The 72,089-nt window shown below is 34.9% G+C and overlaps 1 protein-coding gene across 4 annotated transcripts; it reads right to left on the reverse strand.

Annotated features, from left to right (window-relative positions):
- Window positions 1–26,843: 26,843 nt before the first annotated feature.
- On the reverse strand, window positions 26,844–59,972 carry LOC149539323 (Tetratricopeptide repeat (TPR)-like superfamily protein). 4 transcript variants are annotated; one of them, XM_089800631.1, is made up of 3 exons: window positions 59,623–59,954; window positions 37,868–38,337; window positions 26,844–27,933 (listed from the first exon to the last, which is right to left on the reverse strand). In XM_089800631.1, the coding sequence occupies exons 2-3, from the start codon at window positions 37,928–37,930 to the stop codon at window positions 26,875–26,877; spliced, it is 1,122 nt and encodes a 373-aa protein (XP_089656757.1). In that variant the 5' UTR covers window positions 37,931–38,337; window positions 59,623–59,954; the 3' UTR covers window positions 26,844–26,874. The 4 variants fall into 4 exon arrangements, with proteins under 4 accessions (XP_089656757.1, XP_089656758.1, XP_089656755.1 ...); XM_089800632.1 differs by lacking the exon at window positions 37,868–38,337 and adding an exon at window positions 28,381–28,526 and having other exon boundaries at window positions 59,623–59,761; XM_089800629.1 differs by lacking the exon at window positions 37,868–38,337 and having other exon boundaries at window positions 59,623–59,972.
- Window positions 59,973–72,089: the final 12,117 nt, after the last annotated feature.

The following is a 72,089-nucleotide window of genomic DNA, read 5'->3' on the forward strand; positions in this document are numbered from 1 at the left end:
TAAAAAGCCATAAATAAAAATGAAGAGGAGAACTTGTATTAATGATTTTCTTTCCAATCCTTCTCTCTGTCTCCTAGTCACCACCAATAGATCCTCCAACTTCCCTTAAATGGCTCATTCTTTCTCTCCCGATCAAATGCTCTTGACCTCCACCATTTTCGAAAGAATACTCCCTTTCTTTATGTTCAATTCCCCCCCCCCCTTTCAACGAAAATAACTCTCTCCCTTTTAATGGCTTTCCCACCTTTGTGCAACCATGCGCAAAGTTAATAAATGAAAGTTCATAAATTTTAAATTCTTACTACCCATCGAATAAGGAATTCGACTTCCACTTGGCTAAAGAAGTTGTAAAAACTTACAATTCTAATAAATTCATCTTTATCTAAATCATGACCACTTCAATCTTTTTCTTTTAAATTTGAAAAGTATTAATTACTAATAATAAATGACGAAATACCTATTCTTCATAATTAAATATATATAAATTTAATGTTTGACTAGATTAGAAAATAAACAAATCCACATTTTTATTCATCATTTCTATTTCAAGATCGAACTAACTTTGAAATCAAAAGATAATAGATTTAAAATAAAATAACTACATGTGTGTGCGTGACTACACCATACAAATTTTGGGCCAACCCTATCGAGGAGCTAAACTCCTCTACCTCAACAACCCTTCCTCCTTCAGTACTTGCACACTCACAAACTCACATAGGCCAAAACATTAGTATTACCAACATGATGATAAGTAAAATAACATCCTTAATATGATATCTCTTATCGAAATTCAAAACCTCAATTACGTTTAAATAATATAAATTTTAAACATTCATCATACATCAAAAGATATAACATGTAAATACAACCAAAATATTAACCAACACGTCACTAACTCATAAGATTGAACATAGAATGACTATCATAATGACAATTAAATTAAATTACCCATCTAATAACATTGACAATAAAAATCCAATCAAATTCTATAAAGTAATCGGCTCAAGTTGAGTCCTACATAGTCAAATAACACTCATAATCAAATGAGGTCTTCATCATATAAAATAAAGAAACCAAAACCACAAGTTATATAGTCGAAAGGCATATCGACCAAGAACAATATATCAACTATAGTTTTAAGTCGAACACATAACAAATTAATGTCTAGCTCACACAAATTGATGCAAAGATACAATTCTCCAATCGATGTCAACCAACCTAATCAACTAAGTCAAAAACTATCAACATCATCCTACATAGTAGGAGTCACACAAAGTGGGTCATGACATATTTTAGAACTAGCAGAAGCTTCTCCAGTGCCTTCTCCATCTTGGACTTCTTAGAATATGGACCCATTTCTAGAAGACCAATAGATTCAGTTGATGAAGGCATGATTACTTGTAGGTCCAGACATGAATCAATATTATAGAATGATAAATTTCACTAAGTATTTAAGATTTCCCAAGTTATGAGTCCCTAGCACATCGTTATATTTAGAAGAAAATAGTTATTTGGTAGTACTGGGACACTTGAATACTAGAAAAATAGTTGAAGCATAACTTAGTAAAATGTAAGAACAAAATCTGGAAGATCATACTTGACAAATGTGATACTATGTTTACCAAAAGAGAGGAAAGAGATCACCAAAGTCTAAAAACTTGTGAAATCAATATACCATTGAGCACATAAAGGTAACAATACACTTGTCCATTTCAGTATATACTCCGCCATAAACCAAATTTATAGCCCAGGAAAATAATTTTGGTAATGCCAATGCTCATGTCGAGCTATCATATGGCCATGGAAATTTTTATTTATTTAATACTAGCGTGCATGATACGTCAAACAATTTAATGTCTTATGTATTGTCCAAAAGGATGTGATGCGACAACCATTTAAACTTGAGTGCAAGAGCATATTCAACTCTGTAAATGAAGATGCTTTTCCATGGGCATAATAACAATTTGATGAGTGGTGACTAGAAAAGACCTCTGGCCATTACCACCAAAGACTATGAAATATGTGTCAACACATTGCTCATTCAGAGTTGAAGTGATGCATAAAAGATAAGAAGTTCACAAACTCTTCTTCAACTCAACCAATTCCCTCACAAAATGAAGGAATACACCAAATTAGACACCTAAACTAGTGTGTCAACTCTTCTAAGGTCAAATTGCAACAATTTAGACTAGTGGGATTTCACCCCATAATGTACTAGGAGTAAGAACACAGAGTGCACATGAAAATTCACTCTGTAACACAAAACCAAACAAATAAAACCTAGGGAAAGAGGCCTAGGGTGTTCAAAACCAAACAAATTGTACCCCAAGACCTTCCAACATAACCTAGAGACTCAAGTAATAAAGCGGACACACCCAAAAACAAACTCAAAGAGAAACTCTCTCCATCAATTCAAGCTATTGAAGTAGCTTTCATTTATGGCATCCAGTATACTTGGAGAGAAAAAATCTCTCCACCTCTACAAAATGAGTGTGAAGCAAAGGCTCCGCTTTGGCAGGGATACCAAACAAACAAACAAGCCAAATAAAATGAAGGCAAGCAAACTAGAATCAAGAAAAAAAACACATGAAGAAAAAATAGAAACTGGGAAAGGAAAAGATGAGATAAGTGCAACACCAACCCGGAAACTATGAAAACTTGTAATAAGCTCCACGTGGAGAGCATTAAAGTCCACACACCTAAAAATTCCAACACAAGATAACTACAAACTACACAAAATCAATTTGCAAAACACTATCAGGAAGAAGAATTAGAAGAAATTTGCACAAGGAAGGCTCATACAAGATTATTGCATGGTAAAGTGAAATTGAAGGAAATTGTCGTCTTAAATAGACCAATAATTAGGTTAATTATGACACATTAATTACTCATTTTTAGGTGCACTTTAAACTTGTCAAGCCTAGGATTTTGGAAACCTTCTCTTATGCCAAGAGGCACAAGAGGAAAAGATCCCTAGAAGTCCAAAGTCTGACCCTTTTAAAACTCCAAGGGACATCCTTGGCTCGGGGGCCAAAGATTTTGGTCATCACCCAAACAAGACAGAATGAACATTTCTGGACAAGGGTAAACAAAGCCTCGTACTTACTCAAAGAGAGACAAGGAAAACAAAGAGAGGGCATCCAATTTTTTTCCCACAAAAAGTAGAAATGGGCATGCAAGGAATAACATCTCCTAGAGGAGAGGATATTGATGCCATTCCCTAGAATACAATTCTTAGGTAGAAATTGTTTCTAGGGACAATTTATTCAAGGAACCTCATTTCTTTATTTGGGTTAACAAATCTAGGATCCTCTTCCTACTATTGAATATTTCTCTTGTAACTTCCCTTTTCCCTTGACACATTGTGACAACCAACCATACTTCATGGTAGTGCTCACAATTACATTCTTAGTTTTTCTTTTGTTTTCTTGGATCATAAATCCACCACCACCCATTGCAGTAATAGTAGATGCTTCAAGCGGTGCTAATCTCTTTCTCATGAGTGGTGGGTGACTAACGGTTTGGTCGAAACACTATTCTCCTTAGGTAAGGTGAATGTAATCCCCATTTAAGGTATGCCAGGAATCATTCTCCCTCCTCTAAAGAAATGGTTTGACTTACTAGAATCTACCCCTTACTATATACCTAAAAATTGTTATACATAACATGTGATAATAATATTTATTTTATTGTTCTTTTTAGTAAATACAAAAATTAACTATAACTTTTATTGATCCATACATTATTTATTTTAAAATATAAAAATTTGTTATAACTTTTATTAATCCATACTTTGTTAATTTTTATTATAACTTTTAATTAAACCATGTTCCAACAAACCATTTATTATAATAGCATGCCAACAAAACTAATTTTATCTAAATATGATATCTATTTACATAAAAAAATATTGGCATTTAATAAGTATACTATTAACAAAAAATATTTTGATAAGTAGAAACAAATATGTTGATTTAGTTGTCCTACAATTATTTAGATGTGTTGTTCGCTTTATTAAGAAAAGGTAAAATGAAATAATTCATTTTCATTTAGTTTGCATTATCATTGCATGAGATACTCTACTGAAGGGATCATTTTATTCTCTCATATATAAATGAACTTATAGATCAAATTTTCCAAACAAATGCCAAGGTTACAACATTGAAATTATCTCAATGGAAACTTTGGCAATAGGTAGAGACTCCAACTACATCACAAATCTCATTTGCAATACACTCCTTTTCCAAGTAACTTAAATTAATTATTCACGAGGGAAAATACCATGGTACTAATTTTGGATTGGTTGGGAGGCCAAAGCCCCCAAAAAATAACTTTATTATTTCAAGAAATATTATCCAAATGTTAAAAGAACACAGGCCTAATCTTTAAAGCTCCTTTTTGGCCATTGGGATGACGATATTTAAAGAACTTGGTTGGATGAATTTGATCAATTTGTTAACACTGCAGAGAAAACCTAATCCTAAGGAAAAGAAAGAGGGGAGCTAAATGGCGCATGTTGAGTAGAAGCATAGTAACCAACTCATCCAATATGTAAAAGTATAACATTACAACTTAAGAGTTTGATTATTTATGCTATGAAACCATTGGTATTGTTACCAAAGCCTTAGGACCTTTCACACATAAGACATTATTATATATGATGATAGAGTGATTATTTAATATTTACCCTTTAAGGGCTTTCATGGACCTACTTTGCGAGAATTGTTCCCCCATCCCCTCACCAATTTGTAAATGTATGTATAAGAATTAGTATTTATATCATTCACACCAATTATGACCATTTCAAGCATGTTTTATTGATATGAGCTTAAAGTATTGATGGGTAAGTGTACAAAGTGGGGGACCAAAAGGGCGTATAAGTTGCCACTTTTTTCTTAAATTAGAAAAATCTAAACTTTGACGAGAAATTGAAGATAGTTGGACTTAATATTTAAAGATATGATAAAAATAAAAGTTGTAGCCCTCTGAATCTAGTTTCTAAACTACTAGCTTTTATGTTAAATAGTGGAGTTTAATTCCCTCAAAAGGGGGAGCACATAAGTGGTCTTGTTTTTCAATTAAATTTATAACATGGTGTCAAGTGTGCTCCCCCTAAAGTGTGCATATCCAAGGCAAATCCAACCCTTAGGATTGGGAATCTTCAATGGATACCATAGCGCATACGCATTGTAGTGCATACAAGCTATTTGAATATGAAAAGTGGCACTTTTATTGCATTTTAAAATAGTGTGTATGGATTATGAAAAAAACATAGTGCGTACATACTATGTTTTCCCATTTCCAAGCTCATGGCTTGGAAAATAGAAAGCATAGTGTGTAGGCACTATAGTGCATACACACTATGTCTTGGATGGGGGAACACCAAAAGTGGAATTTTTTTGGTCCCTATTCTTTGTGCATATACCCTGATCCCAATCTTGATTGATAATCAAATTTACCACCCCCTATGAAGGTCCCTTTATAGAACCTCAATGAAAATGAATGGGGCACTCTTGATTTTACATTATTATAAACAAATGAATATTATATTCATGTTGTAAATTTTTCCATATCTCATACATTGGTGGATCCTCACATGTTTGGCCAACATGCTCAATCCATCTACTCTTCCCATTTACCAACCCTATTTGAACTTCTTATAAAGCAACAATAATTATGAGTTGGATACTCTTGATAACAAATCTCCTTGGTGTTCTCTAATTCTCACTCAAGATATGCTATGAATTTTTCTTTACAATCTTATAGAGTTGAGAATATGAAGGAAAGGGACTCAATCTTCCACACATGTATTGGTTATGGTATCACACATTTTAAAGAGAAATAATATTCTTATAAGGAATAACATTATTTTTTGATGGTATCTCTGAATTTCCTTCTCCCTTCTTATATTACATTGTTTAAGAAAAAGTATTGATAAGTTTTAAAGAAACAATTTATGACAGATAATGTTATAGCAAGTTTTTTCAGAAAATATCTTATCACTCTTTTTTGTTAACCATATATGTTTTTCTTCTACAATCAAAATTCCCTCATCTCTCCATTGCCTATTACCAATCATCAATTTTACCTTTTCTACTAACTATTGTCTAAACTTTCAGTGATTGGAGGGCATTGAATTGTCTTGTCTTTCTTAATCTTGTCTCTTTAATAAAATTTGTTATTTGCCTTCTTGATTGATATGCATTGTATTGGTTTCAAACTTTATTGTTTAAACATTAAAGACAATTTATGAACTAGTGATAGTTTTATGATACTTTTATACTATCAAACTAAAATAGCAACCACTTATTATTGTTCTTCAATAATAAATTAGATACAGAAATATACCGCTGTCTTCCATCCATGTCTGATACTTTCTATTGCATTATCAAATTTCTCATTAGACTTATATTGCCAACTCTATTTTTACTTAATTTCTCAACTTCTAAAATATCACATCTTACACAATATTTTATTTGGTAATTTCGTAGAATTATACATTAACACAATAATTTCTCAACTTCTAAAATATCACATCTTACACAATATTTTATTTGGTAATTTTGTAGAATTATACATTAACACAATACCTAACATAGATCACTTTCCCTCATAATAGAGGCAATATTAGGAACAACACTTTCATGCATCCCTTTATCTTGAGTTTAAATAAACACATTGTTCAAACAAAAAACACATTCTAGGCCAACATGATTCTATATTAAGCCATCCTTTTAAAATGTTTGAATTACGTATCATCTATTTCCTCACTCAATTTCAACAAAGGGGTGGAGGGTGAGCACATATATTCTATCTTTTCTTAGTTCACATGCAAAATACCATTTTTAAAGAGAGGCTTCATCTATCCTACAACACACACACAATGGTTAAAAACTAATAAGGTTTAGTTGAAAGATGTTAGGGTAATTAGATATTTTCTAGTTAACTCTATTCTACTTAACCTAAAAATTTAGGCATATAATAATTAATTCTTTTATAGATTATTATCATGTAATCTAGGTTAGTTACCTTTTAGGGTTTTGATCTCCTTTTATAAGGATTAATATCTCTTTGTAATATTCATTCACTTTTGATAATAACAATTTCTCTTTTTTCTCATCAAGAATGTCTCATCTATGAATTTGGGAATTCCAACCTCTATAGTTTTTACTTCTTTCTTTCTATAATAGGTGTTTGCATGCAAGTGATTCTTGGGAGCTGTGGCATTGAGCTTTCATCAACTTCAACATGGTATCGGAGCTTTAGAATTCCATGCTCATGTTCTCTTCATGAGATGTTTGGCTTTAGTTTTCATATGTATTATTTTTGAGAGGTTTTAGTATTTGATCTGGGGGTCTTTTTTTTGTCAGTGCACTTTGACCCCAAACAGACCTCACTATTGGGTGTATCCAAAAACCCCTATTTCCATATAAAATTTGTCCAATTTGGACATAGTTAGAATCTGAGGCAAAAAAAGAGTCTCCATATCTGACATGCTTCTCAAGGCAATGCTTTTATTATTTTATTCAAAAAATCCAAAAAATAAAATAAAATACATGCAAAAGCTTTTTTTAGAAATGGGCTTCAAAAAGTCTAAATTTAAAAACAATCCTTTCAAAAAGCACTTATATTTTTTTATACAAGGCATTACCTTTTCCAAAAGTGCATGCAAGTATGCCTATGTTAGAAAGTACTGACATTGTAGCAACAAGGTACTAACGTGCACGTAGGTGCCAACATCATTATATCAGGGGCCAAAATTTGACAACCTTCAAACAATCATCCTTTTGAGTTTTTTTTGTCATAAAAAGCTATTAATGCTTTCAGTGCCCCTTTGTGGTGGAGGTTTGGTCAATGATTAGGCCCTTAGCTCTAGTGGGCTAGGTTATGCTTGAATCTTCATTCATATTTAGTGCTTGCTAGTATCGATGCTCTTTCAAGCATGTTGTTCTTAATGAACTCTAGAGACAAATCGCCCATATGGTTGATTGGGATTTGTGGAAAGAATGAAATAACAAAATAGTTAGGAAACATCCAAATCAAGAAATGAAGTCTTTATGACCATAAACCATTACATAGTGGAAAATATCAATGGTGTTTCCTTTAACGCCTTCAAAGATCTCCCCAATATTTAATAATTAAGACTAAAACAAATATGGGGACTCACACAAAACTTAACAAAGGTGAATTGGACAAAGAAACATAATAGGATGAATACAAAGTGGAGACCTTGGGATCAAGATTAGATTAAGTCTATCTTTGATGGATGCTCTAAAGGGAATCTTGAGGAGGTTAGAGTTGGCATTGTTCTTAGGAACCATAAAGGGATATCCATTGTCTATTTGATAATGACTTTGAGAGTTAAAGTTAACAACTTTACAAAATCCATGACTATTAGGAGAGGCTTACAAATTTTGAAAGAACTGGGAGTGAACCAACTTGAAGTTGAACATGATTCTAAATTGGTGATTGATATCCTCAAAGAAGAGGTTGAACGATCATGAAGATCAAAGTTGAGTAAAGGGATTGCATACATTATCTAAAATTATTTCTCCAATTCAGTGTTCAATATTTATTGCGATGGGAATTCGGTGGTAGATAGTATTGAACCAACTCAAAGTTGAACATGATTCTAAATTGGTGATTGATATCCTCAAAGAAAAGGTTGAAGGGTCATGGAGATCAAAGTTGAGTAAAGGGATTGCATACATTATCTAAAATTATTTCTCCAATTCAGTGTTCAATATTTATTGGGAGGGGAATTTGGTGGTAGATAGTATTGCTAATGAAGGTCTTTTTATTTCATAATTGGAGTCATTGGAATATGGATATTGTCCCACCAAATATTAAAAAACACATTTCAAATGAGTTTAGTGTTTGTTAATATTAATGTGTTGACTAGGACAAGTAAGAGGTATGGAAAGATGTATGTGTGGCTTGTAAAAAAAATGACATGGATGGTAACCAAAAAAGAGAAGCCTTCCAGGGTTGGACAAAGTAATTGTAGCCAATTCGAGTATGGATTGCATAATTAATAAAGGAAATAAATATAAGTTTAGTAACAATGCTTTCATCAATATTGATTTGACAGAAACTATATGTTATGACATTAAAGATAGACAACTTGCGCACAATCCCTAATACGATCATCCTTAATCATTTATTCAAATAGGGTACATACGAGAGAAGGATTGTGAATAGTGACACCTATCATATTATTACCCCAACTTTTAAAGTGCCATACATACAAGCCATGAAGATTGTTAATTTCTCAGCAAAAGAAATTATAGCATTAAATGATGATTTGATCACTAATACTTATCAGTCTAATTCTCTTTTAATTTGGCAGATTGCTATTTTCAACCATTCAAAGATCTTTCTTTGTAGTGTGTAGTTAGTTATTTGTAAAAAAATAGTGGAGTAGAAAAGATAATCATGTCTTGTCATTGGGGGCCCTAGAAAATGATCGGAGCTAATTAGCAATGAAGCTTTGAAAAAAAAGGTTGACTTGTGGGATTTGTTTGTTTCCATAGGGTTGGCTCTATAATGTCATGAACGGTTACAATAACACCCTTACCTCAAAATTTGCTAATTCTTAGTAAGGAGGAAGGGTAAAGGTGAGCATCTCCAAGTCCTTTGTTTATCCTTAAATGATTGGAGTTGTGGTGGGGTTGGAGAATTTTGGTATAAAATTGGCTAAGAAGAGCTTTGGAAATGATCAAATCTTTATCAATAAATTCCTAGAAAATGACAAACAACTCAAAAGGTTTTGTGTTAGTTGTGATAGGTTAGACTTCCCCCTAATTATGCTCTAATTAATCTCCATATTATTGGGTATTTTACCTTGGAGGGTAGGTACATGGCAGTGCATGGATATAATTTCCCATTATTGAATCATGTTATGCATAGGCCAAAAAATAAGATTCCCTTTTATATTCTCTACATTGCGACAAAGTATTGAAAGCATACCTTCTTCTCGCCTCCATCAAAGGTTAATTATACCACTTAATAGATAAGCCATAGATATGGATCTTCATGGAAACCCTATGTCATTGAAGCATCAAGCTAGGCCTTCCTCACCTCCTCATGCTCACATTCCTTCTCCTCCCCCACTAGCCCAAAATGTTTCTTTAAGAAGGCTAACTATGGGACATTTTTCTGCTACTTCCTATGTTTCGTCTAACACTAAGAAAAAGATTGCTAGTGTTCTAACTAACTAGGTTATGAGATATTTATGGTTACCCCTAAGAAAAGAAAAACCTCTTTGGACCTTCCTAGCTCCTTTATGAAGAAGCAAAATAAGCCTTTATCTAATAAAGATGTAACCATTATCATTTTGGAAGATGTTGAGAATAAGAGTATAAGGATAAAAAGTCTTAAAATTGAGGAGATGGGATTTGGGATATTTGGGACCAACAGTAATAGGTCTCCTAGACTGATAAAAGTTCACAAGGACCTTCTCTCAAAGTGGAAAAACATTGGGGAGCAGGGGGGGGTGATTATTTCCTCTTAGAAAAACTTCGAGGAAGATAATAACTATAGGGATGAATGCTACGAGAGTTGAGAGATGCATGGAGACCAAGAGATTACACCTTCCAGGGGTTTAGAGGGAGATTTTGATAATTAAAATGAGGGGGAGGAAGTCAAAATTCCCATTGGTGAAGATGATGCAAAGGAGGACCCTATGTTTCCAAGGAAATATAATAAAATCAAGAGAATACTATGCATGAAATTGTGAAGTATCATGATAAAGGTGTGGTAATTGGTAACACACTCGCAACCTAGTTTGCATCACTAATGACATCATAAAGACCTTGTTATGGGAACTACAAATGGGAAATAAAAGATTTAAAAAAAATAGTGAAAGAGGACAGGTAGTAGGAAGAACGTGAAGGAAAATAACTCTCAAAAAGGAAAATTGGACATGTGGTTGATGCGTTATAGGAGCTAGAAAGAATTTGGAACCTCATAAAGGTTATTAGGCTTTATAGTAGTGGTTATTAGTTGAAGAGTATGATGGTTAGCATTAATGTTATTATGTTTTGCAGTAGTGTAGAAAAATTATATTTTGGTGTGTCAGGGATGTTGTAATGGTAGTCTTGGGTTGATTGGGGTGTTGGAGGCCCCTCAACTATTTTGTTATTTCTCTTGTTTTGTCTTAAGTTTTTCCATCCAATGTAAGAGGTCAAGACACTGTCCCTTCTTATCTAATAAAAAAAAGCTCACAAGCAAAAACACAATATAAACCATTAAAGTCATATGCTTGAGAACATCAAACTTCATAGGTGCATAATTTACTAAAAATTCATAGTACTACAAACTGATCATCTAAGATTAATTTCAATATGTTCTCAAGGCATTCATTATAAAAATAATTCAAATCAATTAATGGGTTTGATTGAGGTAAGTCCCCAAATGTGCCATGACACAACCTTGTGAAAGGCACCATTTTATTACAAGTATGGGCTACAAGAGCATAGAAAAAAATGTCACAAAAATATAGGATGTGAGTGTGGCAATACAATAAGGTCCATCATACAATCTCTATTAGACTTGACCAAACACTACTATGTGTGGATTCATCCTTCAAACAGAAAGTCTAAGGAAAAAAAATAGAAACAAAAATCCAAAGCACTAGTTCATCCCCGTAATTCCAATCAAGCAAAAAAATCTTCAAAGACATCATCATATAGAGTATGCTATTCTCACTCTTCTTCTATCACACTTGCTTTTTTGTTAGCCCTAGTTTTGAGTCACCATTTTAACTTTCCAGTTCCTTTTTAAAAATCTGAAACCTCACATCGACAAGTTCCTCGCACTTTCTCCTTTTGAAAAGTCATCGTGTCTCACATACGGAGTCAGTCTTGTACTGCTTTTTTGCAAATCTTTCTTTTGAGCCACTTTGAACCTTAGTTCAAAGTAGTTCAAAGCAGTTCAACCAAAGCTTTTTGATACTAACCTTTTTTTGCAAGTGGGACCTACTAAGTGCAACAAAGATGTTTTCTTGAACCACTTTGCACCTCTTTGAACCTTGGTTTAAAGCAGTTCAAAGTAGTTCTACTACTGAAGATTTTGCACACAAATATTAATGATTCTTAAAAGGATGGCAATTCTCGAGAAATTAAACAAGGTGTCAAAGTAATGATTAAAAGGCCTGCCTGATTCATCATTGCTTAAAACAAAGGTCGAGTTGTCATCATGATTTAAAGGAAGGCAAATCTTTCATTTGGGGGTGAGATTGGATGTCAGAAGTTCATAATTATTGCAAGGACATTCACGTAAGGTGATCATTTAATGATGGAGTCTTTTCACAGTTTCAAGCGTGCATGTTAAGCCACAACAATCTTGCCATGAATACCTCATTATAAGGTGGTACTTTCACTATTACGTTCTCTTACCCTTAAAACACCAATTTCCCACTTAATTGTTTTATCCTATGCAAAGGCAAATTAGAAGCCGAGTAGCGGTGAAAGAAGGGAAGTGATCTAGCTTTCTTTTAGCTAGTTACATGTGAGAATACAAGAAATCTCTTGTCCTTTCTTCTGTGTTGTTACTTTGACAAACAAGAGCAGTGTTGGATATTTCTTACTTTTGTTTAGCATGAGGTCTGTTCTACATTTCTTTGGGAATATTTCTAGTCTTAAGTGTAAAAGACTTGTCATTTCCAACACTAATCTAGAAGGGGTCAGGATTGAGAAACTACAAGAGAATTTTCTTGATCAAGCTAATGAGGTTAACAGTTGTATAGAAGTTCTGATGAGTGGTCTACTTGAAGCTGTCGCTTTTCCTCCTACTCTTTTAATTCTTGAATTGCTTTAGTTGGGCATTGACCACTATGATGCAAGAACTAAGAGTATTTTGAATACAGACGGGGAGCCAGTATTATCCATCACTAGGGAGACTATCTCATCAGTGTTGCGTCTACCTAAGTGCGCCTTTTTTGCTTTTGGCCCTACCCAATCCCTAGATGAATAGCAAGAGAACCCAAACAAGTACCACAACATGATGGCTCGAAAATGGACATAGAAAAACTATAAAGGTTGTTTGAGATTGCCCAAAATAATCACTAGAGATCACATGAAGCCTCATGTCCATGACCTCATGGTTTTGTTACACCAAGTTAAAGGGTCCGTTGATGTTTTCCTCTTTAAAGATTGGATGTACTGCTACATAGATATTATCCTAATAGGAAAACAGTTTCTAGATTGGGTAGAATTGATAGCTAGTTCACTAAGGGATCAACTTAAATATTCTAAGATATCAAGAGAAGATTTCCATATGTCCTTCTACTTGACCTATTGCATTGCGTGTGTCAACAATATTACTTCCCTTTCCCACGAATCTTGGAGCAAAGATGTAACTGTTTACCAATATTGACCCCTACTACAAAAGGAAAAAGTGTTGGAGGAATTCAAGAACACACACGATGTTTTGATAGAGAGTGTGCATTTGAACCTCACGAAAGCACCAATGTCGAGGATATCCCCAAAGGCCCAAAAGCTAACTCAAATAAATAGAAGCTCTTTCATTCAATTTCCTAAGTTTACATACCTACGAGTAGGGGGATTTGAAGAAGAACTTGTGAAGCTACCTCGATATGCATTAGATTGTTCTATTATAGCCGAGATATGTAGGCAATTATTTTTCGTGATTAAGGATAACCCGCCTTAGGAGAAGTGGGAGTCTATTTTTCTTGTCAAACTCGGTCATTTAGCTTGCAGTAATATGATTAATGCTTTTGTGATCAAAAGTAACTTGCTCAGCTTTAACCTTGGATTCTACCAAGGAAGGAGAGATTTTGATAGCAAAGGTGCTTGACCTTAAGGAACAATTGCCAACAACTCATCATTTAGAAGATTTGTGGGAAGATTGCAATGATGAGAGAGGTGTGGTCAAAAGAGATCATTCAAGATTAACACTTCCTCAGAATAATTCCTTGAAATTGAAGTTCAAATTGGAAGGAATAATTGAAGATGGTTCAAATGTTGTTGAACCAGGATGTGAAGAGGCAAGTGAATAGAAGAAACTAGAAGTGGACTAGAATCGGGATGAAGAAGATGATATAAACCTTAGAACCATATCCATTTTAACCCATATAGATAACTGGTTAAGGAAAATGAATATGAGATTAGTCAATGAGAAACAAACTACAAAATCCCCAAAGGCAGTCTCTTTCTTTGAAACATTAACTTCTAACATCCAAACTTCATCTCATGTTGCAGGTGGTACTTTGACTTCCAAGAAGCAAAAAGGAGCAGCATCTTCTAAGCAAATTATGACTTGTAGGACCATGTCCAAAACCAAATCTGAGGCACTTGCACTGGAGAGGGTTCAAAAAGAGAAAATCATGGCTCAAGAAGGAGACAAAAGAGAAGGGCTCACTTTCTCAGATAACCAAGATGGTGATGTGGAACTAATAGAGGGCTCGGGAGCAGAACAATCTGGTTTCATGACCCCTCCCAAAGGTAACCAAGTGATGACAACCATTTCTGCCATTTCACTATGGCTATCAAACTCAGTAAACAAGAAACCCAACCTTTAACTAGTGTCCATACCTATCAATGACATCATCACTAAGTACGCAACCCGCAGTTCTAAGAGCTAGAAGATGAGAAGTGACGTGCAGTTGATCAGAGAAATTGTGACAGACAAAGTGACAGTAGAGGTGACTACCTACAAATAGAAGGAAGACTCTAGGGAGATTGATGTAGAAGATTTCAAAGTTACTACTGTAGAATTGGGAGCTATTACTAGAGATACTAGGAACCACTTCACATTCTCAGCAGATCATATGTAGACTCAATCTGAAAGGGACAACAAAGAAAAGAAAGAATTGAAAAGGCTAGTAGTCACCATGGCCAAATACATAGATTCTCTGATGAATTTGGGCGCTCTTTCATTAATTTAGACTCCACAATATTTTGATCCCAATTCATCAGATAGCCAACAATTGGTCAAGCAAATGCAAAAGGGAAGATTACTCTCAGAAGCAGTGCAAGAATGGGTAAGTTCATTAGTCAAGGAGGGAAGTAAATTCATCTTGGATTTCACTACCATGTACATAGAGGGGGAAGTATTATTGGGCGAGGTTTGAACCCTCATTCTAGTATGGGAGGCAGATCAAAGCCGGTGCCAAGCCATTGTGTTTCAAGTGCATGAAGTTGAAAGATATGGTGTGTTGAAGTTCCTGAATGAAAATCTCATGAAGACTGTGGACTCGTGTATGTTGTTCATTCTTAAAACCAATATGGGTTGGAAAGATTCAATCTATAAGGGAGCCATCAAAGAGATGTGAGCGGTAGAGCTCAAGGTCATTGGAATGCATAAAGAGCGACTGAAAGATATGCAGATTGTTTTGATTAAGTAAAAACAGGTTTTGAAAGGACCCGAAACCTTTTAACAAAAGGCCATAAAGATATAACAATGAGGATCAAAATACAACTGTGGAAAACCACCCGACAAAACAGAGGGACACACCAAAGTTCCCAACAAGAGGGCAAACAACCCAAGAAGTAAAAGACCATCAAGATTTACATTTTGGTCCAGTCTTATGAGAGCATAAAAACATATCAAAAGGACCAGAGGATTTTCCTTTTTTTCCTTTGACAGATTTCCAACCATCCTCAACTTTCCCAGCAGCCTTCTGCCAGTCCCAACTGACCCCCAACAACCCCTCATCGACATAGTCAGCAACATAAAAAGGGACATCAAAAACATTACAATCCAGAGCCAACAAAGGGACAACAGTCGAATCAACAAAGACAACAATAGACAATGAGTCAGAAACAACATTCTGATTCGAAACCATCGAAAAGACAGTAGCAGGCGACAAGTTAGCAACAACATTCTGATTCAAAACAATCGTAGAGACAACCTTCGAATCACCAGAAATAGCAAAAGAATCCTCGGCCAAAGAGAGATCAATATGCGAAGAGGTATCCGAGCCATCCAGCGCTAAAGAAACCTTATGAACAGTGTAGTGATCATCTGAAACCCCCAACCACCAAGAAGGTGATTTCTTCGATCAAGCCTTGTCAGAGGAGCAACTCGCAGCAAGATGGCCGATTTTATGGCATTTCCTGCATCTGAAAGGAATACCCTCATAATCAAGCAGTTGAATCCAAGAACCAGTTGGAGAAGCCAACTTCAACATTTCTGGAAGCCCCTTGGAGGTATCCATCTCCACCAGGATGAGAGCAAATGTAGTCCTATAGACATTGGAAGAAACTGAATCAACCAATATGAAATCCCCAAGAGCATCCCCAATAGCCTCCAGGACAGAATCCTGCCAGAAATGAAGGGGAAGATTCGGTAACCTCACCCATAGAGGAATCTTATTAAAGGTTTCAAAAGTCAGATTAAATGCCAAAAACCAAGGTTTGGCCATCAGGGGGAACCTTTCCTCCCAAGAGAAACCACGAACTAGGATGGCATTTCTGTCATCAACATTAGCAAATTTCACGATAAAAAAACCTCGTGCCACAGGGTATATCTGCATTTCATCCGAAATGATTGGTTCCCAAAATTTGGAAATCCAAGCATGCAAATCTAAAAGAGAGGGCCAAAAACCTCGAAAATGAAAAATAACAACCGTATTGGAGTAATCCTCCACATATGAGTTGATCCTAGATTGTTAATCCTACCAGTATCTTACAATTTGATGATGACAACATGGACTTTGAGGTTTTAACCAAGAGCTTCAATGATACCATGTCTGGGTTAAAGGATAGTGACACCCCTACTTTCAAAGACTTCACCACCCTGGCCAACATCAAATCATTGTTATACTTGAACAAGGATCTTATGCCAAGGCAAAGCCGCAGGATCAAGGAACTCAAGTGGCAAAAAGTTGCCTGTAGATTGAAACTACTCAGTTTGAAGAATCCTCGCTCCCATTCAATGTAGGAATTTGTGAGCACCTTCAGAAGCTAGAAGTTAGTCAAGCAAACCATGATGAACGGAGAAAATCCTAGTGAGGATGTTTAGTTACAAACGATTATCTTTGGCATTTTGAATTTCAAAACTGTTGTAAAACTGTAGTGCCTGTCCCTAGTTCACATTTTGTTATCATTGTTGAACTCTTTTAGAGCTAGTTTCATGTTGTTGGTTAGCAACATTCTTTTGAGATTAACAGATATTGTGCTATGGATTATGTTTATTATGTGATGAGATTACTTAGACTCTACATTTCATGTATATATGATGATTATTTTTAGTGTTCACAATTATTGATGATGATCATTACATTGCTTTCAGTTATTAATGATGATTAGTAAGAATGGTTTATTATCATATGTGTTTATTATGGATACTTACCCCATACTTAGATGTGTATGGTGTGTGTGTTTTCTTTGCGTGTTTGCTTTTTTATGGCGTGTCTGATGTGGTTAAGGAAGGGAGTCGTAGTCACCTGCTAGTCGGGATCTACACGATGCACCACTTCCTACCATTGCCTGTTTAGTTTAGTATATATTGTGCTTGTACATGCGTGATTTTTATGCAGGTTGCAGGTACCGGGTATCGACTTCCCTGAATTGCCAGGATGAGCGTACCCTATCACATTATCTCAATGATAAGAGAGGGGAGATAAATTCTCAAGTCCAAATCCCAACCCTTTTAAGCCATTTGTTCTAATTGGAAAAATTAGGACAAGTATCCGAGTTGAGTACCCTCCGAATATGTCGGATGACATAATTCGTGATATAAACCCTTGGTTTGATTTTGTATGTATTTTGGTTGTGATGGATTTTCATATTTTTACCTTGAGAGTCTTTGATGTATTTTCTATTAATTAAGCCTAATTAAAAGATTTAATTAATGGTTTAATTAAATGGAAAATTAATATGATATTTTAATATTTATTTTATTTAATTAATTGGAAAATTAATTAAATAAAATAATTAAATTTGAAAATAAAAATTAAAAGTTTAAATTTGGAATGTATTTTAATAATAATATATTTGGAGATCATTTTAAATAAATGACTAAATAATATTAATAAATATTTTAGCAATTAAGTTTTGGAAAATGAAATTTAAAAGTGAAAAATATATTTTAAATTAATAAAAGATTCTAAATTTCATGTGCTTAAAATATAAATATATTAAGATTGAAAAATGGAATTATTAAAGTTAGTGCATGAGATTTAATAAATAAATAAATTAAAATTGGAAAGAGTAAATTAAATATTATATTAATTAATGTGCATTATTTTTTATATTTGCTCACATAGGAGTTTGCAAATTCTCGGGAGTTGTCGTGTAGACAACACTGGAGTTTGCATTCTAAGAATGCATAAGTTGTCTACACTTAGAAGTTAGCATTTTTATTTGAGCACATGGTGTCTACAACCTTAAGACTTATCTAGAAGGTTGGAGAAGGCTCATGCTTGGTTGTCATGCTTATCTTCTAGTTGTCTCTAGAGACACTCTAGATGCATCTTAGAGGCCTTTAAATTGAGGCTCTCCTAGTGTGTTTTGACAAGCTTAAGGGAAGTCTTATGGAAGCTACAAGCTCATATTCTTCTTCACGCTCATATATTCTATATGCTTCTATGCTCCTTCTAGCACATCTAGTCACTTGGAGGATTCGGTTGGCTCGGATCTTGGAGGATTTGCGAATGGTGAAGAAAGAAGAGGATTTTTCATGGACTTCTGAGGAATGGCGGATTAGCATCAGTGTCCAGGTGCACTCGTGATAATCACATATTCTCTTTGCACCATTTCTCTTCCTGTCTTCATCATGTTTGTTATATGTGTCCGATTATATTCCATGAATGAATTTGCAATTTGAATCGAAATCTAGATATGTATTTAATTGTTTGAGAAGAAAACATTAGAAAACCCTAGTTCCAATTAAGGAGAAATTAGATCTAAACGGGTTTGGGTTCGAGATAGAGAAAGAAGATTTCAAATCTATAGTTAAACCTATTGAATGAATTAATGAATACATTTTGAAAACAATTATTTAAAAGGAAAAATTCTTGTTTAGAAAGGCCCTTTAAATCTAAGTAAATGCTCTCTTTTGTATAATCTGTATATATATAAATATATTAGATGCATTGATAATTGATGACAAATTCTGTATATATATATATATATATACACACATATATGTATATACATATATATATACACATATATGTATATACATATATGTATACATATATATGTATATATGACAAATTTTGTATATATATATATATATATACACACATATATGTATATACATATAATATATATGTGTACACATATATGTATGTATACACATATATGTATATACATATATGTACATATATGTGTACACATATATGTATATACATATATGTGTATACATACATATACATATATATTATATATATTATGTACATATATGTGTACACATATATGTATATACATATATGTGTATACATACATATACATATATATTATATGTATATACATATATGTGTATATATATACATATATATGTATATATATACATATACATATATGTATATGTGTATATATACATATACATATATGTATATGTGTATATATATATATATATATATACATACATATATATATATATACATACATATACGTATATACATATATATATATACATATATACATATATGTATATATTTGTGAGAAACTTTATTTATTAAATCTGAATTCCAGTAAAAAAAAAAATGTTATTGTATGAACTGAATCGCAAAACGTTTTAATAAACGTTTTTCAAAACAAAATATTTATGTGTATGGGAGGGCGGGGATACTTCCCACCCCACCCCGCTTTAATTATCGTCGCCCCTGCTGTCATATTTAATAATTAAATATATATATATATATATATATATATATATTAATGAAATTTATAATATTATATTAAAGTAATTTCAATGTTCGGGTTAATTAACTATATTGTTTGATATTCATATTTGACAAATTTATGTAATTGGAATGAGTTCAAATAAAGATTATTGGGATTATTTTGAGGTTCTTGAAATTGAAAATTGACTTATTGGAAATAATAGATGATTTAATAGTATTATTATTAAAAGAAGAGATATTTAAAATTAACTTAATTAAATTTAGTTTAATTAAGTTTAATTATTAGAATATATTATTATTCAAAGTTTTGAATTATGCAACTTTTGTTCTGATAATATAGGGTTCATTAGGATTGCACATTGGCTTATTTAGTGGAGATCAAGTTTAGTGGGAAAGAACTCATAATGTGTTGAGAAAATTATGAAGTTGTAAATCTGAAGATTTAGGTTATTCGAACACTTACCTTAGTTGATTGTAGAAAATGGAGTCTAATGGTTGACTTTTAGTATTGTTATTTTTTATATCTAATTAAATAATCGTGATTTATATCATGTTGATTTAAAATTTAGAGACTCTAAATGATATTGGATTCAGATTGAATTATTATGTTAATGATTAATTAAATAACCTATTGATGTACCTTAATGGTGTTAAAAGTTAGCGAAATATTAACTAATGAAGTTTATGTAAGGATCTCTAGAACGAGTAATAATAGTTTTGATGAGTTTATTATTTATTAATGTTTGCTGGGTCTAGCAAATTATTAATAAATAATAGTTAAATAATCTAAATGATTATTGATAATGTGGATTAATTAGTACTCATATAGGAATGACGAATGTAGTCATACGAAATTATTATTAAGATTTCCTATATAGCTGGTTATTAAATATTAACAAGTTATTATTATGGAATTATTAATATGATCATTTGAGTATTGAATTATAATTGACTTTTAACTTACAGAATTCTAGTTAGTTATTAGTCAACTGATGTTAATTGGAACGTTCCTATGGTTATACAATTATTAATTAAATCAATGAGAGTTAATTAGATTTAATTAATAATCAAGTTATGCAATAGTATTTTAATCACTAATATTGATTTCTCTAGCAAGGTTGTGAAGTATTTACATTGAAGTTGATAGGTTTTATTCTTATGACCTAAATAATGACCTTAGATGTTTTAATGGTGAGACTTAGAATATTGAATTGGAAACTGTTAGAATGTTAATAGGTCAGAGATGGTGTACCTATGTTAATTGATGGATTAAATTGATCATTCTAATTAAGTTATGATATCTTATTTGAAGAATGATAATTGGTTCTCTTATAATTTATCGATTAATGATCCTTGATTTATTTTGGAAGTTGAAGTAACCCTAGAAGAAGAGTTAATCAATTTGAATATGGATCATGGTTAAAATAGAGAACAATTTAATTAAGGTCAATGATGATCAAGTTAGTGAATAATTATCCTTAAGTTATTCTAAGAAGGTAATTCTTAATAATGGAAGGATAATGCTATCGGGGAACAAATGGGTTGACTTGTAGGTCAAATGATGAAACTTAGACACTTGAAAGTATTCTTGCAAAACAGAAAACTGGAAATCTCTACACTTGATTCAACTATGAGATAATAGCAAAACCAAAACATGTGTTTGCATCGTGTATTCTATATGCTTCTTGTTTTGGGTTTTGGGTTAACTAGTGATGACCAGTCCTAGGTTGTTACCAGAGGCTCGGGGGTTATGAGATGTGTTGGCATGTTGATCTTATTTGGTCTCAATCTTTATAAGCCCAACCATGGTTATGTGATCGTATGCTCTATGAAATGTTTGTATTTGTTCATCAGTCTTCATGTGTGAAGCTGAGATGTATGTGTATGAGATACCTGAGCTAATCATTTTTGAGTCATCGATCAGTTATCTTTGGATTATTTTCTAGTCGCCATGATGGGACTGAAATGTGAATTTATTCGTGATGATGTCATGTTGTGACATGTTTGACTCAACCATTTTGGAGTCTTCGATCAGTATGATTTTGAAATATTCTTGGTTGCTTGTTGAGAACCAATGGATGTGATGGTTTATTTTGGTTATTGAGAACTAATGGATACTTATGATTATCAGTGATGCCTTCAGTTGCCAATAGAGAACTGTTGTGGTCATGATTTTCTATGGATGATTTTTGGATGCTCATGGAGATTTGATGATTCTTATCTTGGAGATTTGATGATTCTTATCTTGGATATTTGATGTTTTTATCATGGATATTTGATGATTCTTTTTATGGATTATCTTTTGGATTTTCTTTACAGTCGCTTGTATAGGACTGTGGTGATTTATGATTCCATGAGCATTAGGGTAGGTAATCTACTTGTAGTGTCGAGAAGTGGCTTGCAATGGGGGTCGGGGCCCTAAGTGGCTGCCAGGATAACTCATTGTAAGTTTGGTTAATAAGTGATAACATTTACACACTAAATGGGGATTAAATGAACCTAAAAAGATAATTGTTTTGGATGTTCTTGCCCATGCCTTGAGCGCTTGTACAGGCTAGGATGGGAGTAGTGAGACGCATGGTTGCGACCTTGCATTCCATAGTATGCCTCGTCAGTATGAGAGGATACTAGTGGCCGCATGAGATCTGTATGGACCCGTGGAGTTTAGCTAATTGCCAGGGTAACTTGTACGAGATAAATGAGATGACACTTTCCCGCTTGCAGAGTAGGTTTCCTACATGTCATTGTGTGCCTTTGGGAATTAGATGTCGATTTTGTGTGTGATGGAACCTTGAGTTAGTATACTTTTAGGTTTCCTGGACTTTAAGAGATTTATGCTTTGTGGTTTTGATATCCTGTTTGGGACTTGAGACTATCCCTCAGCACGGTGGGAGTGGACCACTTAGGTACCACGCGGTCGGGTGGTAGTGTTTTATCACTCTTATCATTTGAGATCCGTCCGAGACACCGTGGCTGGAGTATTCTTGATTGGTATTTATCTTCATTATGTTCTTGGATCATTATGATAGATGATATACCCTATGTTGGATGTATTTACTAGTATGTTTCTTATATTGATGATTTGCATATGTTAGATGATGTTATCTTATGCTTTACTTTGCATGTTAGTAGGATGTTTTTAAGAGTGACATTCCTACTATGATAATACCGATGATCTCTTCGGTGCTTTGGAATGTTACGCACGGAGGGATGGCTAGAATCCATGATGATCTAATGATGCTATTTACGGTTGGGAGGAACCGTGCACTTAGATAGTTATATTTGTGATGTATGGTTATCTTTTATGATGGATGTTTATATCTTTTGTGATGTTGTATCATGTATGATATGTGGTTCATTACATCATGGATTAATATTGGATGATGATGTACTTTATTTACATGGATGTTTATTCTTTTAAGCTTTTCGTACCTTGTAACATGTATAGTGGATGATTGGGCAATTTAAAATGTACACTTGTATATGGGTTAAGAATGTTGGATGTATCATTGTTATTTCATAAGAATGTGATGTTAGATGAATAGTTATGATTAGAAGTAATTCAACGTTAAAGGATCTTTAAAGAATGTAATTTGTTATGCTATGATATTTTCACTTGGATGTTACTATTGCTTCCGCGTATGTTGTGAATGGTTTATCTTTCATGTTTTAAAAAAAATAATAATAATAAATTGTTAGGTAAACTTAGTGTAATTCTTTGGATCCCTTGGCGGGGCATTACAAAAACTATTTCTTTGTTTATAATTGTTTTCAACCAATAGGTTGGGTTTTGATGGAGGCCTTTCGGGTTTGTAAAAGACTATAAATGTTGGAGCATTTGACTAGAACAGGGTTAGATTTTAGTAGCATAAAAATACTCTGATAGTTTAGTATTGTTAAAGTTTCTTTGAAGGAGATAGTGATGGACAGATAGTAGTGATATATGTGAAAGTTGTCTCTTCATGACTTTGTGCTTGGAAATTTGAATATATATATATATATTATCGTGCTTTAAAACTTAAGAGTTTGAGCAAGATCCTTTGTGGCTATTTTGAGAGCCGTGATGGTTAATATTGCATGACATGTTGTTGTTTCTCTTTATATTCATATTTATCTTTATTTGTGAAAATTGGTTTAAATTGTTGTAGGATTTAATTTCATTTTTGAATCTTGTTCATTGTGGAAAGATTGTGAGCTTTTCGATTTGATGTTAAGTTTCTAAGGTTGTAAAGCAATACCTTTGTACCCGCGTATGCAAGAGTCCCTTAAACACTTTCCAGTAAAAGTGTGCAATTTGTTATTTTGATCTTTCACATTCATTGATAATTTACTCGTAAAGGGAGTTGTACTTGTAAAAATTCATAGGGAAACAATTAACATAACGTTTACCCAACTGTTATGAACATTATTGGATTTTCAGTCTTGGGCATAGATTGAATTATTGAATTTTGTAGGAAAAGACAATCTGTCCACTAACATTTTTACTTGTTTCCTCGCCTATTATTAGTTAAAAATAAAATTAATGTAATGTTTAGACTAAACATATTAAAATTAACTTTAATTACCCCTATTGCTTAGCTTTTTTGTCAAATTTTTCTAGGATCTCTTAGTGAACTGTTCCCCAATCTACTTTCTCGTATTATTCTTTTATTTCTTAATATGGTAAACACAAATATTCTCACTATAGCTCTGCTTTGCTTTCTTTCATTAGAAATATGAAAATGAATCAATTTTATTCAATATATTTTTTTTATTGCAATAAATGAAGAAACAGGAAACAAAGACATAATAAAATAATATTTTTGAAAAGTTATGTAATCATTTACAAAACAAAAGTATGGAGTAGAAAGAAATATGAAAATGAATCAATTTTATTCAATATATATTTTTTATTGCAATAAATGAAGAAACAGGAAACAAAGACATAATAAAATAATATTTTTAAAAAGTTATGTAATCATTTACAAAACAAAAGTATGGAGTCTAGTTACAGATTTAGCTATGATGCTCAACTATCTAAAATCTATAATTAATAAGTCAATTTTTTTTGTAATAATCTCCTTGGTTTAATTAAATATTTAACCTCTTGATTTTAGTCGGTCAAGTAAGGGTTGTTCATGTACTAGCATGTGCCTAAAATTTTGCAAAGCCAATTAAAATATCTTCAAATGATATGAAGATTATTTCATTTTTTGAAAATACTCTACAAAATACAACAGTAAAAATTGTATTATTCTCATATTTATTTCAATTTGTATCATATATCAATGTAAATCTGGTAAAAATTTTGAAATAGCTAAATAAGCTACTAATATTTACACTTAACCAGGGTGGGCAAAGTATGTAATTAAAGAATTCCAGCCTGAAAAGTCTTTGGCCTAACTGGGGGTTTTGCTTTCCCCATTCCTTTTCCCTAGTGCCTATAGTTGAATGGGGAATAAAATATTATTTAAAAATTATTAAGATCTTGATTGTTTATTGAAGAAAAAAAACTAAAAATAACAAAATAAGAGCTTAGATATTTTATGTTTTAATAATATACTTTAGTATAGTAAAATATTATTCTTCTAGACCATCTTTAATCCAAATAATAAATTCAAAGTAATTCAATAAGCCAAAAGCATGATCATATAGGCAAACTTCGTGTCTCCCCTAAATGTTCAGTAGTTAGAAAGCTAGATACAATTGAAATAGAGCTGATTGGTTGCTCAATTTTATATTATTTTTTCCTTACCAAATTATAGAGAGCTAGAAACTAAGATGATGGTAAAATGCAAAAGATAAAGGCAAATAGAGGTAATGAATTTTTTTAATCTTTTTTGGAGCATTAAATCCTAATCATTCATTATCCAAAGTAATACTACAAGACACCATGAAACAAACATTCAACTTGTACAAGGTCAATATAGAAGCTGCACCAGGGATCAAGTCTCAAGTCTCGCTGAATACATGGCTTGGACTTTGAAAAGGGTTGAGACCAGATTTGTGCCCCAGACAAATTTTGGCAGGATGGATACCCCTTAGTCTTTGACTATTAGCTGAAGAGGTTCAGTTGTACAGCTTGTACTTAAAGACTCGCCACTCGAAGCACACATGCAAAAATTAAAACCCTAGAAACCACCTCATAGCAAAGCAAACCTCAACGACCGATAAAACCACAACGCTCAGCTCCTCCAACTGCCTTCAGATAGATAGGAAAATATTTATCAGATGGTAAGATTGGACTTTTATTATTTATAGATAGGATAATATTTATGCATCCACTGGTTAAAGGTCATCGCTTCTTCATTGGTTCAGCCTTCTTTTATTGACCCTGGATTATAAGCAATAAATTACTTCAGTTTTTTATAGGAAGATCTAATTTTTCGTATGAAAAGATTGGCTGGAGCGAGCATTTCTTTGAATTTTGAATTGCTTTAGTTTGAATACCATAATAACTTGCACTCTTTAGTCATTAGGATTTCTATAAGACAGATTACAATAGCAACGCAGTGAAAGTCCAGGCCTTATCACTCGTGCAGACAATAATAGCACGTAATGGTGTTTAAGTCTAATAATGATCTAAACTATTGTTCTATTTGGCACTCATTCATTCTTCTGAATGATAAGTCCCTGAAATAAAAATATGAATGCTTATTTGGCTCTTAATTTTGTTACAAAGTCTATCTTTCAAATTGCTTCTTAAGCACATTAAATCTGCTATAGTTAAGCCTGCGTATCTCTTGGCTTGGAATAAAATGGTGTATTAAATTAGAGAAGCTAGGTTGATGTAACTAAACTTTCTTTCAGCCTGCGTATCTATTGGCTTGGAATAGAATGGTGTATTAAATTAGAGAAGCTAGGTTGATGTAACTAAACTTTCTTGCTTAACATTATTATTTTGGACCTGTAGAACTTCACCCAACCATCTAAAACAAGAAAACCAAACAAATCCTAACAATTGATGTCGCGTATGAAAATAATTAGGCATAAAAAAGCAAAATATGAAAAAGTAGGAAAAAGAACAAAATATGGTACAACAATACTCTAAGCATCTAAGCAAGCTTCAAATTATATAATCATCTGCGTTTTTTCTTGAAATCTCCAGGACCAATCAAATTAGAACTGCTCTCATTCATTTCCTCTGACAACTTGTTTGCAACCTCCACTTTACCAGCCTTTTTGAGGCTACTTATGAGAGACCTATAAACATAAATTGATGCCCTACAGCCCCTTTTTTTCATGTCAATAAATAATCTCATCGCTTCATCAACCTGGCCTATGCGGCCAAACCTATCAATTATGGCAGTGTATATGCGCAAATTAGGCTCAAAACCTCTTGCAATCATCTCTTTTAAAACTACCAAAGATAAATCTAATCTACCCAACCTGCAAAAATTATTTATCAATGTGTTGTATGTAATTATATCTGGGTCAAGTCCTAATTCCTTCATCGATAAAAATTCATGATAGGTTTTATCTCCCTGACCTGACTTGCCAAGGATGTCAAAAATAGTGTTATAGGTGACCAGGTCTGCTTTTTGTTTGCAGCATTTCATGTATTCAAAGAGTGCAAGAGCTGTCTCCGTTTGCCCTGTTCCAGCAAATGCATATATTAGTCTGTTCAAAACTGTTGCATTGCAAAGGAAGCTATCCTCTGCCAACTTCATACAAAATTTGTAGGCTACTTCTCTGTCTCCCACGGTTGCTAATGCCTTTGACAAAGCAAAATAGGAAGCAGGATCAGAAGATCCATTAGCTAACAAATCCTTGAAGATTTGGCATGCAAGCTTAAAATCACCAGCTTTGCCAACAGCAGTCAAAAGAGAACTGTAAACTGCCAAGTCAGGAACAACACCTCTGTTCCTCAATTCTTTCAATAGAGAGAAAGCGGAAAATAATTTTTGAACTTTGATAAAATTTTCAATAAGAACTAGAGTGATCTTCGTGTATGCAGAAGAGTTGTTTCCAAAATCAGGAATCAATTGGCCCAAAGCATCCTGAACCTCTTTCTCTCCTTTAACTAAGAAATCAGCAAGCGCAGACAGAGTTGCATCGTCTGGTACTTTTCCTAAACTGAGCATCTCATCAATTGCCCTGTGCAGTTCCATCACAAATGGAGAGGACACAATAAGCATCTGCATAAAGAATTTGAAATCAAAACCACTATGAGTGCAAATCTTAAATTAAAATGAAAGATCATATTATTATTCTAACTAGAAAAGATCAGATGCTTTCACCAAGACCATGTTTGTCTTATAGATACTCAGCTAGCAAACTTCAGAACAAATGTGAATCATAATATCCCTTCGGGTCGAACATGTGTATAGTGTTCATCCTATCTGTTGCTACTTCGAAAAATAAATGTCTGATACATATTTTTGAAAGGAATTCGGGCTAAACAGTGTTCATATAAAAGAAAATTGCATTTACAAAGAATATATTCTAAATTATTTCAAGCACTGCTTAGTCTCTGTTGACATATTCTAGGAATAACAATGCCCTTTCTGCAATAATCACAAGGATCAAACCTATGAATTGGTAAGCTAGGCATTACTAGGGAGTGAGAAAAAACAAATGCTTACCTATATCGTAAGAGACCCAAAGGAAACGCTCCTATCACTTTTCTATAACAGGAACCTAGCAAGAATGTGTACTTCATTAAGTTGTTGCAGCTATAATGCTCCAATATTCATAACCAGCACAAAGCTCCTATCCCTAGGGCCAATAACTGCAACAGAAAATAATGTGAAAACAATGAGGAGGAAATTGAATATTGTAGTCATGGTTGCTGAGTCACTCAATAGAGCATCAATAACAAGTTGAATAGAGCAGAAAATCATTTCCTATGATGCAACCAAAAAGGGAGGCAAGTAAACAATTTTGTAGTTGAAATTAAAAGGTAGAGGTAGAAATACATTGTTTGCAGAACATCAGTCTACAAAGGAGAATAGGCATTCCTCATTAACCTTTTCAAACTCCATAGCCGATACAGCATTTAAAAGATCCATTGATGGACAATAAGGATCGAGACAAAACAAAGACGACGGGACTTGAATCACCTCCCTAAAAATATAAGGCTCTCTGTCAGAAATGTGGTCAAGGCACCAAACAAGATCATGCTGAAAATATACCATAAATGGTAGCCACATTTGTAGTCCAAGGAAGACAATACTTGGGATGGAATTGAACGTGCAAAATAGAGGGGAAAATATAAAAATCCACAAGAAAGTGCTACCTGCCATGCAATAGACTTCACCATAGAATAGAATTGATGTGCAAAGGAGTCCAAGACCAGTGACACATAAATTGTAATGAAAAAGATCACTTAAAATGGTTAAAGAAGCCCCTGCAGTTATTAATGGCTACAAAAGAAGACTAGAAGGGTTGACATGTTCAGATATTGCACACACTTAAAATCTGAAATTGGATCTATGCTACTCGATGCAAATATGATAAAAGAATGTTTGAGAAGTTATATAATGAGTAGATTCGTAAGAGTACATGACCTTAGAAAAAGAATGGCTATTTACATATTTAGGATCTAGGTGGCATATTTAATTGCTGGGTGGTAACCAAGGCATAATTAGGTATATATAAAGGTACAAGTTTGTTTATTATCATCAGATTGTGAATTGTGTTCTCATTGGATATATTTGGAAATTTGGCCCCCCAAAGTGGCTTGTTATTCTTAGTTATATTAAGTATTTGCAGAATATTTTACATTAATATTCCTCTTTTGTGTAAGTTATGCCGTTACACAATTCCTCTTGCATCTCGCTGCTCATGATGTTTGCGTAATCCTTGAGTAGCACTTCAATCTCTAGCTCCCTTGAGCTATGAAGCAACTTCTCTTGCACAAGCTTAAACATGATTGCTTAGCACTCCTCTACATTCCCCATCTCCTTGACACTCAACAACATTGCCTGGCTTGTTGTGCCTTCTTCCACTTCCTAATAGGAAACAACCCAAATTTCTTACCATCCTTCGTGATTGTTTAATAACAAGCCACTTTGGGGTGCCAAATTTCCAAATATATCCAATGAGAACACAATTCATGGTCTATATAAAAGGTACGGGTATGTTATCATCAGATTGTGAATTGTGTTCTCATTGGATATATTTGGAAATTTGGCCTCAGAAGTGGCTTGTTATTCTTAGTTATATTAAGTATCTGCAGAATATTTTACATTATGTTCCTCTTTTGTGTAAGTTATGTCATTACATAATTAAAACACGTTAATCTTTTGATATAATTTAAGCGAAAGAAAAATAAGTTATATCATTGCAATGATTTAAGCAATGGAAAAGAAAGTTAAACTTTTCACCTTAAAATGACATAAGCAGCTATGGCTCTGACAATTTCAGCTATGGAGTGAAAATTGTCAACACCTAGATGTTCTATTTCTAGGGTTAATTAATTTCTGAATCCTTACCTGACAATGAATAGAAGTTATTTGCTAAAAATTGCATTTGAGCAATGTGTACAGGGTTTAGCTAAAAAAAGGGAACACAGAAAGGGAGACAGGTTTCAAAGTGCGAGTGTCGAAATACATGTGTAGCACCCACGCCCTTTGCAGTAATCCATTCTACTGTACACATTGATTTGAACAATAAATCACCTTTCTATTTGCTCCATGGAGATGTTTCCCTACAGGCTGGGGATGTGTATGGTTGATTCCTTTCAGTTTCAAACATTCTCATAATTCTTTCCATGTTCTTTTTTTCCCTTCACTGAATGAGAGCTAGTGAAACACTTCAAGCTCATATCATAAGCACTAATATTTCCATGTGCATTTTTCCCTTCAATGAAAGCTTGTGAAACCCTTTGAACTCAGTTCATAAGCACTAACATATTCCATGTTTGTGTTACTGTCAGCTTTGGGCAGGTCATAAATCTTATTATACGATCAATGAAGCCTTCATCTACAAGCTTTTAATACTTTAAATAAAGACTACAATAATGTCATACTTCTTGTGACTCATGCAATCCATACCCTCATAAATCTATCCATGAAACCCAAAGGTTTTGTGAAGGCAATAATAAACACGCTTTTGTTCAAACAATCTTCATCTACAGCACATATTACTAAGTCATACCTTCCTTTTCATGATTGGCACACCAAAAAAGCCTTCACTAAAAACAATGGCAAAAAGTATTACCTTTGCCTCTACAAGATGCCTTAATAACATTTGTAGAAAACTGTGTCAGCTACTTTCAATAGCTTTAACTTTGAGTGGTCTATGGTGTTAATGTTTTGCCCATAAATAAAGATAAACAACAATAAACAAAATCAAGAACACTAAGACACAACAATTTATTCTGGGAAAACCAACCAACTTGAGGGAAAAAACTCAGCCACAACAAAAAAATATATCTCTTTTATTAAATAATAGAGGTCTGAGTACACAATTTCTAACTGAATAAAAAACTCATCACAAGAAGCAATGATATATATAGAATTGAGACTCTTCATACTACAACCAGAAGTCTCTTCATTTTCCAAATGTGTCTTTTCAAATTTCCAAACGTACGTCTCTTCATACTCTCAAATACATGTCTCTTGATATTCCCAAATGCAAGTATATGAAAAAGCAGCATTTAGATTGTTAAATCCCCTATTTTGCTTAATTTTAGAATATATTATATAGCTGTTGAGACTTCATTCAAAGTTGAGTTGGTTGGTTAAATTAGTTATTCATTATGGTTTCATGTAAAATTGAAGTGTTGGTTATACATTATGATTCATGAGAATTATAAATATTGGTTATCGTTATGATGCTATGCAAACAGAAAATGGTTTAGCTAAAATTATTATTTGATTTTGATTAAATGATTTGGAATTATGTTATACCATGATAAATTTCTTTTTGCAAGAACACAATGAAGGGGGGAAGCATTGCTAGAGAGGGAATTGAGTACAGGGGCACCAATCTGCCATTGAGCCAGCAAGTATGAGCCCTAACTACCATGACCAAGAAAAAGAACTAGGCAAGCAAGGGTATACCGAGTGACCACCATGAGCTAACTGGGTCAACGCACTTCATAAAATAATAAAATGAACAAACTAAGAACAATTGTTACCTTTATGATTTGAGTCGATCTTAGAACTTTCTTGTCATGACAGACATGTTCTAATATAATGATACCATGGTACTTATATGTACTTGTACATGTACATATATACGTACATATGTGTATATTCAAATATGACGTACATGAATGTACACATTTACTTAAAATACAATGTATACACAAGATACGTGTATTTAGAATACTACACATACATATAAAATTTTATGCAGATATTGTTGGTAGTGGGTCAGCGTCCCTCGCAAGATTCGCCACATGGCTTAACTGCCTCCTATGGTTCTATAAGACTATTGGTTGTATCGAGCATTGATAGGTCGATCTTTTGGTGCAACGACAACCCTAGCCTTTCTAACAATTGGTATTAGAGCTTAGTCACAGGTTCAAATCTCGTAGGCCATGGTGAGTAACATTGGGAGGGAGATTGTTGGCAGTGGGCCAGCGTCCCTCGCAGGATTCACGACATGGCTTAACCTCCTCCTGTGGTTCTATAAGACTATTGGTTGCATCGAGCATTGACAAGTCGATCTTTTGGTGCAACGACAACCCTGGCCTTTCTAACAAATAAAAGATGGCGTTTTTATATTAAAACATTAGGATAAAATTATTATTTCCATCTTATGTCAAAGTTTTAACGTTATTTCCATTGGCCTTTTATTTGTGGCTCTTGAGTTTGCAATCAATAATGTAACTTATGATTGCCACCTTCAAGTCATCTTGCACTTAACTCCTTTTGGAGACCATATTTTGCAACCAAGCGTGCTTGAGGGAATCAGTAAGCCATTTTCTTTGTTCTGCAATAACTCTCATACCAGCAATCTGTCTTATAGCAACAAGCCATACGAAACTCACCTTCTCTCTCTTTTATACTCGCGAATTACTTTCTGCTAGTAACAAAAATCCAATTCAAGTTCTTTTGTTATCGGCAATCTTAGGCACAATGGAGAATTGGTACATACAAATAAGGAAGCCGAGCCAGGCCTTATATGAGCTTCTATCTAGTTGTTGGGCTGACATAGCTCTATTTTTACAAGCCAGGTTGTGCGAATTTCTGCGTTATCTTTTCTTATTTATTTGATTTGAAGTCTGAGATTGAGCATGCTACTTGAATGAATTTATAAATTATATGAATAGTGTCAGTCGAATGAAGGTCCATGATTGTTTTTCATACGTTGAAGATATCCAATGTGATTGCTTAAAGTACATGCAATCAGTCTGATTTCATGATTGCTTTCCTTGCTATATGTTAACTCGAATTCATTTCACAACTTAGAATAAATTGGAAAAGAAACTAAAACTATGTGTTCTTATTCAGTCTGAGATGAGAAGAGGCACTTTCACAATGAGTTTACATTATTATTTTGTATTGCCTTGGGATCTTTTCAATATCTACTTTAGGTCCAGGCTGGTCAGAAAAGTCTTGATTGTATTCAACAGAAACTTATCCAAAATTTATGGCAGTCACACTGTGATTCATTGAGGATGACCAGCATGGTCAAGATGAAGGGAAGGGTGTGGGCTGGTAATATTTAATTGTGAGTCACCTACAAGACAAGAGATGAAATCAGTAACAAATTAAACAATAATGAACATAAGGAAACATATTAAACTGAGTCAGCTCATGGCAGTCAATAGGTATAAGTCTTGTTTGTCAAGTTGAGAGGTAGGTGATCGGGTACAAAGTGCCCATGCAAATCCTTGGCCAAGGTAGGTTGGTGGCAATGCTTGTTACTATGATCACTGGAGATCAGAGAGCTTGTAGTTAGATAGATGGGATGATGGGAAAAACTCCATAGCCTAGTCAGTTGTATAGTTGACACTCTAACACCAAGATGCTCAAGAGGCAGGACAAGTGGTGTCACATGCCAAATCCCGTGCAAGGAAGGCCTTTCTTAGTTGAGATTGTGTGGGGATACTTGGGGTCCATGGTTGGGAGGTTAAGCCTTTAACAATGACTTTCCTCTCCACCAAATGCCAGGACTTTCCTCTCCACCAAATGCCAAGACTTGCACAAGACAAAGTCCGGATCTGCTTCTTAAGCCTTCACAATTATTGGGTATTATTATTTTATATACCAAATCAAGTTCAGTTAATTGTTGCAAGTATTTCTTCATATTTAGGTAGCATTGAATGATCTCTCTGTCCATCAAGTAATGGTTAGTTATGAATACTCTTCCATTTGTTAGGTAAAGATAATTCAGTTATTTTGTTATAGCCATTAACCCTTTTTCATATGAATATGTAAAATATATGTTATAACTGTCTTTCATGTGAATATGGAAAGCAACATATTTTCAATAATAATATAATTGTTTATTATGGTTAGAAAATTAGCTTGTTACACAGATAATCAAGATATCTCCTGTAGCTACAAACATCAACACTACCTCTTAGCAAAGGAGATCTCATTTGCAGATTTCATGTCATCGGGACAAACACAATGGCTCCACCCATGTGTGTTAGCCCCATAACTTTATCACATATTTTCTCAATATGATATAGTCATCTCAACATGACCTTCACCATGGCTACTCCCAAAGGGCGAAGAACCAAAAAACTCTCATGGAGTCTCACACATAACTTCCACTATGGCTACTTCCAAAGGCTAGAACAAGGGCTTTCACCTCAAACTTCTATCGTAGAGAAGTAAAAAATCAACAAGGGACTACACCTCAAACTTCTCACTCATGAAGAACTCATTAACAAGGGATTGCACCTCAAACTTCCCTCTCGCAAAGAAGAACTTATTAACAAGGGATTGCACCTCGAACTTCCCTCTCACCAAGAACTCATTGACAAAGGGTTACACCTCGAACTTCTCCTTCATAGAGAAGAACTCACTAACAAGGGATTGCACCTCAAACTTCTACCTCACAAAGAAAAACTCATTAATAAAGAATTGCATGTCGAACTTCTCCCTCACAGAGAAGAACTCATTAACAAGGGATTGCACCTCGAACTTCTCCCTCGTAGATAATAATTCATTAAAACACATAAAAATAATTTGAATGCTAAGACTCCTCAATAGAGACAGCATACTCACAACTTTGATTATCACAATAAATTAATGGACTCCAATGGTTGACCAAATAGGGAGCTTATGCAGTCGTACTGCTACACGCGCTTGTTGATCCTTTGCTTAAGGGCCTGACGCTCTCAATCTGCCAACCAAGCTCCCTCTGAATCTTAATTCTTCTTCTTAGAAGAAACTAATCACTAAACAATCTACAATGTTTCTAGATATCAACCCTATGACAACAAATTGTGTCACCATTCTTCAACCTGCATGACTTCTTAACAAAATGCATCAAATTCTTTCTCCCCTTGACTACAATCTCTCAGTATGCTCCTCAATCCATTGTCAAAATATTTAGAGGGATTAGTTATAGTTTATAGAATCAACCTAACACAAAGGGGTATACCAATGCTATAAGCATACATAATTCACTATACTAATGCATGAATTAACAATTGCATTAAAAATTCATGAACATACTTCTCTTTAATTGTCTAATCTCTCTCACAATCCATCAATTATAACAGACGCAAGCCACAAGACTTTGCACAAAAACCTTTGAATGATCACCATCATGGGTATTTCTCCCACGACACAAATGATTCTATAATCATAAAGTGATCATACACTTGACCAAACATGAATTGATTCTGTAGCATATTCCATGCCCATTACGAAAGATACAAACTTGTGCTTCAGACACAAGTGAAATCATAGATCACTCCAAATGCAGAGTTCTTCCCTCTACAGAGAAAAATTTCAACACTACATTTTGTTGATGCACAGTAATCCCATTATATTCTGCCTAAAGAGTCACCAACACCCACATGGCTCTCTAATCGATGCTAAAACGCCATTTGAATAGAATTTTTCCCGGTAACACAAAGGGACACAAGCATTACAATACAGAAAACTGACGATAGATAAGATACCTACATACTCAAGGGGAATATGTACAGGCACACTTCCTTGAATCATAACGACACACAATGAATTCTGACTAAACATCACACTGCCCAAAAAGATGATAACGACAAGTAGTCAAGCACCCGACGGCTGCTAGAATAATTATCATATACAGAAATGACTCTTTTCTTAGAAACGGCTTGGCCAATGAAAGATATTACACCACAAAACTGAAGAGATGTTTCTGATATCATCTGAGTGCTGAAAGCAGTTACAAAGTTTGATGACAAGGAACCTCCAGGGATGTCACCACTTCAACGCAATCACAAAAGGGAAGACTATAAGTCATGAACGACAATACCTCACGAGCTCAATAAATACAGACACTTATATGAAATCTCAAAAGGGTTGACTGGAGGATACACAAAACATGAACCATCTACAGAATAGGTAGACCCATATATATCGACAACAGAAAGGAACAGTGAGAAAATGAAGAGAACAATCAAGTCAACCGGGCCTTACATAAAAAGAAGAAATGATTCAGCATCATGAAACTGAGAAGGCTTAAGATCAGATTTAGTTTGCACAACCATCGTAGGAAGGAATGATCTCTGTTGCAGCTAACAGAACAAGTAAAAATGAAAGCTCCTGCTGCTATCAACAATCAACACATAAAGTTTGCCTATAAAATACTCATTACAAAATTGCAACAGATACACAAACTAATGAACAAAAGAAACTCCCTTATTTGTTATTATCCAACCAGCTCTAATACCATGTCAATGTTTTAAGCCGAGAATCAAAATAAGCAGCAAAACATGACAGAATAAAGAACAATAAGCACAGCAAGACAACGATTTATCCTGGGAAAACTCTCCAACTTGAGGGGAAAACCCAGCCACACCAAAAAAAATCTCTTTTATTAAATAATAGAGGTTTGAGTGCAAAGCTTCTATCAGAATGCAAAGCTCGTCATACAAAGCAATAATATATATCTAAAATTGAGAGACTTCATATCATAACCAAAAGTCTCTACATTTTCCAAATGTATGTCTCTTCATATTTCCAAATGCACGTCTCTTCATACTCTCAAATGCATGTTTCTTCATATTTCCAAACACAAGTATATGAAAGAGCACCCTGCAGATAGTCAGGATACCTCCTGCAGCTACAAACCTCAACACATGGGGTTGGTGATGAATTTCACAAACTTGGGAATGTCATTGTCCAGCTTCTCCAAATCTGGGATCAAAAAGAGTGCACCATGCAATGAGTTTGAAAAGTGTGAGAATTCTCTTTCCACTTTCATTATTAAAGCTTTACAAACAGGTGCAATATCAGTTATATTTGCATCCAAAAGCACAAAAAATTCCTCAGAATGTTGATTGCTTGGAATTGACGAAATGACACTTCAAAATTTTTGTTTTTAATGTGCCTGAGATGATTTTTAAACTTACTATCTTCATCTCCGATATGTTTCATAGTCTTGGACTCTTGGCTGTCTCCTTGACTGTCTCCTTGATGGCTTGTAATTTGAGCCTTATGTGCAACTGCCTGACTTCATGTGACCCAATTTGTCCAGCTTCAGAACATTAGTTGGAAAATCACTTCTATCAGTTGCAGGGTCCCTTCCATTGATTGCAAGGACATTTAGATCAGTTGCAAGTGTATTATCTCTAGACGCAGTTTCATTACTATCAGTTGCAAATTCATTTTTGCCTTGCCGCCAAATTTGCCAAACATATGAAATCAGCCATACTTGCCAAACAACTGGAATTAGTCATATGTGCCAAAATATAGATTTATTTTGACTCTTTGAAGTATTAAATTGTCAAATTTCAACTATGAGTTTGTGGGAAGCTAGATTAATGTCTCTAATTTTTGCATAACAAAAACATTCTCTTTTTGGAGCCAGAACATATTGAGGGCTGTTTTCCAGAATTTTGGGGGCTCAAACAGATGGATTTTGGCATATATTTTGGTTTGTAGATGGCATAAGGTGAGTAAAACACATTTAAAATCTTAGGACCAGCCTGCTTTCATGAGGAAGCCATACCTTCAGCACTGAGACTGCATTCTTATTGGGTGCATGTTGGTGTTGTTCATTGTGAACCATCATTGATCTTGAGTTCAAAAACCACCAGATCTTCTATTTTCCTTCCAAAAGAAATTGCATGAAGTGATCCCCTGACATGTTGAACACATAAAATTCAAGTTTCAAGGCCTTATATTGCCATCTTGATGTAGAATCACCTAGAAACAGTCACCAGCCACTAGAGGTGTACCAGTCAATCTCTTGCATCCTTGCTCAGGCCTGAGTGAAATGATATTTTAATCTCATAGATGGCCATGCAAACTATTAAACTGATCATTTTTCATAACAACCAGCAATCAATGGAAGCTATCCAAGAAAGTTTTGAGTTCCCATAAAAGAATCAAGTATGCAGATACAACCTAGAAAGGTTCCATTGATAAAAGTTGATCAACCTGTGGATCTTTTTATATCCTGGCAGGTGAAGCAGTCGCCTACATAAGCAAAATAAAAAATGTTGTTGTGATATGTTGCACAGCATCCAAAAGACGAGGATTGAAAAAAAATTGTAGAGTTTTCTGGAAGACAATTAAATGTTAGTATGCAACAACCAAAGTTGCACTTTTATGTGCAGGAATCCGGTACTTCATTCACAGAAAAGGTTTACTGCCTGGCAGAATCAATTTGTTCATAATCAATTTTGTCATGTAGAAACTAAAGTGCATTGTATATGCGAACTTAACATAGCTTAACTGTATTGAAAAAAACCATTGTACAATGAGAGGTTTCTATATGGCAGAAAACAGGGACGACAATCAGATTTTTTTTTAATCTCAGGAGCTGCTTTAGATAATATAGTTTACAAACAAACTAACTTCATGGTAGTCCCAAGACTCGACTAGACTTGGTGACTGCAGAAGCAGGTTGGTCTGACCAGGTCCCAGAGATTCAGGACTTGAACTCTGAGCCTGGCCAAGTTTTGGCAAACTCACCGAGTCTGCAAGATTTGCCAGACTTGGCCAAGATTGGGGGAAAGAAAGTTAAAAAGATTTTAAAAAACAAATTTATAAAGCGTTTATTTGACATTTTAATTACTTTTTTAATATAAACTTACAACTTTTCAACGCCTGTTTGGTTTTTGACATGTTCTTTAGGATTCTCACCATGCTTTTCTTCAACTCATTGTCTTCATCAGATTATATACGCTAAATATACCATTTGCGTATATGTCACTTATACTTGTAAGTTATATTACATATATCTATTGGTAAGGTGTTTGAGAGTGGTTTAAGATCACTAGAAGGTATAATGCAAATTCTAGGTTTTATAAGACCTTAAAAATTTTCACAGTTGAATTTCAGTAATCAGCAGGCTCCTACCAGCATTCTCTCACTCTCTCTATCTGACTCTCTTTATCTCCCCTAAACTCTAGATTAATCTCTCTCCATATAACACTTCCTCTATCCCTTCTCTCTGCCTTTCTCTGTCTCACTCTCTCCTATCTCCGCCAACATGTAGCCTTTACCCCCTTTCTCTTACCCCCAGACACCCACAAGGTGTCTTATTGTTCCCAAACCTAAACCCCCATCAAACTATAAGTCTAAGCAAGTAATAGGCCAATGAATAGCAACAACTTGTGGAGTTAGTGTGTAATGTGCCTTCTCAAACAACAGGCCACAAGGACTCAAATTCTAGCCTTCCATATTCCCTAGGCTAGGATTTATGATTAATAAAGAGAATAAGTGAAATATGGCCAAAAACTCAGGTACAATGAATAATTATAATAATTATCCATCAGAACTTGAAGAGAAGCCATTTTAAGTTATAACATTATATCACCCAAGGCAATATCATGTGTGGGGCTATTTAAGATTTAATGTGTTACATCCCAATTTTTTACCTAACTTGAAATATAGCCGTTGAGGTTCACATGAAGTCAGTTGGCAGTTTAATTTGTTATAATTTGGCAAAATTGTAAGATAGATAGTCGTTGTGATTTCAAGTGAAGATAACATGTTAGTTGATCGTTAATCACGAATTCATGGAATTAAGAAGATGGTTAACCGTTGTGATTATTTAAATAATTTATTATGATAAAATAATTTAACAGTGGAGAGTTTCCTTGTAGGGAGCATGTCATTGGGGTGGAAGCATTGTCAGAAAAGAATTAGGCAGGAGCATCACCATCACTGAGTAAATGGGTAGAGGATCTAGGGACTTCAAATAGGATACATTTGTGAAACCGCATGAGTTATTTAAATAATTAATTTAATTAAAATAATTGAGTTAAAATATAAAACATATCTCAAAGGATTTTAATTTATCTTTCATCATATTATTATAGTAAATATTTAAATATGTGCATTTAAATATAAAAATGATTTGGCACCATTATAATTTAATAATTAATAAAGTGATGTTACATGTACATATAAGATTATAATAACATTTGAATTATTATAATTTTTGAATTATAATCTTCCAATTCTATTCTTTCTTTTTAATATTTTTGCTTTTAATCGATTAACACTTGGCATGATTAATTGATTTTATATTTGGCAATTTGAATTGTCTTAATCTTTCCAACTTCTCTTCCAACCTTTTTTATTTTCTTTTCCCTCTTTATTTCTCTCCTTTTTCAATTCGAATTTATGATGTATTTGAATGGGCATTAGTCTTCTTGATAACCAATGGTAGCCAAAGGGTCACGGCTGACCATTAAAAAAGAGTATCATGAATCGATTTGAGGAGAACTTCTTTCTTTTCCTTCTGCATTTTTCTCTATCTTTCTTTCCATTTGGTACGTCTTCTTATCAAGCCGAGTGAGAACGTTCTTAGATACAACCATTCAGAAGTTCTAAAATCCAATTCATTCCTTTCTCCCTTTAATTCCATCAACGATAGGCATTTAGAGAAAAGAGATATATAGTGGGTGATCAAGAATTCAGGCCGCGGAAGAAAGAAATCCAAATCTGTTTGCAGGTCATGTGTTTTCCTTGCTAAGTCCAAACCGATTTTAGTCAGCTTCCATTACATTCTTTTTCTGAATAGCTTAGTTACTGATTCGGGATACGAATCTAATTCGGGCACGTGAATTGGAACCGTACATTCATGATTTTTTTTTCCCAATTAGGATTCATATATATATATATGTAATGTATATTTCTCTCAGTTTTTAGTATATATAATGCATAAAAGGGTCATTTTAGCACTGGAAAGCAAAAAAATATATTTTAAAAAGTCATATTAAATAACTTAGACTCCCTTAAACCTGTTGATCCTTGAGGATTCACATTGGATCCTTGAGGATTCGTCCGGATTCGTGGCTCACGAATCCGGACAAATCCACTGTGTAAAACAAGGATCCTGCGCGGATCCAGGCACGAATCCGGATCCGGATAGGACCCGAATCCAAATGCGGCCTCTAGGGCATGAATCAGGTAACTAAGCTGAATAGTATACCAAGAAATTAGTGCTTTGTAATTATGTAATCACAGTGTCAAATGCTGGATGTTTGTAATCTTCTTGAATAATTGACAGAGTCGTCTACTCTGAGAATTCCAAACACCTAGGACTCACCTAGCTGTGTAGCCAAAGGAATGGGTGATGAGGTGAGAGAAAGGAATCTGCAATAATATGAATCTATATTAATTATGGCATAACAAGATTTAACATTTTTAAAAGGAAACATTTAACAGTTGATGCAAAAATCCTATTTAATGTATCTCCTGCTGTCAAGTTGAGAGATGTGTCTAGATGCCAGGATGCTCAGCTGATGACAAGATGACCCCTGTCCATTCCGGGTAGGGAGGGTCTTTCTCGTTAGAGATTGTGTGGGGATTAAGTTAAGGTCTGAGTTGGGTGGTTAAGCCCTTGGCAATGTTTCACCTCTCCCCAAGATGTCAGGCATGCATCAGGCAAAGATAAATCATACATTCAATTGGTTGTCGGAGATAGGTATTATCACTTTATGATTAATATGCAAGAAGGTAAGATTAATTGAGTTATTTCATCGTTACACCTAGATGCAAGAAATAGATTTATGGATTGTTTTTCATTTATATGAATATCGAATATAAGTATATTTTCTAATCTTGAGTTACTGTCACAGTTAAGTAATCGGAAGGAAAGGAATCTGAAATTGATTGAGTGATGACTGGAACCCTAAATGATGTAGTGGTATCGGAAGCCCTAATTGAATCCGTGGTATCAAAAGCCCTAAAAGATTCCAATGGTAATCGATGCCCTAATGACTACAGTGGTAAGTGATGCCCTAATTTTGTATAGTGGTATTTAATGATAAACGCCATTTGATTTTGATTTAATAATGTTGGATAGAAGTCATTTCGTGATATTGTTATAGAGGTATTTGTGGACTAACCCAAGTGGTTGCAGAAGCATCACTAGTTTTAAATTCGATTTCAAATTTCCATGGTATGTGGATTTCAATTTCTGTGGTAATTTCATTTGATGGTGTTTCAAGTTTTTAGTTAAGAAATTTTGTTTACAAGTAGGAGATAATTTCCACAGTAAGTCAAATTGTGATATTGCTATCAGGATTTAACTGTGTAATTTTGAGTCAAACTCATTGACCCATGCTTCATGAGTAGTGATTCAACATGAATCCATCTCTCATGAGAATAAATGGAACACTTAGCACTCATTGGATCTAGGTGATGCTCACAGGGGTGAAGCACTGGGACTTCCCGGGAGGTCACCCATCCCAGTACTACTCCAGCCTGAGCGTGCTTAACTACGGAGTTTCCTCCATGGTTAAACCCAAAGCTTGCAACCCCATTTGCAAAACCTTCACCAAGTGTTGTGCCTTATGAACCATTCATTAGAAAGCCCCTTAAGCTCATCAATTGACAAGTAGGAGATAATTTCCACAGTAAGTCAAATTGTGATATTGCTATCAGGATTTAACTGTGTAATTTTGAGTCAAACTCATTGACCCATGCTTCATGAGTAGTGATTCAACATGAATCCATCTCTCATGAGAATAAATGGAACACTTAGCACTCATTGGATCTAGGTGATGCTCACAGGGGTGAAGCACCGGGACTTCCCGGGAGGTCACCCATCCCAGTACTACTCCAGCCTGAGCGTGCTTAACTACGGAGTTTCCTCAATGGTTAAACCCAAAGCTTGCAACCCCATTTGCAAAACCTTCACCAAGTGTTGTGCCTTATGAACCATTCATTAGAAAGCCCCTTAAGCTCATCAATTGACAAGTAGGAGATAATTTCCACAGTAAGTCAAATTGTGATATTGCTATCAGGATTTAACTGTGTAATTTTGAGTCAAACTCATTGACCCATGCTTCATGAGTAGTGATTCAACATGAATCCATCTCTCATGAGAATAAATGGAACACTTAGCACTCATTGGATCTAGGTGATGCTCACAGGGGTGAAGCACCGGGACTTCCCGGGAGGTCACCCATCCCAGTACTACTCCAGCCTGAGCGTGCTTAACTACGGAGTTTCCTCCATGGTTAAACCCAAAGCTTGCAACCCCATTTGCAAAACCTTCACCAAGTGTTGTGCCTTATGAACCATTCATTAGAAAGCCCCTTAAGCTCATCAATTGACAAGAAGGAGATAATTTCCACAGTAAGTCAAATTGTGATATTGCTATCAGGATTTAACTGTGTAATTTTGAGTCAAACTCATTGACCCATGCTTCATGAGTAGTGATTCAACATGAATCCATCTCTCATGAGAATAAATGGAACACTTAGCACTCATTGGATCTAGGTGATGCTCACAGGGGTGAAGCACCGGGACTTCCCGAGAGGTCACCCATCCCAGTACTACTCCAGCCTGAGCGTGCTTAACTACGGAGTTTCCTCCATGGTTAAACCCAAAGCTTGCAACCCCATTTGCAAAACCTTCACCAAGTGTTGTGCCTTATGAACCATTCATTAGAAAGCCCCTTAAGCTCATCAACTGACAAGTAGGAGATAATTTCCACAGTAAGTCAAATTGTGATATTGCTATCAGGATTTAACTGTGTAATTTTGAGTCAAACTCATTGACCCATGCTTCATGAGTAGTGATTCAACATGAATCCATCTCTCATGAGAATAAATGGAACACTTAGCACCCATTGGATCTAGGTGATGCTCACAGGGGTGAAGCACCGGGACTTCCCGAGAGGTCACCCATCCCAGTACTACTCCAGCCTGAGCGTGCTTAACTACGGAGTTTCCTCCATGGTTAAACCCAAAGCTTGCAACCCCATTTGCAAAACCTTCACCAAGTGTTGTGCCTTATGAACCATTCATTAGAAAGCCCCTTAAGCTCATCAACTGACAAGTAGGAGATAATTTCCACAGTAAGTCAAATTGTGATATTGCTATCAGGATTTAACTGTGTAATTTTGAGTCAAACTCATTGACCCATGCTTCATGAGTAGTGATTCAACATGAATCCATCTCTCATGAGAATAAATGGAACACTTAGCACTCATTGGATCTAGGTGATGCTCACAGGGGTGAAGCACTGGGACTTCCCGGGAGGTCACCCATCCCAGTACTACTCCAGCCTGAGCGTGCTTAACTACGGAGTTTCCTCCATGGTTAAACCCAAAGCTTGCAACCCCATTTGCAAAACCTTCACCAAGTGTTGTGCCTTATGAACCATTCATTAGAAAGCCCCTTAAGCTCATCAATTGACAAGTAGGAGATAATTTCCACAGTAAGTCAAATTGTGATATTGCTATCAGGATTTAACTGTGTAATTTTGAGTCAAACTCATTGACCCATGCTTCATGAGTAGTGATTCAACATGAATCCATCTCTCATGAGAATAAATGGAACACTTAGCACTCATTGGATCTAGGTGATGCTCACAGGGGTGAAGCACCGGGACTTCCCGGGAGGTCACCCATCCCAGTACTACTCCAGCCTGAGCGTGCTTAACTACGGAGTTTCCTCAATGGTTAAACCCAAAGCTTGCAACCCCATTTGCAAAACCTTCACCAAGTGTTGTGCCTTATGAACCATTCATTAGAAAGCCCCTTAAGCTCATCAATTGACAAGTAGGAGATAATTTCCACAGTAAGTCAAATTGTGATATTGCTATCAGGATTTAACTGTGTAATTTTGAGTCAAACTCATTGACCCATGCTTCATGAGTAGTGATTCAACATGAATCCATCTCTCATGAGAATAAATGGAACACTTAGCACTCATTGGATCTAGGTGATGCTCACAGGGGTGAAGCACCGGGACTTCCCGGGAGGTCACCCATCCCAGTACTACTCCAGCCTGAGCGTGCTTAACTACGGAGTTTCCTCCATGGTTAAACCCAAAGCTTGCAACCCCATTTGCAAAACCTTCACCAAGTGTTGTGCCTTATGAACCATTCATTAGAAAGCCCCTTAAGCTCATCAATTGACAAGAAGGAGATAATTTCCACAGTAAGTCAAATTGTGATATTGCTATCAGGATTTAACTGTGTAATTTTGAGTCAAACTCATTGACCCATGCTTCATGAGTAGTGATTCAACATGAATCCATCTCTCATGAGAATAAATGGAACACTTAGCACTCATTGGATCTAGGTGATGCTCACAGGGGTGAAGCACCGGGACTTCCCGAGAGGTCACCCATCCCAGTACTACTCCAGCCTGAGCGTGCTTAACTACGGAGTTTCCTCCATGGTTAAACCCAAAGCTTGCAACCCCATTTGCAAAACCTTCACCAAGTGTTGTGCCTTATGAACCATTCATTAGAAAGCCCCTTAAGCTCATCAACTGACAAGTAGGAGATAATTTCCACAGTAAGTCAAATTGTGATATTGCTATCAGGATTTAACTGTGTAATTTTGAGTCAAACTCATTGACCCATGCTTCATGAGTAGTGATTCAACATGAATCCATCTCTCATGAGAATAAATGGAACACTTAGCACCCATTGGATCTAGGTGATGCTCACAGGGGTGAAGCACCGGGACTTCCCGAGAGGTCACCCATCCCAGTACTACTCCAGCCTGAGCGTGCTTAACTACGGAGTTTCCTCCATGGTTAAACCCAAAGCTTGCAACCCCATTTGCAAAACCTTCACCAAGTGTTGTGCCTTATGAACCATTCATTAGAAAGCCCCTTAAGCTCATCAACTGACAAGTAGGAGATAATTTCCACAGTAAGTCAAATTGTGATATTGCTATCAGGATTTAACTGTGTAATTTTGAGTCAAACTCATTGACCCATGCTTCATGAGTAGTGATTCAACATGAATCCATCTCTCATGAGAATAAATGGAACACTTAGCACTCATTGGATCTAGGTGATGCTCACAGGGGTGAAGCACTGGGACTTCCCGGGAGGTCACCCATCCCAGTACTACTCCAGCCTGAGCGTGCTTAACTACGGAGTTTCCTCCATGGTTAAACCCAAAGCTTGCAACCCCATTTGCAAAACCTTCACCAAGTGTTGTGCCTTATGAACCATTCATTAGAAAGCCCCTTAAGCTCATCAATTGACAAGTAGGAGATAATTTCCACAGTAAGTCAAATTGTGATATTGCTATCAGGATTTAACTGTGTAATTTTGAGTCAAACTCATTGACCCATGCTTCATGAGTAGTGATTCAACATGAATCCATCTCTCATGAGAATAAATGGAACACTTAGCACTCATTGGATCTAGGTGATGCTCACAGGGGTGAAGCACCGGGACTTCCCGGGAGGTCACCCATCCCAGTACTACTCCAGCCTGAGCGTGCTTAACTACGGAGTTTCCTCAATGGTTAAACCCAAAGCTTGCAACCCCATTTGCAAAACCTTCACCAAGTGTTGTGCCTTATGAACCATTCATTAGAAAGCCCCTTAAGCTCATCAATTGACAAGTAGGAGATAATTTCCACAGTAAGTCAAATTGTGATATTGCTATCAGGATTTAACTGTGTAATTTTGAGTCAAACTCATTGACCCATGCTTCATGAGTAGTGATTCAACATGAATCCATCTCTCATGAGAATAAATGGAACACTTAGCACTCATTGGATCTAGGTGATGCTCACAGGGGTGAAGCACCGGGACTTCCCGGGAGGTCACCCATCCCAGTACTACTCCAGCCTGAGCGTGCTTAACTACGGAGTTTCCTCCATGGTTAAACCCAAAGCTTGCAACCCCATTTGCAAAACCTTCACCAAGTGTTGTGCCTTATGAACCATTCATTAGAAAGCCCCTTAAGCTCATCAATTGACAAGAAGGAGATAATTTCCACAGTAAGTCAAATTGTGATATTGCTATCAGGATTTAACTGTGTAATTTTGAGTCAAACTCATTGACCCATGCTTCATGAGTAGTGATTCAACATGAATCCATCTCTCATGAGAATAAATGGAACACTTAGCACTCATTGGATCTAGGTGATGCTCACAGGGGTGAAGCACCGGGACTTCCCGAGAGGTCACCCATCCCAGTACTACTCCAGCCTGAGCGTGCTTAACTACGGAGTTTCCTCCATGGTTAAACCCAAAGCTTGCAACCCCATTTGCAAAACCTTCACCAAGTGTTGTGCCTTATGAACCATTCATTAGAAAGCCCCTTAAGCTCATCAACTGACAAGTAGGAGATAATTTCCACAGTAAGTCAAATTGTGATATTGCTATCAGGATTTAACTGTGTAATTTTGAGTCAAACTCATTGACCCATGCTTCATGAGTAGTGATTCAACATGAATCCATCTCTCATGAGAATAAATGGAACACTTAGCACCCATTGGATCTAGGTGATGCTCACAGGGGTGAAGCACCGGGACTTCCCGGGAGGTCACCCATCCCAGTACTACTCCAGCCTGAGCGTGCTTAACTACGGAGTTTCCTCCATGGTTAAACCCAAAGCTTGCAACCCCATTTGCAAAACCTTCACCAAGTGTTGTGCCTTATGAACCATTCATTAGAAAGCCCCTTAAGCTCATCAACTGACAAGTAGGAGATAATTTCCACAGTAAGTCAAATTGTGATATTGCTATCAGGATTTAACTGTGTAATTTTGAGTCAAACTCATTGACCCATGCTTCATGAGTAGTGATTCAACATGAATCCATCTCTCATGAGAATAAATGGAACACTTAGCACTCATTGGATCTAGGTGATGCTCACAGGGGTGAAGCACCGGGACTTCCCGGGAGGTCACCCATCCCAGTACTACTCCAGCCTGAGCGTGCTTAACTACGGAGTTTCCTCCATGGTTAAACCCAAAGCTTGGTGAAGGTTTTGCAAATGGGGTTGCAAGCTTTGGGTTTAACCATGGAGGAAACTCCGTAGTTAAGCACGCTCAGGCTGGAGTAGTACTGGGATGGGTGACCTCCCGAGAAGTCCCGGTGCTTCACCCCTGTGAGCATCACCTAGATCCAATGAGTGCTAAGTGTTCCATTTATTCTCATGAGAGATGGATTCATGTTGAATCACTACTCATGAAGCATGGGTCAATGAGTTTGACTCAAAATTACACAGTTAAATCCTGATAGCAATATCACAAATTTTGTTTAACTGATTTTAACCGCCAATCCCTTTCATATGAATGAAACTGATTTAACTGACTTCCTGTGAAGATGAAGCGATAACTGTATTTCCTTAAGCATGTTAGTTGTTAAATTAGACCCAGTAAAAGTGGTTGTTACATATGGTATCAGAGCGCTGGGTTCAACGCTGAAACCTTGGGTCCAACACTGTTTCTAAGAAACTGAAATGTAAATGATGAAAAAGATTCAATTTGCATAACTGGATATTGCAATCAAAAAAACGAAAAAACACACTAGGAAATCATTCAGAATAGCCGAGAAGACTGAAATGATATAAAATGGACAAATGTATAAACTATAATATCATAAAGATGAAACATAATTAAGAAGATAAAATGATTGGCAAGTCGAGTGGTAGAGATCGGGTTTACGAACCTAACTTTGAAATCCTTGGCCAAGGTAGAAATAGGCAAATGTGCCGAACATGTGATCTTTTTTTGTTTGTCCAGATGCTTCAGTTATTTTGGAGAATAACTGTTGGGGCACTCAAACCACCTGAATGCTCAGATGGCAGGACCAAAATGATACATGTGCCTTGTCCTAGGAGGGAGGGCCATTCTCAGTAGAGAATGAGAAGATTAAAATGGGTCCAGATATCGAGGCTTGCGCAATCAAAACGAACTCCTATAACCTTGATAAGATGTTATCCAAATCCATGATGATGGCTAAATAATTCTTTATGCAATTAATGGCAGAAATAAATTTGTTATCTATTTCAACTTGAACTAAAGGAAAACAAAACTATGAACCATGATCCTTTCTGATGTTGATTAAACGACAAAATCATTATGTGCTCTAATATGGAATAAACACACTTGCATAATTGAAACTATCAATATAGATGCAAACTTTGACGAGATGGGCATGAAAGCCTAAGTCACAGAAATGGAAAAGATAAACTTCCAGATATTTACAGATGAATGATGAGCTACTCGATAAGAATCTTATAAATTGTTTCAGATGTTTATGATCTTGATTTGATGTATGATGATCTTGCATAGTATATCATGTTTCTACCCTTTGACACATTGCTATACATGTATAGTACACATGATGTTTATTTTAACTATTAAGCTGTTGTATTCTATCATGAGATGATTGTTCTAACAAAATTTTATGAGATGGACATGAAGACCGAAGTCACATAAATGGAAAACATGGATTCACTGACCTATTTCAGGTGATCTGTAAGTTTGCAAGGATGATCTACCCATTAATGAGTCTCATACGCCAGATGGTATGTATAAATGATTTAAATTACGATCAAGTTATGACCTAGAACTTCTTAGTTGAAGAAATTCCAATTTTTGCTTAACTTACTTTCAGTCATTGAACCTGAAAAATTCTCTTAAATGAAGATATCAATATGAAATCAAACTAATGATATGGTGAGTGCCTACATGAGTATGACAGGAATATGAAATAGAATCAACTCAAATGATGCTAAGACAACCACAAGTACAGTAAAGTGAACTCAAGTGAGTACGTGTTTAATTTTATGTTACCATGCAAATATCTTTCTAGAAACTTTGAAGTAAAAATGGATCTTGAGTTTCGATTATGATTTTGATGATATCATGATGCCATATATATATCTTGTATTTAGAATATTCTTTTAGTGTCTAATTTGCAGAGATCATCGAGGACGATGAAACACAAAGGGGAATGGTATGTTACATTCCAATTTTTAAAAAACTCCTTTATAATATTCGTTACAATTTCAAGTTCATCGAGGACGATGAATCACAAGGGGAATGGTATGTTACATCCCAATTTTTGACCTAATTTGAAATATAGCCGTTGAGGTTCACATGAAGTCAGTTGGCAATTTAAATTGTTATAATCTAGCGAAATGGTAAGATAGTTAGTCATTGTGATTTCAAGTGAAGATAACATGTTAGTTGATCTTAAATCACGAATTCATGGAATTAAGAAGATGGTTAACCGTTGTGATTATTTAAATAATTTATTATGATAAAATAATTTAACGGTGGAGAGTTTCCTTGTAGGGAGCATGTCAGTGGGGTGGAAGCATTGTCAGAAAAGAATTAGGCAGGAGCATCACCATCACTAAGTAAATGGGTAGAGGATCTAGCGACTTCAAACAGGATACATTTGTGGAACCGCATGAGTTATTTAAATAATTAATTTAATTAAAATAATTGCGTTAAAATATAAAACATATCTCAAAGAATTTTAATTTATTTTTCATCATATTATTATAGTAAATATTTAAATACGTGCATTTAAATATAAAAATGATTTGGTACCATTATAATTTAATAATTAATAAAGTGATGTTACATGAACATATAAGATTATAATAATGTTCGAATTATAATAACATTTGAATTATTATAATTTTCAAATTATAATCTTCCAATTCTATTCTTTCTTTTTAATATTTTTGCTTTTAATCGATTAACACTTGGCATGATTAATTAATTTTATATTTGGCGATTCGAATTGTCTTAATCTTTCCAACTTTTCTTCCAACCTTTCTTATTTTGTTTTCCCTCTTTATTTCTCTCCTTTTTCAATTCGAATTTATGATGTATTCAAATGGGCATTAGTCTTCTTGATAACCAATGGTAGCCAAAGGGTCACTGCTGGCCATTAAAAAAGAGTATCATGAATCAATTTGGGGAGAACTTCTTTCTTTGCCTTCTGCATTTTTCTCTATCTTTCTTTCCATTTGCTACGTCTTCTTATCAAGCCAAGTGAGAACGTTCTCAGCTATAACCATTCAGATGTTCTAAAATCCGATTCATTCCTTTCTCCCTTTAATTCCATCAATGATAGGAATTTAGAGAAAAGAGATATACAATGGGTGATCAAGAATTCCGGCCGCGGGAGAAAGAAATCCGAATCTGTTTGCATGTCATGTGTCTTCCTTGCTAAGTCCAAACTGATTTTAGTCAGCTTCCATTACTTTCTTTTTCTAAATAGTATACCAAGAAATCAGTGCTTTGTTTGGTACGTTTACCATTAATATATTTTGTTGCTGCTGTATAAACTAAACAGTGGACCGAATAGGAAGTGTATTTTGAATGCATAACTTCCATCCATAGTCGGAATTACATATAGTTCAGGTCATGATTAAATGCAATCATATTTCATAAGATTCCTTCTTTTGCTAAGCATATGCCTGACTGTAGTCGGCTACAAGAAATTTAATATTTGCATTTGTGTTTCACAGTTTCTTCTTTCTTGTTTGCAGTCGGTTACATATTGATAGAGCTAAGAATAAATTAAATATGTTTTTCAAATCCTTTTCTCTCTGATTGAGTATCCATCCATGGTCGGTTAGGCATGTTGAATAGAGATCAATTTATATTACTGGCTGTTTGTATTCTGAAACGTATATGAGATCATTTGCCGAGTATCCCTGAGTATATATAATTTATGAATTCATTTGGCAGTTGTATCAAACTTGATTGATTACATAAATCCACATCAATGCACATGTTTTTATAAATTTTCCAAACATATTCAGAGTACTTGTAACACCGAGGAATTCACCGGTAGAAAAGCCATGAAATGGTGAAGAGGTGGAGTTGATCTACAAGAACGCGGAAGAGGAATCAGTTATGATTAAATTAATTAATTAAATATTCAATTTTGAAATCTTTAAAGAACATAGTTATCTAATCACAGTGTGAAATGCTGGATGTTTGTAATCTTCTTGAAAAATTCGACAGAGTCGTCTGCTCTGAAAATTCTGAACACCTGAGACTCACCTGGCTGTGTAGCCAAAGGAATGGGTGATGAGGTGAGAGAAAGGAATCTGCAATAATATGAATCTGTATTAATTGTGGCATAACAAGATTTAACATTTTTAAAAGGAAACATTTAACAACTCATGCAAAAATCCTGTTTAATGTATCTCCTGCTGTCAAGTTGAGAGATGTGTCTAGATGCCAGGATGCTCAGCTGATGACAAGATGACCCCTGTCCATTCCGAGTAGGGAGGGCCTTTCTCGTTAGAGATTGTGTGAAGATTAAGTTAAGGTCCAAGGTTGGGTGGTTAAGCCCTTGGCAATGTTTCACATCTCCCCAAAATGTCAGGTGTGCGTCAGGCAAAGATCAGTCATACATTCAATTGGTTGTCATTATCACTTTATGATTAATATGCAAGAAGGTAAGATTAATTGAGTTATTTCATCATTATACCTAGATGCAAGAGATAGATTTATGGATTTTTTTTCATTTATATGAATATCGAATATAAGTATATTTTCTAATCTTGAGTTCCTGTCACAGTTAAGTAATCGGAAGGAAAGAAATCTGAAATTGATTGAGTGATGACTAGAACTCTAAATGATGTAGTGGTATTGAGAGCCCTAATTGAATCCGTGGTATCGGAAGCCCTATTGAATTAGTGGTATCAGAAGCTCTAATTAAATCCGTGGTATCAGAAGCCCTATCTGAAACAGTGGTATCAGAAGCCCTAAAAGATTCCAATGGTAATCGATGCCCTAATGACTACAGTGGTAAGTGATGCCCTAATTTTGTATAGTGGTATTTAATAATAAACGTCATTTGATATTGATTTAACAATGTTGGATAGAAGTCGTTTTGTAATATTGTTATAAAGGTATTTGTGGACTAACCCGAATGGTTGCAGAAGCATCCCTAGTTTTGAATTCAATCTCAAATTTCCATGGTATGTTGATTTCAATTTTTGTAGTAATTTCATTTGATGGTGTTTCAAGTTTTTAGTTAAGAAATTTTGTTTAACTGATTTTAACCATCAATCCCTTTCATATGAATGAAACTGATTTAATTGACTTCATGTGAAGATGAAGTGATAACTGTATTTCCTTGAGTATGTTAGTTGTTAAATTAGACCCAGTAAAAGTGGTCGTTACATAATGAAGCTTTATTTATTCTTATGAATATCTTAAAAGAAAGCATTTAAAGGTATTGACTGCTTTTCTTGGCTAGAGTTTTTATTAAAAGATTGATTGGGGATTGAGGATTAGGATTCATTACTTATTTTTAGCTTATCAAAGGATTGTGGAGCTCTGCAAATTCTGATTGCAGGACTAAACCCCTGTATTGTCCAGTCTGGATGAAACCCCAGCGCAGTGGAGGTATACACATGACGCAGTCGAACTAGGAAGGCTGTTATTTATGATATAAGGTTAGCACTGGGATAAATAAGGAGAGTTTACATTGATTTTTGGCATCCTTATCTCAGATCCAGATAACTCATTCCCTGAATCTGAAATCAACCATCAGAACGGCAGCAATTATCAGCTTCTTTGACAAAGAATCAGACAGGTGCAGGCAGCAATAACTCAATCACAGCAAAAATGTTGAGGGTCAGGTATATATCACCAGGGCTTGAAGTCTTCTAGGAACTGGGATCTCTTTACCAACATCAACTGAATACATGTCATTGAATTCTTGAGTGTTTGCAACAGCAATTCTGCCTGGGTGAATATGAATAGTGAAATACCCTTTTCTGTAAGTTTCTGAGTCTGTATTTGGTGGCATGTAATGGTTCAATCCTTGAGCTTGAAATGATATACATAAATTTTGTTAGAAACCTTTAAAAAGAAGTCTCTATATTACCAGATCTGATCGGCCTCTTAGACTGCTGTTCTTGCCAAGACCAGTTGAAGTAGGTGTGATTCCAGTGGCCGAGGAAGAACCTTATATTACTGATGATGTTATGGCAGCACATGATGAGTATAGAATGCTCCCTGCTGATGTCAGGCAGCTAATGAACTTAAATCAATTCCTGAACCGGCAAAGAGATAAAGCTAAACTCCAACTGGAAAGACATGAAAGGAGATCTAGAGGGCCAACCAGACAAGGCACTCAGCCTCGAGAATTCAAAGATGCTTTAAATAAGGTCCCTCTGCTGACCTATGATGGAAGCGGAAAGGTTTGCGCCAAGCTTGGGTGCACAAATTGGATACATTCTTGTCGCTTAAGCCTAAGGATGAAGAAAAGGCCATACAATTTTCTATAATACACCTGGAAGGCGTGGCTTATGAATGGCAGCACCATGGATTAGTGTCACAGGACCATGGTATGACACATTCACATGTGGACCTTGTAAATAGGTAGGTTGCATGTTTTGACAGGAAGGACATTAAATTTTATTACAGGGATTTGGCACAGCTGAAGCAAGTGGGGCCCTTGGAGACATACATTAATGAATTTCTGAAGATTTCAGTATAGTCCCTGACATGCCAAAAACGCAGGTCACAATGCTCTTTGTAGAAGTCATGGACTTAGAAGTCACATCTTCTCAGCCACACAAGGAGAACTTCAAAAATCAGAAATTAGATGATGAATCAGATGTGAACACTCCTACTCAGCACAAGGTCACATCTCCTAAGCTAGAAAAAGAGTCAAAAAATGAGTTAATAAGAAGGAATCTTTGTTTTCATAGCAAAGAACCTTGGAATCCAGGACACAGATGTCCTGGTAAGGGTAAGGCATATCTTATTGAGGTGAATTCTAATGTGGACAGTGATGAGGACAGTGAGCATGATGACAAGGTGCAAGGTACTCTTGTGTTCCTATCCGGTGATTCCATAAATCATCTTTTTCATACTTAAAGGGATTGTCAAAGGACAGGGAGTTATGTGTATGGTGAACAGTGGTGCTACACATAACTTTATTGATGAGGTTTTTGTAGTCAAGAAAAGAGTGCAAATGGTGGACTGTTCCGGATTCAGCATTATGTTGGCATACATATCCAAAATCAGTTGCAAAAGGAAAATACCAAGGTTGGGCATAGAATCAGATGATTATACATTTGATGTTGAGTATTACATGGTTGGTATTGGTGGAACCAAAGTAGTATTGAGAGTACCATGGTTGAAGTTCCTCGAAAGGCAAATCCAGGATTTCAACATTGTGGAATTTGAGCTTTCTCATGAAGGTAAACAAATTGTATTGAAGGCTTAAAATATGACAACCCAAAGGTTGTGGCAGCCAAGTGTATGCAAGCTCACCTTGATGATGATAATACCATTGGGAGGCATGGGGATAAATCACACTATCCCAAGTATGACAACAGTAGCATGTCTCCTTATACCTATGTTACCCCAAGTTTCTGGGATGCGGGGATGGGGGGATTGGGAAAACGGGTTTCCAGGACCTTTTATTAATATGGAGTAGGGACGTGTTTTTTATATATATCTGAAATTTTGGAATCTATTCATGAATTATATAAAATTGTAACATTCATCATAGCAACATAATAGCATAATAACATTTAATAATCTATAATCATTGATCAATGATCTTTCATTGAATCGTCATAGTATATAACATTAAATGAATCACATGAGAGTGCAAGTTTCAATATCATAGATTCATAGATACAATTTAATGAAGCAGACAACGATTTCCAAAGAGCAGCAACAACTAAGTCTCAATCTGCCAAAGTCTCAATTTTTTCACAACTTCACATTCTATTTTCTAACAGCATACTCGGGCATATCTCTGATTAAAACTTTACAAAGTTCATTTTTGGTACTAAACAATTCCTGCAATATTTAATGTGGATACCAGGAAATCTACTAAGTTTTCTATCTCTAAAAATTTGATTAATGAAAGGAGCACCTGCTGTGCTAAAAGCGGCTTTTCAGATCAATCATTAATAAATATTAAATATTTATCACTTGAGCCATACAATGAAACCTTGCAAAACCTACAAAAATAAATATATGTAGGCTAGTATGTATGCAACCCTAAAAAGTGCAAGCCGAACAATGAAACACTCACTCATACCACAACCATAGAGAAGAATTAAATTTTCACGAGACAATGAAATTCAAATAATAGAATGACTTAGCCTTTAGGCTTAGTTTGGTCGAGGCAAATAACAACACGAATGCACATTATAATAATATTTTGAACATTTTAGGGTTGGCTTGAGGTCCATGCACAATTAAAAGAAATTGCAAATATTTTATAAATTTACGCTTTCTTGCCTATTGCTGCCGGAAATGGCTGACAGTCCCTGGGACAGGTGGGGACAATTTTAGTCATCCCCAGTCATCCCGGGGACAGTCAAAGGTTTCTGAAAGTATGTTGACCATATCTGAGTTTTTGGGACGGTTTCCATTTTTCTGAATGACCGGGGACGGCTTGGAAATTTTTCCAGCCGTCCCCAAGTCCCTGAAACGGTTTCCATTTCCGATTCCTGTGCATTTAGGGTGGAAACACGTTCCAAGTAACACTGCCTTATGACAACTTTGGCACATGATGTTCAGAGTAACATATTGAAGATTGTAGCTGTGATAGAGATCTTTATCTCTGGAAATATGGACGTTATTACCATTATAGTCGTCTTCAGCTGAAACGATCACTTATGGTTAATTTAAGTATAATGACGTGTGTCATACAACATGCATTAAGACATGGAAATACGAAGAGTTGTAATTGTAATAAACAGTCACATTTTGGAAATTGGTGAGACCTTTGGTTGGAATGTGAAGAGTCTCTCCTTAAGTTATATATATCGCGTCTGGCGATAAGCATTGCACACTTGAATTCATATTATCAATTAAATGATTTTTTGTTGTGTGGCTGGGTTTTTCCTTCATTCTTGAAGGGTATTCCCAGGATGTCTTCTGGTGTTGATTATATCTCTTTTATGATTTCTTTATTGCTGTTTATCATCTTTAGTTTCTGGGCTCAAGATTTAACATAATACTGCCTTATAACATGACAACTTTGGCACATGATGCTACATCGTGCTTAATGGGATTTAATAAAGGTATAAATTCTGACAATTCATTGGCAACCAAAGAATTGTGCCTTCATTTGATATCTGATTTTTGGGATACTCTTGTGAAATCATGTGTGGTGGTTGTTCTTAATGGAGAAGGGTCGGTAACTGTTGTTGTTGGCTTGCAGCTGGTAATGATACTTGGGATGATGGTTTGTTTTTATGGACATCAGATGTTTGGCCAAATTTGGGTGACTTGCTGAGCTACTATTTCTTCACCCTGTATGACGGGTTTCATATTGTGTTATAGGATCCAGTTGTTGATTTGTCAGATAAAATGTCAAGCTTGTGCCCTATTGAGTTGCTTCACAATTGTGGTATTTAGACAAGGATATTACAGCAGAGCAGTGGATAGTTGTGCGATTGCTGAAGGACTGGCAATTTTGGGTAGGGAGTACTGTAATGTCCCTTCTCAAATGACAGTCAGATTCTAGCCTGCCCTATTCGCTAGGCTAGAATTTATAATTAATAGATAAAAATAAGTGAAATATGGTCATAAAGCTAAAATACTATTACATATAATTAAAATTATCCATTATAATTTAAAGAGGGGCCATTTTAGTTTATAACATTATATCAACCTAGGCAATATTATGTGGGGGCTAGTTAATATTTAATGAAGTCATATTTATTCTTCTAAGTCACTTAAAAGGAAGAATCTAGAGATATCGATTGCTTTTCTTGGCTCGAGTTTTTACTAAAGGATAGATTGGAAATTGGTGACTAGGATTCGTTACTTATTTTTATCTTACCAATGGTTGTGGGGCTCTGCAAATTCTGATTACAGGATAGAACCCATGTAAGGTTAGCACTGGGGAAAATAAGGAGAGCTTACAGTGATTTTTGGCATCCTTTTCTCAGACCCAGATAACTCATAGCCTCAATCTGAATCAACCATCAGAACAGCAGCAATTATCAGCTTCATTGGCAAACAATCAGAGAGGTGCCTGCAGAGATTACTCAATCACAGCAGTAATATTGAGCGTCTGGTATATATCGCCAGGGTTTGAAGTCTTCCGGAGATGTGATCCCTTCCCCAGCATCAACTGAATACATATCATTGAATTCTTGAGTGTTTGCAACAGCAATTCTGCCTGGGTGGATATGAATAGCGAAATAACCTTTTCTGTAACTTTCTGAGTTTGAATTTGGTGGCATGTAATGGTTCAATCCTTGAGCTTGAAATAATATATATAAATTTTGTTGGAAATCTTTAGAAAGAAGAAACTGATAAATATTGCTTAAAAGTCCATACAAAACTGCATGTTAAATATTGCTTAAAATTTGTCATAAACAAATTCCTTGTTTCTTAAATAAATTGGCATAGGATATTTCATAGTGGCTCCTGAAGAGTAAAACTTGCCATTTATTCTTAAACAGACTTCTTAAATGGTAATTCAAAATGAAATTTTTAAAGGCAAATTAAAGGCAAATAAAAAGGTGAAGAAAAACAATGGTGAAGCCAAGTGCCATCTTTCTCAATAAGCAGTTGCTGCTTTATTTTAAATTTTTAAGCAGCAATTGCTCCCCTAAGATAGGGAAAGGTTCCAATTTATCATTCTTTCATAATTAAAAGTTTGCATGGAACCACTCTGTTTCAATTTAAGCTGAAATTGTATGTAAACAGCCACATGGAGACATTGGGGACATTAAATAATTCCCCAAGGAAGAGAATAAAGACAGATTTCCTATTTCCAGGGAATTCCACAGGTCAAACTCCCAATTTAAACACCCCTTGGCAATGTTTGTACCAGAAGAGAAAGGGTTAAAACATAAACCCGGTGACCTAAGGTATGTCTTACAAATATATATTGAAAATATTATTTTTTTAATCTTTGCATACATGTATCTTCTATTTTAACTCCACTGATGACAAGCTATAAGAACGCAGTTTCCATGTTTTCATGACGTTCCCTCAGCCATCCTCCTGAAACTATAACACATCCACAATAGGAACCCATGCCCACCAGTGATTTTTCACATGGCAACACTACATTTCTACTGCTAGACCACAGTCCCTATACAACATTCCACCGGTCTGAAAAAAGACCATTTTGTACTAAACATAACATTGAAGAGTTTGTTAACCCCGCCCTAATGGTGACTGCTTGGGACAAGAAAACACTATATCTTCAAGCTTAGCTCAACTAACCCCGTGCATCAGAATCTTCCGCTGCGAGAACAATCAACACTCTTGACATCAAAATGGGCACTTACTCAAAAAATAGTGTACCTCAGCAAGCTAATAGGAGGTTCTAGGTTTGAGACTAAGTTGTTCCATATCAATTTTACTCCCTGTTTCTAAACCTAGACAAAATCATGATTTTATTTTCATTCATGTAAGAAATGTAAATTAACATTTTGATCAATTTTACCATTTCCCCACGTTAAAGCCTAATATGAAAAATCGTTGGTTTCATAATCATCTAGTAAATGGAAAACTTTGGAGTTTCTCATCTGGGAGAAAGAATAATTTGCATACCCGGTGTAAATTTTTGCTATTGTGCTGCAACTCCTCGTCATCACTTTGACATTTATTACAGAACCTTGAATAACGCAAATCCATGGAGTTCGAAGGAAAGAACCACGCATATCTATGGTCATCTGGCAGACATTTCATGGAGAGTTTGTTGGGGAGAATGCACATGGATAGACCCGAAAAGTGCCTGCTGAGTTTTTTAAATACAGCTCCACAATTCAACATTGCGCCATTAAGTTGAATATGATCTCAGCAAACAGTTAAAAATGGCTTCCCTTATGAAGCCGTGGGAAAGCCCGGGATCGAACCCATTCCATCCCATACCGTGTAAGAGAAATTCTGAAAGAAGTATCATTTATGATCTAATTTATCTTTAATTTTGCAATCTATTTTAATTTTAGCAAAAATATTTTTAAGATAAAATAAACAATAATCTTTGTGGATGAATAATGGGTTTCAAAGGCAAAGTTTGGAGTGATATGTGAACATCACTTCTTCTTCTTCTTTTTTTTTTTTTGATGAATAGACCTTTTAGTAGTACATTTGAGGTCAATATTTGACTTTTAAATTCGACCAAGGTCTTTTTTGACTTGTTAAATTCATTTGGTTGAAATTTTGACCAAATCGAGCTCATAATCAAAACAAAAAAGAAAAAGGTGTGCACGAGATTTCATAATTTGGGTATTGTGTGCGAGAGGTAATTTGGAGGTTTGCGCACTTTGGAGGTCTGTGAGTGTGAGTTTGCTCTACTCTTTTTGCATAGAAGCAAATCTTGTGATTATTTATGGCAATATGAAATAGTTATGTGCCCCACAACAATCTGAAGCACTAATTAATTATGTTTGGACTCATGAATCTATGCAATTAAATGATTATTATCATTATGTCATTTGAAATCCGAACTCAACTGTGAATATAAGTCTCCCGTAGTCTCTCTCACTTTTTGGACGTTTTAACATTTTATTTGCTTTCTTTTAATCTAGTGGAGAAGACGTGAATGCGCTCTTTGTAGGTTTGCGAGTGTGAGTTTGAAGACATTTCCCTTCACACTGTTGTTGCACATTTCTTTAGTATTCTTATCTATTCACACAGGAAGGATTTTATTCTTGTTCTTGCTATAACATGTAAGAAGGCACAAAAATTTTCTATACACCTATATTATGTAGGTGGAAGATTGTAATGTAAAAGTGGCCCACATTAGAAATCTCATTAAATCGATTCAGTTGTTTTTCAAGTGTTTCATGGAACGTGATGGAGAACTTGCTCTAGTCAAGACTTCATTTCTCTCCTCACATTCTCGATTCAAATAACATATCCACGTGTAGCACATTCGAGGCACATATCAACATGTTTTCCAAACTATTATAATAGTTGTATGAATGCTTGACATATAAATGAGGATTTTTTTGTGAAAAAGGTTTTGCACTAGTTATAGGTCATGACAGAATGCAAATGCCAATGTACTCCCAACCTGTGCTACCATGAGAACTGCAGAGCTGGTATGAGTACCACCACTTTTCCAATTCACCAAGTTGGGATACCCTTTCCACCTAGGATTTCTCTCACTCATTGTTCAGCTACTTCGATTGGTACTCAAGGCTTTCTCCACTTAAGGTTTCTCCAAAAATACCAAAGCCCTACCAAGTGGCCTCTATGGTGATGCAAGTAGGGAGGTGTTAAACAAGTTCTTCTCACAAACTCTTCAACTTGGCTTCTTCTAAGCCTTACCAAACATATCACAATTAGTCCCTTAGGACTCCCACCAGGCTAGAGACCAGGTGTTTGGCCTTTTCCTCATGCCACACTCACCTCTTCCTAATATCTCTACCTATCTCTTCACAAACACCAAACAACTACCCCTCTTTCCAGACAACACCCCCACTCCCTTACACCCTCTAGGATCTTCACAAACTCCACACCCCAAATGCTTCTAAGGGGCTTAACTAATCACAGACAATGTGATTTCAAACCTTCATAAGGTTGCATGCACTTTAGTGGGCTCCACACACCAACCTAACAAACTGACCTAATAAGGGGCTCTTCCTTGTAGCCCTATTTTGGGTTTTTAGACCAAAACTCAAAATTCCTTAAAAAAAAACCTGAACTGATGGAGGATTAAGACACCTATTCTTGAACCCTATTAAATTTCAAAAGCATAACTTCTCAACTCATCATTAAGACACTCAAATATCAGGCCCTAGTTGAGGGCTAATAGGCCTAATTGGCACAACAAATTTCAAACTCACAAAAACTTCAAAGAACTTGAACAAATGAACTTGGTAACACATTTACCTTATCAAATGCCTTCAAACTTACAACTTTTGGGCTCCTAGCTGCTGTGGAGATGCCGATCCTTCAAACCCTTGCTCCCATAAGGGTTTCGTTGCCATTTATAACAATTGTCACCAAATCTTCATTATCTCACCTACCCAACTCTTCCAATGGGTTCTTTAACCTTATATGAGTGCATGTAAGGTCCCTAACACACATGAAGAATATAAACAAACCTCTGTCACATTTTCCTTAATATTGGTTCATTGTATTCTTCATGCAACACAAATATCTTGTAGGTTCTTGGCCAAATCCTTTATCAAGATCAAGGTTATTGATTTGAAATCTATGGGAAACTTCGCAATCACTATTCTAGGCTTCTTGGAAAATCTAATGGGCCCTTTTTATCATTCCCCAACCCTATTCAACATTTTTACTCAACTTTGTAATGAGGTCTTATATAACACCAAAATTGCCAATTTTCCCAACATGGTTTCTAGGTGTTTTTTGTTTGAACTTTCTCTTAGCTTTGTAGGGTCTTAGAGGAGGTTAGGAAATGTTTCTCCAACTTGGTTTTGATCAATGATAAGAAATCAAAACAAGTTCAAATTCTATTTCCTACCTGATTTCATTAACTGACTGATTACTTCTAGTAGCCCTTGGAATTAGCCCTCAAAATAAGGTTTTTGACCAATATATTGAAAACTTGCTTAACACACTACAAATCTAACTTGCATTTAGGATACTCATTTAGGTGATTCATAGGATTTTGGAGGTTTCATTTTCCAACCTTGTCTGTACAAGAAGAACCCAAAAATTGAGGATTTTGAGGGTTTAAAGGTCTTTCTTGGTTGTATGCTTTAAATGGTTTCAAAACATGCTTCAATGAATTGGTAAAAGAATCCATTTTCCATGTAATAACCCTTGGAAATTTCTCTTTCACCTTCATGATCAACCTTGTCAATATCGTACTTCTTACACATTTTCCAAGCACTTTTTTTTCAATACTTTCTAGTCAGATTCATGCTAAACCCACCTAGGGCTTGCTGGCAAAGTTCACAAACTTAGTTTCACTGACTCCAACCTTTTGCATCTTAAATAATGGTGAGTCTACTCTTGTTCCACAAGGTGTCATGAATATTCAACCATGGAAACAAAAGTTATGTTGCATTTTGACAAAATTGTCTAGTTATACAGCAAAACTAACAACACTTTACAAATTGGAATAAATATGTATACAAATTGATGAAAAACAACTACAACCTATACAAAAACAAAGCTAACTATTGTATCTAACTCCTATTTACATTAACCTTGCTCCATCAATCAAGAAAAATGTGAACATCAACAAGAATGCAACAAATTTGCTGGTACAACTTAGTTTTGCAAAAAACTTGTTCCTAATCCATACAATTGCCTCTAAAAAGGATTAAATAGGATTTTTAATATCATTACCACCTTAAGAAAGGTAAAACTACCTCACATTACAGATATCTTACATACTTCTCCACGGTTGCACAAAGTTGCAACATAGCAACTTTGTCAATTTTTGCACTTTTGTAATTTTTGCTAATTTTACAATTTCATTACAACTTTGAACTTCCTTGCCACCAATGGAGGAAATAATGAAGTCTTATGATGTTTCAAACCTCATTACACATCACTCCACCTTATTTCATGCCTTGTGAGCATGTTGTGGTTGTTTGACCACCATTGACTGCATAAGAAGCTTTTTGATGTTTTAACCAAGAAATTGAATGAAATGAATGCAAAATGCAATTTAAACCAAGAATTTAGGTAAAACCACACACTTAGGTTATTAAGAACCTTTATCCCATAATCAAGGCCCAAATTTGAGTCTTTCAAGCCAAAATTGGGGTGCTCCTGCACTAGTTATGGTGTGAATCTGTGAGAGGGAAATCTCAATCAACAAGGAATACCTTTAAACCTTCCCTAACTCAACACAACAAGATCATACATTCATTGGGGTACTTCACTCTGAAAATATACATAGTTTGGTGTCTAACCAGTAAGCAATGAGATCTTGACAATAAACCAATGATGCTACATACACCTTTAACATTAACATTAGTTCTAGACTTCATTTAACTATATAGAAAGCTTAAGAACCATCACATCCATGAGGTAAGGGAGAAAGTACCAAAATTGCAGTCAAATACAAGTACCCAGTTTGATTTCACCATTACCAAAAATTGATTAACTTATTCAAAAACCACACCATACCCTTCTACCCCTCTTCATTATAATGGATTGCATAATATATGCCATTGAAAATGACTTTTCAACTTCCTAACTTAGACTCCTATCCAAGTGTACAAGCTTGATGACCCTTCACATTCCAAAAAATGTCATTTTGCAAGAAAATGTTGTTAGCAACATTTTTGACAACTTTCGAATATTTTACAAATTTTTCTCATTTTTGACATTTTATGCTACCACATGCCTACTTGGCACCTCAAATAGGTCCAAAGGCTTACAATGAGCATTTTAACATTACATTTTAATCCATCTATAGCCTTGCATGGAATTTTACACCTTTAGGATCTTTGACTCACTTTGACCAACATGGACTGAAACATAACCTTGGTCTACATGACCTTAATTGAACACATAATTATATGAAATTGGAATAACTATCTCACTAATCCTATCATGACTTAAATTTACTAAAATGACTCAGAATTCAATGGAGATGGTCAAGGTGCTCCTGCACTACATGGCTCGTACACCTTGTGAATATATCTAAAGACATTTCAAGAAGAACCTTGTGCTAGTTGTATCACCCTTACCCCTTCATTCCTCTTTCTTTTCCCTCTTACTTATTCATTTTTGTAATTATTTTAATAAAGACACCCTTATAATGGGACAAAACAATAACAAATAGAACTGTTATCACTGTGCCTTGATGAAATTATTTGTGTGTAGGTGGTGTTGATGTGGAAAAGACTAAGCTTAGTTGAAGGTGGGTACACTATTTGAGGTGCAACTACTAGTAAATGGTAATCATGCATGAATAGGTCACTAGAGTGAAAGCAGAGCAGCTAGGTGTTAGCTGAGATGGTAGGCGTTAAGAGTAAAGGACAATGTTAGCAAACTATTTGAAGAATTCATCGCTAGAGCAAGCCCTAGGTTAATGCATGGGAGTAAATGAGTTTGGGGGATTCCATGTGCTTAGAAGATAAAAACTATCCACTGGATGACAACACTAACATCGTAATTTCAATAACAATGATTTTGCTAGTAGAAATATCTAGAGTAGTCATTCTAAGGGATACATGCAGTCACGTGGTTGATTAAGGAGGCTTGAAAGAGGAGAGCTCAAGAGACTAAATAAACACTACAACATATTACTATAAGGAGTTTTCTGAAACTAGATGTACAAATGTGTAAGCTTTGGAAATTGTGGTAAAGGCATTTTCAGAAATAAAGGGGAAATGAAGATGATCTGGGAAGGAATGTGCAAATTGGTTGGCCTAATCTTGTGAGCATGATTTGTGTGTGTATTTGTAAATCTTGCATATTCTTGTACTATTTTATTAGTTTTGATTATATACAAGATACTACTAATGCTTGTACGTTTACATTTTGTATATTTAAAGCCTGAATATTTTCCTATGAAGAAAGACCACGCCTGCCAATATGAACCCAAAAAAAAACAACAAGACAATTGCTAGATTGTGGTCTTAGTTTCAAAGAAAATTTGATAAATGTAATTATCCTTGCAAAAAGTGTAAGGGCTTAAAGAATCAAAGAATTCTAATCACAATAGCCCAGAGTCATTGTAGGTAACATGGTCACGTTGAAGGGGGGCATGATTTTCATCAATTGGTCAATGTGGATTTTCAAATAGAGGAACTTGGAGGTGTGAATATCCAACTGAGGATATCGCTCCCATGGAAGAAGATGATCTTGCGATAGAGAACACAATTGAAGATGATGGTATTGGCATAGTTGATAATGTGCCAGAGGACATGAATGAAGAAGATGGTATTGGCACAACTGATCATGATGATGGTACTAGCATGTTTGATAATGATGATGAAGATGGTCTTGATATACCTATACTTGAGAAGGCATACGAGCCCCTATACCAAGGCTCCCAAACAACTCTTCTCTCAGCTATAGTGTTGTTGGTGAACTTGAAGGTTGTGAATGATTTAACCAATGTAGAAATGTCACGTGTGCTAAGGTATGCCATTTTGTCATCTTCAATGTTAGCATACCATTACTATTCATTATATTAACAAATCATATTTGTTGTTGTAGGTTGATAGGTGAATTTTTGTTACCACCATCAAACATTCTACTTCATTTGTACCGAGAATTATCTACTATTATGAATCAAATTGGAATGAAGTATCAGATAATACATGCATGCCCCAATGATCATATTCTATATCATAAACAACACAAATTTGCAATAGAATGCCCTAAATATCATATTAGTAGATATTGGTCAGATCAAATAACAAAAAAGGTGCCTCATAAGGTTCTTCAATACATTCCCATTATTCCAAGTCTTGAACAATCATTTAGGTGTACTAGCTTCGCACATTTTATGGATTACTATGCATGCAATAGAATTCAAGATGACATTTTGTGAACGTTTGCAGATGGTTCTACATAGAAGATAGTTGGCTCATATTTAAAGAGGAACCTTGTAATTTAAAGCTTTCATTGGCAAATGGTGTCAATCCATTTGGAGATCTGAGATCTATTTACTCAGTGTGGCCTATTTTTATTATTAATAATAATATTCCTTCTTAGATGTCCATAAAGAGGGAGCACATAATGTTGTCAATGATCGTACCAGGTATTTTTTCATTTAATAGTTATCTAAATTAATTTATAAACACCGCATCAAAATGGTCATAATGATTATGTAATATTTCTATTCATTCAACTAGGTAAGTACCAAGTTAAAGATATGAATGTGTATATTGAGCCCCCATATTGATGAGTTGTTGAAGTTATGGAATGGAGTCACTATGTAAGACATCTCTAGATCAATAGGACAAAGACAATTTCAATTTCATGCAATGCTTGTATGGACAATACATGATGCCCCTGCGCTGACTCATTTTTGCAATATGTTATGTTGTTAAGGTCACATATTTTTGATATATTATAGTTCTTACACATTATTGTTGTATGTTTAAGTTGCACATGATAATTGTACATGATCTTTTAGATCTTCAAACAAAGCAGAAATTTGCATATCCAGTTTGTGGTCCGAAGATGAAATCTCATCATTGAAAATGTTTAGGAAAGCAGGTGTTTGATGAGTTTAGGAACTTTCTCCACAATAATCATAAGTATTGAATTACTAAAAAACATCTTTTAATGGGAAAGAAGAGACAAAATCAAGGCCATGAAGAATGACACCTCGTTTGTGGAAGTTGGAATACAATAGACTAAATCCCAAAGGTAATTTCATTTCATTTGATGATTTTTGTTTGAAATTTATATTTTGATATTGTCTTTTATTTAGTAATGATGTAATTGATGCTCTTGAAGGTTGTCAAGGCATTAATGACCAACATCCTAGAGGAATAAAAAGTTATCCTAGTCAATTTAGTAGGTTTCCATACTACAAGGATCTCCCAATCATGCATTTGTTTGATGTTATGCGTATTAAAAAGAATGTAATAGAGACACTATGGAAAATATTGGATGGAAGGCATGACAAAGAAAAAAATGTCAAAATTTGTGAAGACATTCATGAATCCAATCGTGCACTGAAATTTTTTATTGAATCAAATAGAAATGGAGACCTCATAAATATGAGGGCCCTTCATTAGTTATTAACAGAGCAACAAAGTGATGCATTAAAAGAAGTCATTCAAAAAAAAAAATTCCATAGGATTCCCTACAAATATAAGAAGTCTTGTATCAAAGAAAGGTGATTTTGGGCCAAGGTTGAAAATACATGATTGGTATACCTTCGTCAAGGTAAAACATGTTCTCTATTTACAATATATTTTTAAAATTGCATGTACTTTTTATTGTATTATTTTATTATTTACATGTTGACTCTTTACCGTCCACATCAACTTTAGTCCTACTATGTCTCTCATTTGATGAATTGTAGGTATCACCAAAAAGTTATTTGTCTTATATGTCTTCCTCGGGTGAAGAAAATAAGAGAATAGAAGATGAAAGTGAGACATCTAGTAGGTCTCAAATAGGGAGATCAACTAGAGGTCAAAATATTAGAAGAAAATTCAATAAATGAATACAATTTTTCCTTGCCAAGTTGGGGGGGGGGTGTCATGTTCTTATGATAATGAGTCCAAAGGCGATAGGAAGGTTCCCTTAAGGTACATACATCTTCAGAAAGAATGGGTACCCAAGGAACTACCTCTAGTTAACATTGATTTTTCTATTAATGAAAGGATATATAGCATAGCTCCATCTTCATTACATGGTTTGAGCTTATTTTCCATGGATGGCATAAAGCTCAGTTATAATAAAGTTGTTGAATTGATGGAGTATGTAGGACCTTATTACAATTACAATAATTGGATGCAGATTGTGCAATAAGAAACAAGTATGTGTAGGTATGGATTGTCAGCAAATTATTTACAATGCAAAGAAAATGATCAAAGTAAAAGGTTTGCTATTTATAATGATGGAAGGCCAAAAGAAATAGGGAAGATTGCAAGTTTTACAAATAGTTCTCGACCTATGTCAACTAATAAGTGACTGAATTATATATTCGAGGCACAAGAGGGAAATCATATTTTTGTATTTGCAATACAATCAATAAGTGCAGGGGAAGAGCTTCTGATAGATTTTAATTTGAATCATGTCGATATCAAAAAAATCACTATCATGGGACTGGTAAGTATAACATATTTTAAACCAATTGCCTCCAATTAATATTGACTCCAATATGCAATCTACTATTTTATTAATATTTTTTTTGGTAAGTCTATTACTTTCATTTTGCTACTAATTACTAAGAATTACTAATCTTTGTCACAGGGTGACATGGATCCACCGCAAGACATAGGCGAGATGTTCCTCACACACCTTCTTCAGCAAAGGTAAACCTTAAAGTAATTAGTGTAATTGTATGAATAATACAGAAACAAATGTCATAATATTATGTTCTTTCCTTTATGGCTTTGGAGTTATTTTGATAGAATTTTACTGATATTGATGTCATAACTTGATACTTATTGGTAGGGAAAAGCAAAAATGACAGCAGATCAAATGCGATATGAAATTTAGGTGACATTTTCATGTAGTGTTGACCCCAGCTTCATGGCTACTCAAATGATAAATAAATATAGTAAAGATATTCTTACCCTTGTCCTAGAACAAAGAAAAATTGTGGAGAAAGAGGCACTCGAAGATAAATTGATACGTAGTGTCAATTGTATGAAGGTAAGCAACAATTAATCTTAAGCAATAATAAAAATTCAATAGATGTTTATATTTTATACTATCTTATGGATCATGATCTATAATATGACGTGTTCTTCTTACATAATTTTTTGACACCTAAGAAATGTGGTCACCAAGGTGAGGGTTGTAGTACACAACCTTCATGTAAATAATCCTTTAACCTTTAACCACTCATTTAACCTTTGCATGCATTATTGACTTAACTTATGTTTGGGATGCTTCTAGTACCCCATTTGATCTTCATCCATTGTGAATGTATTTTCTAAGAATGTATTCATTAGTTCATGATGAGGTGTGGATGCCTCCTTGGATCACCACTCTGATACTACCGACTACATTGTTGGTAACAAGGAGCTTGCAAACACCTTTGTTTGTACCAACTACAACTGGTAAAACCTTTTTTTTCTATATTTTTTTTATGTGCTAATCATACATTGGTTTTTTTTCTTGGGTGCATTTGATACTCATGGACCTATTTTGTGCACTAATATATACAACTACAATTGATACAAGAACATAGACTAGTACTACTGAAGCTAAACCATTTCCTAGATCAGCCTATGTTACTACTACTAGTTTGTTTGTGGGGTCATCATTGTTGAACAAGAAAACTATGTTTCCATTAAAAGTACCAAAGGTTCCAGGTCCTTTCAAATTGTTATTATTTACATTGTAATTGTAGTTTACTTATACATAACTCATTTTGGATTGATAATCCCATGATGTTTTTGTAGGAAAAGATGTTTTTTATGATACTCTTTTTGAAATGACATTGAAGCTATTTGGGACCACCATACGTAAAGGGTGCATAGCTTCATATCATTTGTACAATATTTTTCTTTTATTCCATTTATCGTACTATATTAAAGTTATGTATCTAACAATTTTGTTTTTTCAAAAAAGGTGGAATGAACAAGGTTTTGAATTAAAAAATCAGCTCATTACAACTTTAGAGGACCTCTTTGGAAAAAAACATTTTTGACAGTACCTTACTTCTTAAAAGAGCATCCAAACATATAAAGACTGTGAGGGACCAATATAGAAGGGCTCTAAAGGATAACCTAAAGTACAAGCATCCTCCTATGATTCCACTGATGGAGTGGAATGAAATAATAGAAGATGCAAAAGAGAAAAGGCTACAGGGTAAAGGAATTAAACCAAAAGAGGGGAAAAGAAGGGATGTCATGATAGTATTAAGTAGAATGTAATCATGCACTAATTAGTGATCTTTATAAATATATAATCTAACATGTTTAAAAAAATTCATAGATTTTAAGACACATCAAAAGCTATAGAAGTGAGAGTACAAAAGGTTGGCCAACACAAACTTGGCTCTAGTGTTTATATGAAACTTCACTCTCGACTTGTAAGTAGAAGCAATGGAATTTCATATCAATTTTTTTAATATAATATTGCAAACAATTTTGTTTAATCAAATCATACATGCAAAACTTACAATATTAAGCAAAAAATATAGGGCATGGAATTCAATGTAGAGCCCATGGATGAAGATAAAAAAATTGCCTTGAATGAAGGAAGGCTATAAAGTCATGGTTGCACACATACACCAAGAATTTGAAAGCCATACTGAAGAATCTGGTGCACCAGATGAGACACAGGTAAATTTGTCAAATGAAAAGTAAATCAAATTGAATAGTTGAGAAATTTCATGTTTGGTGTTAATTTCCAATGTAAATTGACTATTTCTATTTTATATATCAAACAATGATAACAATGTGCATGACATTTCATTGCGGCCTTCAAATCCTATCACAAAACTTGCATGTGACGAAGGCCATGATGTGCATCACAATGGTGGAGGTATTAATTTGTTATTGGAAATAAAATATGTAATTATTAATAGAATTAAACATTTTCAATTACAATTGGCCATGTAACCTTTTTTCAATATTTTAGAGCATGTTGAACATCATGGTGAACGAGTGGAGCATGTTCGAAGTGTTCAACATGTTGAGGTCGTGATTGATCAAAATGTTACTGTACATAATGTGGCATTTTTAAGTAAAGAAAAATGCATGTTATGTTCTATTGGTTAATGAAATACTTGTAACAGTAAAAAAAAAAATGTATGCAAATTTAACTCATTTACTTGTTATTGCAATAGACCCCCCTTTAGTGCAACAGCCTCGTGCTCCTCAAAGCAAGAGGAAGCATTATAATTTGACATTATAGCCACAAGAGGAGGAGAATGAGGAAAATATTGATGCTCCTATTAGCCTTTTCCTTAAGAAATCTAAAAAAAAGAAATGATTTTTAAAAAATGCTCTTTGATAAACCTTGTTTGATAAACTTTGTTGGATAATGAAAGAATGTTTTTTTGAGTAATTATCTATGAATTTTGTGTATTAATATTGAATTTTATGTCATGTTAGTGAATATTGTTTTGTGTTAATGAATTCTTGATTACTGTTTAGTATTAATGAATGTTATGTGATTGCATTGATTGAATGTTATAGTTCATAAATGGATAGATGGATGAACGAAGTATGTAATTAGATGTTAATGGGGAATTTAGATTGATGTTAGGGAGAGGGGGGGCAAGGCCATATGAGCTTCTATCTTCATGTGGTTGGCCTTGTTAAGTAGAGAATATTAAAGTATTCTCGAAACCAAGTGAAGCTCAAACTAACATACCTTTATTATTTAATCAATTGAACATTCATTCTAGATCTTTGCTCATAAGTTCATTTTGAATGTCTCATTGTCAAGAAACTATCAAATAAAAAATTGGAAGGATAGTTACT

The sequence above is a fragment of the Cupressus sempervirens genome, chromosome 9 (genome assembly GCF_028749045.1).
Source record: "Cupressus sempervirens isolate cs-2001-9-10 chromosome 9, ASM2874904v1, whole genome shotgun sequence".
Taxonomy (NCBI): Eukaryota; Viridiplantae; Streptophyta; class Pinopsida; order Cupressales; family Cupressaceae; genus Cupressus; species Cupressus sempervirens.

What these genes read in the sequence shown, in the direction of transcription:
- LOC149539323 (XM_089800629.1), bottom strand. Translation starts at nt 59,844, where the DNA reads ATGTTGAATTGTGGAGCTGTATTTAAAAAACTCAGCAGGCACTTTTCG. An exon ending in ATAGCAAAAATTTACACCGG is followed by an intron (nt 27,934 to 59,622) that starts GTATGCAAATTA and finishes TTCTTTATGCAG; the next exon opens with ATGCTTATTGTGTCCTCTCC.